The sequence below is a fragment of the Paramormyrops kingsleyae genome, chromosome 2 (genome assembly GCF_048594095.1).
Source record: "Paramormyrops kingsleyae isolate MSU_618 chromosome 2, PKINGS_0.4, whole genome shotgun sequence".
NCBI lineage: Eukaryota > Metazoa > Chordata > Actinopteri > Osteoglossiformes > Mormyridae > Paramormyrops > Paramormyrops kingsleyae.
Window position 1 is genome coordinate 14073870 of NC_132798.1, and position 60948 is coordinate 14134817.

Below are 60948 nucleotides of genomic sequence, written 5' to 3' on the forward strand. Positions count from 1 at the left end.
TCCTTTCTACACCTCCGTAGCAATCAAATAGCTTGCAAAACATCTTCGGGGCCACCCAATACTTTTTGTCCATCTCCCTTTCAAACTCCTCCCATGTGCTACTGTTCACCTCAGAAACTGCCTTGGTAACAGCACTTCTAAGCTTGTCCGTACCTGTCGAGTCTCTCAGGACGCCCCCTTGTAAGCTTTGCCCAGAAGGCCTCCTTTTCCAGCTTAACAGCTTCTCTTACTGCTGGTATCCGCCACTGGTTCACAGAATTACGGTATTGCTCCAACTGCCTTCTAGCCACAACACAGCACAAGATTTGAATTCATCTCAGTTTCAGCCGGATGTACCCAGCAAAATTAGCCTGCTCGTCTCGTCCTGGTTCACCTGGCCTGCTTCCTCTGCTCCGAATCCAACTCATTACCTAATGCCGAACCGTTGATAGCCCTTTCTTCACCTGAGGCCGTTCTTCCCAATCACGCCTCTTGTGGGATCTTCATCAATGCCGTTGTATTACAGAGTCTGTAGGATTCACCCTTTCAAGCTCTTCAGACACTTTCTCGCTCGTTTCTCTTAACTGCTGTTCTACGCAAACACACAGAACAACATTGAAAGTTCTCTGTGCAACTCACAGTCAAACCTGATCCAAAGTGGGGAAAAGACTCCTCATAAACTTATTCACATTTATGTATTTGGCAGATGTGTTACGGGCAGTAACGTCTAACTTAGGGACAACTCGTACTTACATACGGACTACCGTGAAGTCTGTAACAGGGACAGGCAACCCTGATTCTGGAGTGCAAGTGTCCTGCAGGTTTTCTATCCTACCTGGTCACTGATGAACCACACCTGATCTCACGCAGATAGTAACCCATCAGGTAGGATAGAAAACCTGCTGGATGCTGACACTCCAGGATCATGGCTGCCTACCCCAGGTCATTATATAAAAAATTTGGGTTAAAAACAATGGTTTGTGATAATGAATGCACACACTACTTTGTGATGCTCATGAAAATATTGCGCGGCTGTTAGTCAATTCAAGGTACTTTTATTATTACTGTATAATTATTATTTCTGTATAATATTATTTTTCAGAATTAGCTACAAATCTGAGTTACAGACGGACTTAGAGAATTGATCTTGTTCGTAAGATGGGGGAGAAAGGAAGGTCAGCTGGTCTCTGGAGCAGTTGAGGCTAGATCTCGCTGATCTTGCTGATGGGCCCAGTTGTGAAATCGCCCTATTGACCCAGGCTCCATGAAATGGCCACCAGCACCTTAACTGACTGAGTCCCCACCCCCAAAATGTTTAGTTTTCTTATATGTCATCTTATGCCTCCATGAGACAAACCTGCACACAGGTGGGGACAGAACACAGGGTCAGCCATCGATATGGCAGCCTGGCAGCGTTTTTAATGGGTGAAGGATGTTGCTCAAGGGTCCAACCATTAACTGATCAACCATCCACAGGATTCAAACTTGTGACCTTCCAAGCACAGGCACAGAGTCAAAACCAGCAGAGTCACGCCACTCGGTCACGCACAGTGTTATGGTAACACCCACTTTTAGCATAACAACAACACTCTAATAACATCTGCCTGCTATGACACTTATCACCAGTAAATTTAAGACAATAATTTATTTAGAACTTGTAAGCATTGAACCCTGTGGTACTTGTTTGGAGATGATGTCACTTTAATTTAGTCAATCCTGTTTTGATAGCCGGTTTTGTAACCTTTGTTGCCACATTCCTTTGTTGCCACATTCCTTTGTTTTAAGAGCAGCCTTTTAATTAGAAGTTTATTAATCATGTCGAATCACTGCTTCCACATAACCAATCTATTGTTTTAATTCACGGAAGAGAGAATTTCTGGCCACAACAGGTCATTGCATAGCATTCATATACTCTTCAGAGAAAATTTCACTGTGAAAATCTTGCAGTGAAAGGACTGTTTTACGCTGCTGCTCAGCTGTCAGGGCGGTGTTTTCTTTGGTAAGTCCTCTGTGAGATTCCAGTGGGATGGTTTCTGTCTGATGGGAAAGCCATTTACCACAAACTTAGCAAGTAAGCTGGTGTCTGTGTCCATCTTTCAACATCCTTCTCTTTAGTCCTCTCAAATGATGATCCATGAAATAGGGGCATTTTGCAAAGGTACCTTTTTCCAGAAGAAGGAGAAAGCATAACCACTTTCTCCCATTGTCCCCAGCAGCCTGGTGAAAGACACACACTGCAGCAAAGCAGTTATTATAAATGAAGCGTCACAAAGCTCGTCACACTGACCATTTCAAAGAGCCCCGCTGGTCCTTTTCAAGTCACCCGGAAATTTTGCCAACATCCTGGGAACCATCAAGTGCAAAAAAAGTTTTCTCAGGTCTATCTCATCCAGCAAAAACTAGCTGAAGTGGCATGAAAGAGATGATTTTACCAGACATCTTAACGACGTTGATATTAGGTTAAAAATTGAAAGGTGAAAAGCCGTCTTTTTCAGGTTGTTGAAAATCCATCAGGTCGCTTGGGGAGCATGCGCTGATGTAGCATGTCGCCACACCCACCAAAGAGCAAAACTCCTCAGGATCCCGGCCAGCAATCCCTCAAGCAGATACACGGTCCAGTCCCACCCTTCGGAAGTGGCCATCCATCTGCCGCAGCCAGGTGTTACGTGGGCGTCCCCTTGGCCTGGTCCAGCCGCTCGGGTCCTAAGCAATGAGGATCCTGTGAGCCGGATCACACTCAGGGAAACGCGCCACATGGCCGTAGTGTTGTAAGTGATGCTCCCTCACAATGAAGGTTATGTGCCTCATTTGGGACTCCTCAGGCAACCGTTCATTCGACACAAAGTCAAACCAGTGGAACCCAAGGATTCTCTGAGAAGACACAGTACCGAAGGAGCCCAGTCTTCATCTCAGCTCACTGGATAGCGTCCAAGTCTCACAGCCATACAGCAAGACAGGGAGCACCAGGACCCTGGATCTTCGGGAACATCACACACCCCTTTACAGCGACCTCATGACCCCCTATGCTCTTCCAATCCATCTGCTGACTTCATAGGAAGAGTCACCAGAGACATGAATGTCACTTCCGAGGTAGGTAAATCTCTCAAAAAGGTTGACATTCTCCCCAAGTCATGTGCTACTACTCCTCTCTATAATATCCTGGGTGCCCTGCAAGATGAAACACCTCCTTCTGGGAACACCGGCAACACCAACACAACCCTCTGCAACCTTCAGGGTTTTGTCACGGAAGGTCTCCCACATCATATTAGAGTCAGCAGTCGCACCCAAGTCTGCAAGTTCTTCACACAAATTGCATAAAAATTCAGCCAGACCCTATTAGCTCTCCAACGGTTTCGACTTGTCCGGGAATGGGGCTCCCGAAAGCTTTCCCCCTTCCCCTTCATGGTGCATGCAGCCTTCCTGCAGGCAGCTGCAGCAGAAATACTCCTGCGGAGAGCAGAAGGGTATCATGCTTGTTTGTATTGAGTTGTGAGTTGTTTTACGGTGGCTGGAGTGCCCATCTCGCCACAAAACCCCTGAAAATTTGTTTCCCTGCAAGTTGGAGGATCACTTGCAGGGCCGGATGCAGTTTAACGTCATACCCAGGACATTAACATTATAAACATTGTTATCATTATTATAGTATTGCTATCATTGCTTTATAGGCATTGGTTGTTTTTGCGTGTGACATGTCTAAAGAGGACAGAAGCGCAAAAAGGACGTGCAAAAGGGGCTGGAAAACTGGACTGTCCGCCCAAAACCGGATATATGATCACTCTAACACAAATTCTTTTGGTTTCATCATGCTTAAAAAATAAACAATCAATTGATTCTATATGCAATAGTTTAGTCTCTATGAAACTGATTTCAACATCAGCACAATAATGTAGCTCCAGGCAATTTTATCCATTTCATAATGGAAGACGGAATGGATTCAGTGATTGTGAAAATGTGGTGCATTGTGCAAACAAATCTTTGTTTGGCTAGAAGTATGCCCAATTTACCTTGGCAAAAGATTACTGATGCATTCAGCATAATACCGTTTGATGTGAAAATTACCCAAATTGCATTCTTAGGAGTGTATCTAAATGTACAGTTTATGTAATGGCGAGTTCTTACTATACTTCACGTTATTATAAATGTAACTTTGCCATCGCAATCAGAAATGGCCATATGGATGTGTTTCATTTGACTGATGCAGGACACTCACATCAGGCTACTTAAATATGACACTTGCCCAAAGCTTTTCTCCCTCTCACCATTCTGCCAAGTCCTCATTGCTCCAAGCACTTAGACTAGATGGTATCACTATGCACTATATCGGCAGGAACACTCATAGTCCAGGCATCACTGTTGACAACAAGCTCCTCTCTATGGTTAGCAAGACAGCAATGTTCAGTACATTTTAGATTGTCAGCGTTAAGGAGGCATTAAGAGGAAACACCTTAATGGAAGTGCTTCTCCCCTAACATTATTTGTTTAGCACAACAGAAAACAGAAGAGAGAGAAAAGAAGAGAAAGCTAACATGTTCCAGCTTCTATCCTAAATTACAGGGAATGACCACACAGATGTTCCAGTTTCAATTGCAAATTACACGGAACAGCCACATGTTCCAGATTATATTCTAAATTACAGGAATTGGCCATGCAGATGTTCCAGTTTCTACTGTAAATTATAGAGAATGACGACTCAGGTGTTCCAGCTTCCAGTGAAAATTACAGGGAGCGACCAAACAGATGGGCTAACTTCTATTAAAATAACAGGGAATCACATGCAGATGTTCTAGATTCTTTTGTAAATTACAGGGAACTCTCATGCAGATGTTCCAGTTTCAAATATAAATTACAGGGTATGTGACACAGATATTCCAGCTTCCAGTGTAAATTGCAGGTAATGACTATACAGATGTTCCAGATTCTATTGTAAATTACAGGTAATGACCATGCAGATGTTGCAATTTCTACTGTGCAGGGAATTACAGGGAATAACCACACAGTTGTTCCACCTTACAGTGTAAATTACTGGGAATGACCATACAGATGTTCCAGATTCAACTGTAAATTCCAGGGAACACCACACAGGTGTTCCAGATTCAATTACAGGGAACTGCCATGCAGATGTTCCAGGTTCTACTATAAATGACAGGGAACAATGACTGATGTCCCAGTGAAAATGACAGGAGAGAATGCCATTATCTCTTGAAGGATTTGCAGTTTATTGCAGTTATGTCACAACAGCAGTGTGTACTTACATGGCTGCAAAACATAAAAGTTTTATAAGTGAAATTTGAATCCCCCTTTTCATTGATTTTTTTTTTCTTTAACCCCCATGTTTCAGAGTCAGCTTGCATAAAAAAAAAATGCATGCATTAAAAAAATATCCATTTAATGTCAGATCTTTGAGGAATGCAGTTGCTAATGAGCTGTTTGTGAAGCGAACCGTCTGGGTCTTTCTGTGAGCTTAATGGCAACAACACAGATAATTTCACAGCCGCAGTACAGGCCTACAGCATGCGATGCCTTGTGCTGTTGCCTGCCTCACAGTACATGGGCAAACGAAGTGCTCATTTGAAGACTTTTCCAGCAGCCAGAAGGAATGGCTGGCACACGACTCTACACGCCAGATCAAATATCATCCTCAGATCTGTTGAAGGGCTTTGGAATAATGTCAAAATGGGAAGCAAACGGCGTGTGGGAGTTCCAGGCAAATTCCATCTTTCCAGTTTCATTTACAGGATACGGTTGTTTATGGGGACCGCACTTCACACCTTTTCCACTGTCATATACTATTCCAAAATGAACAGAAAGTACTCATTAAACGGGAGTGGGTATACTCGTCTGTTCTTGAATATCACAGAAATGACAAAGGTTTGCAGCTACAGGATCAGGGAGAGGTGGGAACCTTTCCAGTTGTATATCATCTTAATTACTGCGCGGCGAACTGAATGCTGCCCTTTGAAAACAAAGTAATGTATGGACTCATGTCTTACTAGCAGCCACAGGTATATGCTCAGATTGTGGAGTCAGCAAACCAAACGGCAGTTCATTGACTCTGCAGGCTGCAACCTGCATCAGGTAGCCTTAAAATAATCCTATTTTGCTTAAAGACACAGGAGAGCGAACCAAACATAACAAAGCATGTGCTGCAGTACACTTAGGGAGCTAGAACAAGTAAATCTACTTTTAGGGATCATGCTGAACCATTCTTACGCCTGTCAGCAACAGGGCACTAAATACGGAGTGCTTTTCCCTTTTTTTCTCAAAACGAGCCGAACGTCTTTGACTTTTTCATAAAGTAAAGAAGCTTAAAACACAATCTGGTTAAGATTTATTTTAATCTTAGAATACATGTGCATAAGTTAATTAAATAACTATAAATAAATCAGCTAATCGCACGCAATGAGACAGAGCAGCATGCTAGACATTAGAAGATTCAAAATTCAATGAATAGCTTAATGTAATCATATGTTCCAAAGGATTTCAAACTAAGTGTGACATAGAAGAGAAACACGGACAAAACAGCTTGTGCCAGGTGGTAGGAGATGTCATTAACATTACATTACATTACATTACCACTTATTCATGTACCAGATGCTCATCTTCTCATTGGTTGTTTGGAGTGCGAGACACCAGGATGACACATTGTATCTGCAGCACCTTCCACATTTGAGCCGAAACAAGCCACGACAGATTGCTCCAGTATCTTCATCCACCCACACTGGGAGCTACAGGTGGACATACCACCTACATACATAGTTCAAGGAGTAATTAATCAGGTCATTACTGGTGCTGAAAATAATAACATGTTTGCATAACATGTTCAGTTATGGCCATAGTTAGTGTAAGCTGTGCCATTCATATATGGGGAAAACAGGCATGCCATAAATGTACTGTGACAGACACATGTAACAGACACAGTGTTTCAGAAATGGTCAGAATAAGCAAAATATCCTTTTTTAAACACTAAATCCTGCCACCGCCCCCCTCTAAGGAGGACAACTTTATTTATAATTTCCATTGCAAGTTCAGTACATTAGGTGAAGTCTCTTAGCAGAACTTCTCCTAATAACCTAATACCCGGAAGGAGTATGTATTATTAAAATGATTACAGTGATTAACCTTAGAACAAACATTTCGTTTGTTTAAAAACATTTCGTTTTTAGACAAAAAGTTCAGAAATATTGATTAAAAACAAGAACAGAACTCAGCATACATAGTCAACAATATTTGTTTGTCAGGTTTGGCCTTATGAAGACTTTGATGTTGAAAATACCTCAGACTCACATTAACACCTTCGCACACGGAAAAAAATGTGATTGGGAATAGTCTGGGAAAAATTCCCATGGCTGTTGTCCTTTTGTGAGGACTGGCATCCTGTCCAGGGTATACCCCAGCTTTGTGCCCACCCTGTGGTAGGGTCCATCAGCCCCCCCCCCCCCCAATGACCATAAACTGTATAAGCACTTAGAGGGAAGATGAATAATACCTCAGTATCTTCAAAATTAAGACTGTGTGAGTTAATGCTGAATGTGATCAGTATAGTCTTGCGTGCGGTTTGGATGTTGATCATCATCTGGTGGTTTCAAGGCTTCTTCTCATTACTTTCTATTCCTTTAAACAAAGAAGAGGAAACATCTAAGACTGCAGCCCAAGGCACTGAATGTGTGTAGATTCAATTATTGAAATTTTGTTCTAACTTTATCTAATCTGACGTGGGGTTGTCTTACAGTACTTTAGCTATGATCTCTAGTTAATTTAGTTTTTTCTGATTATGTCTAAGCTTCTCTTACTTTCGACTAAACTTGTTCATTCAAAACTGTCATCACAAAGGATTCAATTTCTGCTAATTCAGCAATATGCACGGACACAATATGAAACCAGTTTGATCTCAGTTCAGGGCATGCACAAACTAGCAGAATATCAGCATGTTTGGTCAATTCAGTGCTGTAAGCCTGTTTGTCTCAAGTCAGCTGAGGGACTGACACTGTTCTGGTTTTTCTGATTGATTCCGCTCAGCGGCTCAACTTTTCCCCTCTTTATAGTGGCCCTGGTCCAAAACAGAAGAGACACACAGTAGATGTGGCAGAGATCTGGCTACTGATGCTAATCACGCAGTAGCATGTGGGGGCTCTGGCCGCTTCCTGTGGGCCATTCCTTAAATACCAAAGCAAGGGATTTTCTTTGAATGTGGCAATAAACTGATCAATGACCAGATGTTGCTACCGTTGTTTTCCCAAGGATGTTTTAACCATTATCTTTTGGAAAATATGGCAAGGGTCATTGGACAGCCAGATCTCCAGACTAACAGTTGGAGTTTTATGCTAGAATTATGAGGTACACCCGGAACAAGGCAAGATTTCCCTAACTTTCCACTTTTTCATGAAGATATGACAGACTGAGACCATTCGATTGCAACGAAACATTAATTTGTGCATAAATGCATTCATACTGAATAATGTTTATGACATCTACACATTCGGTATGGACTTTGTGCAACCTGGAACAGGGGCCAGACAGGCAGATAGAGAGGGGGAACAGACGGGTTGGGTTTATCAGGAGAAGGTATGTGATGGCCTGACCATGAGCCACTTCTCACGCGGGGGGTGGGGGGGAGGGGGTTGAGCTGAGTCAACCAGATGGGGCAGAGTGGGTGTGTGAAGCCAGTCTAGTTGGAGCCGACTTGACAGTTTAACCTTGGGGTTATGCCTCTATGCCTGAAGGTTGCTGCTGGGCCCTTGATCAAGGTCCTTAACCTCTAAAAATGCCCCCAGGGTGCCAGATAAACGACTATCCCTTCACTCTAACAGTAAACTATGTTGTCACCTACATTATATATGTTTATGTCTCCAAGGCGAGCAGGTTGGGATATGTAAAAAGTAAAGAATGTATATGTACACATACTTGTATCTATAGCAAATAAAATTTAATCTCTGTTTATTTATGGCTGAGCTAGCAGAGACTCAACTTTGGATAACTCCAGACTGCACAAATCCCCCAACATTAGACAAACTTGCCTTGAACAGTCGAGTGGCCAAACAGTAGCCTGTCACCCATGTCTGTCATCTTTTCTGACAATGTATCTCACAAACAGGTAGCTATCTCTGCAGGCACAGAGCCCAGCTGACAGCCATTAAAGCATTCTCAACATGCCTCAACACACCACTGTGACACTTTAACGTGCAGGCGGATGGTTTGAGGGAGAAACCCATGGTTAAGAATTTCAAGTTTTATTGTCACATTTGTTCCAAGGAAAACAGTGAAATTCTCATGCCACAGTTGCATACATGGGGTCAATAGGAACAAACACTGACTGTCAACTTTCTGCCAGACTGATTGAAACTGGTCAGCTGGAGTGAGATTTTCAATTTGACACAAGTCTGCACACACATGCACACGCATCTTCATGTAACAGTTTTATTACCTTCTAAATGGTCTGCAGGGTTTGCAAACTACCCCTATGCTTTTGATCTAGCTAATTTTAGGTATATAATGCAATAATATAGACTTGCCGATTTCTGGCGTGAATGTGAGAGTCTGAAAGTGACACAGGGCAGACAGTAGTGCAACAGAAAAAGAAAAGACAGTGCAAGATTAGAATTAGTGAACACAAATTAAGTAATAACTAGGATGCAATAAGGTTTAGGACGTGCAATTAGATCACAGTGTAGCAAATAATACTGATATAGTGCAGAAGTAGAATAAACAGCAACAATACAAGCAACAGTGTACAATACAAGGCAGTGGGGACAGATGCAAAGTACCAAGGGATGTGATGGAATTTTAGAACCATAAAAAAATTAAGCAATTGAAGCACAAGCAGCTGTAGCTGCTGCAGGAAAGCGTCCCATGGTGAATGCGGCTATATCAAGTACAGAGAATATTTTACCGCAATGCAAACACTGGCGCCCTGCGGTGTGTTGGCGCCTGCCTAGGGTTGGTTCTTGCCTGTGGCCATTGTTCCTGGGATAAGCCTCGGTCCCCCCCGCAAAGTGGTTACGGTGATGGATGGATGGATGGATGGATGGAAGGATGGATGGCAAACACTCGCTGTCAGATATGACAGGCCAAAAAAAGCTAAGATAGATGCAAAACACTCCTTAAGCAAACTTTATGAAATAAGACCATTGTCAGCTCAATTCAAACTGAATTTGTGACACAATGAGTCACATCTCCATTTCTTGGTTACTTTTTCTCGCTAACTGAATGAATCAGGGTCATGGGATAATTGTTAAGGTATCCAAACTGATTCATAGATAAAATTCATTGTGGCAACTATTTGCTAGTTTAGTTGAATCTACTACAACGCACACTTGTGCTGTTGTAGAACTGTGAAAAAGTGAAAAATGATAAACTAGCATTCCATGCATCACACTACCGGTGTCAGGGAGCCCACAGGAAAAAAAAGAATCCCAAACTGTTCCATGTCACTCTAAGCTGAAGCAGACCCAGTTGTGAGTGAAGTATTATGTGATTTGCTTTTCCAGTTTATATGTATTATGAAGGATTACCGCATTTACTGCTTGAAAGCAAACATGCTAGTTGTTAAATCCTGCTTGGTTTGTTATGGCAGAAATCCTTAACCAGGGCTGAAACGCAAGGAATAACTCTGAGAGTCACTAACCATGTAACACTAGGGGTGACTATCTAGAGCAGGGTTCTTCAACTCTGGACCTCGATTCCAAATCCAGGCCTTGTTTTCAGTTCTCCCAGGTAGTTGTTTAATAATTACTGATTCTGATTGGTCAGAGGCTTCACACCTGACTGACAGGTAAAGGAAGGCTGGAAAACCAGCAGTGCTCAGAACTCGAGGACCGTGAGTTGAATAACCCTGATCTAGAGCACTGCAATTCCAGCGCCAGAAGACAGGTAACCCTTAATTGTGTGGTCTGGGTATCTTCAGGCTTTGACTCAAGAGAATCACAAGGACCACTAAGTCATGACAAAAAATGAGCAAGGAACATAAGATATAACAGAAATGAACTGGGGTGAAACGCAGGTGCAATTCACAAGAAATCAGAAAAAGGATTGGCAATAAAATAAAACCCAAACCACAGAGTCAAGGTCGCCCCCTGGAGATCATCCAAGGAAACAATAACTGAATAACTCATATGGCTATAAAGTCTGCACTCAATTAATGAGAATTCAACTCTGAGAATCTGCCCCTTTTACCCGAATTCAATTCAATTCAATTCAATTCAATTCAATTCAATATACATAGCTCATTGCACAAAATTACTTTTTCTCAAAGTGCTTTGCATTATTCTTGGCCAAAGGCCCGTCCATCCATCCATCCATCCATTCTCTACCACTTATCCAAAGTCGCGGGGGCAGCAGTCTAATCAGGGAAACCCAGACTTCCCTCTCCCCGGCCACTTCATCCAGCTCCTCCAGGGGAATCCCGAGGCGTTCCCAGGCCAGCCGAGAGACATAGTCCCTCCAGCGTGTCCTGGGTCTTCCCTGGAGCCTCCTCCCAGTGGGACATGCCCAGAACACCTCACCAGGGAGGCGTCCAGGAGGCATCCTAAGCAGATGCCCGAGCCACCTCATCTGGCTCCTCTCAATGCGGAGGAGCAGCGGTTCTACTCTGAGTCCCTCCCGAATGACAGAGCACCTAACCCTCCCACACCAGCGGAGCCAACCCACCACCAGGTAGTAATCAGTTGACAGCTCTGCCCCTCTCTTCACCTGAGTGTCCAATACATGCGGCCGCAAGTCCAATGACACGACCACAAAGTCAATCATCGAACTGCGGCCTAGGGTGTCCTGGTGCAAAGTGCACATATGGACACACTTATGCCTGAACATGGTGTTCATTATGGACAATCCGTGACGAGCAAAGAAGTCCAATAACAAAACACAGCATGGGTTCAGATCGGGGGGGCCGTTCCTCCCAATCACGCAACTCCAGGTCTCACTGTCATTGTCCACGTGAGCATTGAAGCAGAACAAGAGAGTCCCCGGGAGGAGTGCTCTCCAACACCCCTTCCAAGGACTACAAAAAGAGTGGGTATTCTGAACTGCCGCTTGGTACATAAGCGCAACAACAATCAGGACCCGTCCCCCCACCCAAAGGCGAAGGGAGGCTACCCTCTCGTCTACTGCGGTAAACCCCAATGCACAGGCGCCCAGCCAGGCGGCAATAAATATGCCCACCCCAGCTCGGCGCCTCTCCCCGTGAGCAACTCCAGAGTGGAAGAGGGTCCAACCCTCGTCAAGGAAACAGGTTCCAAAGCCCAAGCCGTGCGTCAAGGCGAGCCCGACTATATCTAGTCGGAACCTCACAGCCTCGTGCACCAGCTCAGGCTCCTTCCCCACCAGAGAGGTGACATTCTATGTCCCTAGAGCTAGCTTCTGCAGCCGAGGATCGGACCGCCAAGGTCCCCGCCTTTGGCCACTGCCCAACTCACACTGCACCCGACCCCTATGGCCCCTCCTACAGGTGGTGAGCCCATTGGAGGGGGGACCCACGTGCTTTCTTCGGGCTGTGCCCAACCAGGCCCCATGTGTGCAGGGCTGGCCACCAGGCGCTCACCATCGAGCCACATCCCCAGGCTTGGCTGAGGAAAAGTGTCTCTTGACTCCTGAGTGCTCCTTTTCCGATCATATAAATTTCGGCTATAGAGGCGTTTATTGCAACAGATATGCAACCATATTCAGTAGTAGAGAACATGGGATTTAGTTACTTAAATTGCACTAACCAGCTATGAATTCTCCCAGAATTCATGTGCGGTTAACCTGGCTTTTGAGATACTTTACCTACACAAAGGCGAAGTCCTTTCAACTAATTATACGGCATGCAAAGGCTGCGGGTTATACCAAGTCCTGAGTAGGTGGGGTCAAGCCCAGGGAATGGATTCTATTATTTAGACATGAGTAATTTGTGCAAGGCAAGGCAAGTTTATTTATATAGCACATTTTCAAATACAGAGGTAATTCCAAATGCTTTAAATAATATAAGATCAAGTAGTAGTAATATTAAATGGAAGATATAATGAAAATAATAATTAAAATTTAAAACTTCAAGTAAAAGACAATTAAAATAAGATTAATTAAATGTAGGAGTAATACACAATAAAAATAAGTGTAAAAGAAAAAGCATCAACATTGATTAGCAGTGTGAATCAAAGGCACTGAGGAATAAAAATGTTTAAGCCTGGTGTCACGGTTCAGGAAGGATGGAGGCGAAGGCAGGCATCGGAGAAAACGAAAGGGGTTTTATTCCAACCAAAAGACAATAAAAAAAGGCCAAAGAAAACAGATTGCAAGGGGTCAAAGCAAGGTAGGGAGAACAGGGGAGAAACACGAGGTGCAGGGTAACCAGAGGGCAAGCACAGACAGGCAGCAGGATCACAGACAGGCAGCAGGATCACAGACAGGCAGCAGGGTCACAGACAGGCAGCAGGGTCACAGACAGGCAGCAGGGTCACACACGCAACAATACAGTGAACGGACTGGGGAGCTCAGGACGAGGAGGCACCATATACACCACAGATGAGGGAGCAGTTGAGAGGCACCTGGGATCATCCACACGAGGGCTGAAACGAGAGGCACCTGGGATCATCCACACGAGGGCTGAAACGAGAGGCGGGGTTAAACGAGGAACAGGTGTGGCTCGTTAGCGCCAAACCAAGGAGAACACAGGGGGAAAAGGCATGCAGGGGGTGGTTTTAAAGGTGGCAGCATTTGGTGTGTTTCTAACAGCCCCAGGGCGTCCGTTCCAGTTCTGAGTGGCACAGTGGCTGAATGCCCTTTGGTCTTGGGTACCATCATCATCACTGGCACTGGCATTGTCAGCCGACCAGCTCCCAGTGATCTTAGCAGCCTGTAAGGCTCACATTCAATCAGAAGGTCTGTGATGTAAACTGGGCAGAGACCACTGTTAAGTGACAAGGTCCTTAGTCTGTATGGCCTTACATTCAGGGTAGGCACTAACCTTTAGTTGCTCATCAGTTTTCTCTTTGCTGAGCTGGAGGAAAACATGCTGCGTTCAGCAATTACCTTTCTCACGGGAGATCCACGGGACCAAAATCACTGGGTGATGGCGCTAGGTAGATCTGTGTGTTGAGACCTGCAGATTTTTTTCATTTAGCTTTGTCTTTGTAGATTTTTTCCCCCAAATGCAGCATGTAACTGAGAAATACTTTACTGTCTCCCCTGAATAAGTTCTTATATGAAAAAATACTAATTTCTTACAGCAGAATATGCATTTCTGTCTGAAGTAAGATCAGAGATTGTCATAATTGATAGGTTTGCATTAACAACACTGAGACAATAGCAAATATAACTGTAAAAGCAACATCAATGACATTCTTCCCAGTGAATACATTTTGGAACCTTCCTATTGTTATGTATTGTGAAACCCTAAAATTGACTATATGTTTAATGCTTATAATAAAGTTGTGACCTGTTTGAAAGCCATATTCATATATTCTGCACTTTCCTACTGTAAAACTGTGAACACTGAGCTCACCTCAAGCGTACCACGAAGCAGAAACAGCTCAGCTCTAAGTGAAAGAGAAAACACAGCTGGCATTCTGAAAGCCATCATAGAACCATAGAGAAGCCCCTTTGGAGAAGGAGTGTGGTTCATTTTGCTAAATGTACTGTATGGACATGAATATGGAATTAGCTAATGATGTAAGTGTTCGTGCACTTGGGGTGAGCCAGAAATAGAACTGCATTTGAATAATAACCGAAACGATGTTGGGTAGCTCTCTGGACAGCTGTGCATGGAGCGTCTGTTTTGCCATGATTTTTAAACTTCCATAAGGTGGTTTTACGTTACATTTTAATAAAATTCTGTCCCATGATATGTCACAGCTACTGTAGCTAAATTATTCTTTTGAGCATTTTAATTGAGTAGTTTTCAGAAATGACATTGTCCCTGTGCTACATAAAGACATGCTCCACCTATCACCTATCAGCATGCAATAAGGCTAACAGCTGGACTGAGGAGGAAGGACACAAGTTATATGTCTGTGACCTACTGTTCAGGCTGAACCTTTGGGCATGCTTGAGTGAGAAGCCCCCCTCAGCCTTCGGTGCCGCCCTTAGCAGATCCGGGGCTGTCCATAAATTAGAGGCTCCCTTTTGAAGAAAAACCATTTACCATTTACCTTTTTTATATAATTATTGCCAGGCAACAAATACATTGTGAGTTCTTACTTCCAAGATGTAAACACACAAGACAGGTAACCTCAAGAATGAGCAAAAAGTGATAACCAATTTAAGGCTTAAACTGGGAATCTTACACACAGGTGCAGACACTAATAATCACGTAACCAACTAATAAGCAAGTGAGCTGAAATGTGTAAGACTGGTGTTGTTCCTCAACTCCCTCTGGTGAGCATAATACCACATGACAATAGAATATGTATGTCACATATGGTCCTCAGACACCCCCTAGTGGCCATGTAGAGATGTGATAATCCATTGCGGAGTTCTAGGGAACCTGCAACCTATCCCAGGTAATGGAGGACACAAGACAGGCGAACACCTTGGATGGGATGACAGTCCATTTCAGGGCACATGAATACATACATGCACAATCACACTGTTGGCAGTTTAGAGATGCCAAGTTGTCTAACTACAAAAGTCAGTCCTTGATTTACTAAATGTGTGAATATATATATAAGTGCTTAGGAACAACATAAACTCAGCCATGAAGTGATAGACCACGTAACGCAGCAGACCTGGGTTGTTAAGTGTTGAGGCATATACAGACACTCCTCTACTTACGAACGAGTTACGTTCCGAACAGCCGTTCGTAACTTTAAATATTCGTGAGTCATTATATAACATCATTTTAATGGTATACGCAAGTACAAAGAATTAGGATGCTGGGAGTACGCAAACTACGCTGCTGCGTGGCGGGAGTAGCCATGGGAGTAGTGGTCAGAAGTTGTACTAGGCGGAATTGGCGCGCAGAAAAAAAAAATTATGTTGCGGACAGGAAACGGGAGCCCAAGGAACACAATTTGGACTTGCAGTCCTCTTTGTTCGTATGTCTGAAACTGCGTAAGTTGAAAGTTCATAAGTAGAGGACCGTCTGTAGTGCATAAAAGTCACCAATGCGATGTTGACTCAATAACTGCAGAGTTCCAAAACTGCTCTGGCATTAACCCCAGCATAAAAACTGTGCACTGGGAGCTTCATGGAATGGGCTTCCATGGCTGCATGCAAGACTCACATCGCCAAGCGCGACGCCAAATGTCGGATGGAGTGGCGTAAAACATGCCAGCACTGGAATCTGGAGGAGTGGAAATGTGTTCTGTGGAGTGACAAATGACACTTCTCTGTCTGGCAGTCTGATGGATGAGTCTGGGTTTGGTGGATGGCAGGAGAACGTTACCTGCCTGCCTGCATTGTGCCAACTGTAAAGTTTGATGGAGGAGGGATAATGGTATGGGGTTGTTTATCAGGAGCTGGGTTAGGTCCAGGGAAGGGAACTCTTAATGCTTCCGCATACTGAGACATTTTGCACAATTCTATGCTTCCAACTTTGTAGGAACAGTTTGGGGAGGGCCCTTTTCTGTTCCAGCATGACTGTGCCCCAGTGCACAAAGCAAGGTCCATAAAGATATGGTTGGGTGAGTGTGGAGTGGAAGAACTTGACTGGCCTGCACAGAACCCTGACCTCAACCCGAACACCTGTGGGATGAACTAGAACAGAGATTCTACTACCTGACCAGTATAAGGTACCTGATCTTATCATCAGTACCTGACCTTACAAGTGCTCTTCTGGATGAATAGGCAAAAATTCCCACAGACACACTCCAAAATCTTGTGAGAAACCTTCCCAGAACAGTGGCAGCTCCAAAGGGGGGACCAACTCCATACTGATGCCTATGGATTTAGAACGGGGTGTCATAAAAGTTCCTGTAGGTGTAATGGTCAGGTGTCCCAATACTTTTGTCCATATAACGTGTGTGTTTGTTTGTATGTATATATACATATATATCACCATGTCTGTGATAGGAAGGTCGCCAATCAGCTGAGTGATATCACTGTTGGGCCCTTGAGCAAAGCCCTTAACCCCCAATTACATGGTACAAATTCACTATTAAGCCATAGATTGTTTGGGCAGCTATTTAAGTAATTAGGCAATTAAGTATTTAAGTAAGGCGGTTCAAGCCTCATCAAGAATATCAAATCACTGTCACTACCGACATGCACTAACGCTGTGCAAACAGCGAAAAAGTGTCAATTGTGCTTGAAGGAAATGAATTTGTAATGCTGAATTCTTCCAACAAAAAGAGTTTTAATAGTATGAACTTATTTATATAAAACTCAAATTACTCTGTCTTTTTTAAAAGGGATGTATTTCCATGTGTTTTTGATTATGGTATATAATCCAAGTGTATACTAACTAAGTGTATACACATATAAGGAGAAGTGTCCATTTTAAAGGATCTGCTGTCACTGATAAAGAACCTGGAAACATTTCAGTCTGACAGAATGAAACAGCAAGCAAGCAGAAGAAAAGTGCCGAGTCTCTGCTCAGTGAATGAGAAAAGGACCTCTGAATTTCCTGAATGAGGGAGTGCTCATTGAATGAGACATTTTCCTGCATCTTCTAGAATGAGCGAGAGAGGAAAGAACGTCATTGAATCAGAGAGGGAGCCCATAACTTTTATGAATGAGAGGGTGCTCAGAATGTCATTGAATGAGACAGTTCCTGGAATCTTCTACGATGAGAGAGAAAGGTCAAACCTCCATTGAATGAGAGAGGGAGCCCAGAATTTTCTGAATGAGGGAGTGCTCAGAATGTCATTGAATGAGAGAGGTCCCGGCATCTGCTAGAATGAGAGAGGGAGCTTCATCGAATTAGGGAATTTCATTGAATTAGAGTGGGAGTTTGGAACTTTTCTGAATGATTCTCTGAGAGCATGCACAGAATCTCACTGAATGGGGTGGGACCTTCCAGAAGGACAGATAGGTTCAAAAACTTGTTCAATGAACAAGTTAGTACAGGGGACACACAAACAGCAAACATTTAGCAGCAAGTATGCTAAACAAGCTTCTACACCAGTTTTAACTGGTGTATTTGAGCATATATAACACAATATGAACCTGACGGTACGTTACAGACCCCCAGACAGGCCACATATTTTCTCCCTCCCAACTCCTAACACACCTATACTGGGTATTTGGAGTCCCTGATTTCTTCAATGTCTGGAGGTCCCAGAAGACTGGGTTGAGCAGCACTGATTTAGAAGATGGATGAAGTTATCGTAAGAAAAGGATATGATGTCATAAAAAACTTTATATATTTCTGGGTTTTGTTTGAGCCATTTTAACATTCCCATATGATGGCATTCCCAACGTTCCACTCTATCAATAATTTAATTATCTGCAAAACTCACTGGTAATAGAGTGGAAAAGTATAGGATCCTGTCTTTTAGTCATACAAAAAAAAAAACCAAGAATGTGGGAAAGTAAAACATGACGATGCAGAAAATGTAATTAGTAAAGTACGGACCTCCTCTCACGCTGGTCCACAGTGACTGTAATGGTGAATACAACCCAAGCATTAAACATGTCAAGACCAACAGGAATTTAACCCAACACACTTTTTTTGCAATTATTTTAGACAATTTATTTGGAAAAAACACATAGAAAAAGGATCATGTATAAGCCTTGAAATTAAAAAAGAACAGTTTGGATTTAGCAACGCAATTTTTGAAATTGTTAGTAATAGAAGTACTAAATACAGTACAAAATTCTAAGATTTTACACATGACTTGTCTAGCTGTTCTTTGTAGTCGTCATCAGCATCATCCTCTGCGAGCTTTAGCCTTTACATTAATGATACATGTTTCTACATTGTTCTATAAAACGTTCTATATAATAAAACATTAAGCAGTCACAGCCAACAGCAGAGTCGTGTACAAAGGAAGGACGAGGAGACAGCTTCCCTTTCACTGGTACATCAATGGACGTCGTCAATTTCAGTTTCAGCAGCAAATAATCAGCTATATTTTTTTTTAACATATCTATATATTATATACACACATTTTATTTTCACGCACATATTAGAACCTGAGAGAGACATGCATTTAAGTAGCTTGTGCTTTAAGATAACGCTGTTTGTTTGGAACCTTCCGAAAAAGGATAATACTACAGCGAAGCGACAGACGCAGTTATGGATCGATGGACGGAGTCCAATCAGGGAAAATGAAAGATTTACAGGCTAACACTGAAGCACAGTGGTTATCAATGTGTCACGTTAACAAACTTCATTTCACATCATTATTCGATATCAGGAACTTGCCGGTGACATTTTGCTAATAGTGTAAGGTAGTTTCCTGTACTAAAGTTCTGCTTCCTGTCTGACTGACTGATGCTAGTTCCTTGACCTAGAGAGTCCCCTCACTCACCCATGTATCTGAAGATGAGCTGAACTTCTACTAGCTGACTTCTCCAAAGGCCAGCATTGCTTCATTAATACACATGCATGACAGTCACTAGCTTCAGTGACAACATGTCATTGAGCTCAATAAAAGTTCCCTCCTTAAGTCATTAAAGATTAGTTTTTTTTTTCCGTTTTTTTTTAAATGTTTATCTGGACCAACTGAACTCCGTCACTTGCTGGATTATGTTGTTCCATCAGCCTGAGAGGAGTGAGAGGCAGTTTAAAGATTAAAATATGTTGTTTCACATAATTTGTAAACATCCAAGCAAGACATACAGCCCGAAATACTGATCCATTTAAAAATTAGCTGACAAATGCTGAAGGAGATTCGATCGCCCAGTGATAAAGAGACTGAACTCAGTGAGCCGACAGTGTCAGGATTTTCTTTTGACAATAAAACATCATATCTAAAATACTAAAAGTACTATTGCACGAATATTGAATTAATGACCTCTATTAAGACCATTTCAGATTATGCAAGCTGTTAGAGGGAAGCCTGTCTAGATTAGTTAAAACAGACTGGAGATTCACGTCGTTTTTCTGTTTTGCGATGAGGCACTTACAGCCAGCCCAGTTCGGCAGTGAAGACCCTGTAGGCCGTGGGGTTAGTTATCTGCTGTTTTTACTAGGTGTGTAGTGTTTCAGTTTTGTAGCAGAATGTCTCAATGACTCCAAATCTACACCGAAAGCTAAAGAGAACTAGGTAGTGAGAGTCTAAAATCCCTTAGCGGTGGAAAATCTGCTCTTAAAACGTGAGAAGTGCATGATAAACCGCAGACTAACACGATACTGAAATAACATTGTGAATATGCCAGCATGCTTTGCTAAGAGTGCAAAACAGGAAGTAATGCAGTGCAGCTAAACCCATCTCACCCTATTGCAGTTTGCCCACTAGGTTACAGCATAAAGGATTGAAAAAATTGCGTTTAACGGAATGTAAGATTAACAGCACCACGATACCATGTTGAACACACCCTGATCAGGTAAATTAAAACATTTTCAGACATTTTTGTTTTTTTTTTTCTCAGAAAAACTATAAATGCATGCAAAGCATTCCCATTAAGCATTGCAAAAATAAGGTGATTTTCATTTACTTGTCTTGTTTATATATAAAGAATTTCATTGAAACTGCCAGTAGTGTTGAATGCGTACCTACAATATCTACAGTTAGGAATAAATTATGATTGTTAAACACTTAAGGCAAGTTAACTCACAACAGCCTATGTAAACTATCAAATACTCCAACAGAGAACAAAAAAATGGACCGAGTACCTTTCATTAGAACCCTCATTCCAGAATGGGACAGGACTCTGGTGTCGTGGATTAATAACGGTCTTAAAAACCAGTATGCTGGAGATTTCAGTCTGGCATTAGCATCCGAATACTGGGCACTCAAAAGTGAGTCACGGAGAGCGTGCAGTTTCCCTTCACGGAGGCATCCACTCAGCACATGCAAAGTAATTTAAGGAAAAGCTGTTTCGGAATATTGCACTTCTGCTAAAGCCGGGACAGTGACGTCACTGAAATGTCACTGGCCGTTTAGCCTCAGGCTGATAATGAAATGTGAAGCAGAGAACTAGGCCTGTTCTGTGAGACGAAAAGGTCCTGGTCACATGGCGCTACCCTAGAATGGCTCACCAGTGGTTGTCTTTGGATTCTTTTTTGGTTCATTTCACAATTATGAAACCTGTTCACCACTCCAGAGCTCAGCACATACGGCAGCGGATGGAAGAAAGCTCCATGTTAGATACGGCACGGCGCCCCATGGAGATAGCACAGGGAAACTTAAAAACCAAACACTAATGAAACAAAATAAAACCAGTACTGTATATAAAACCAGTATATGCCAGTACTGCCTTGTGCCACATGCCCATGCAGTTCTCCCGAGGCCGTTCTCTGCTTCTGGCTCATTATGTTGTCACCATACGGATTGCAGGTGTGTCGTTAGGCCGCTCGGTCTACAAGCAAGCTGGGAGCTGGAACGCTGTAAGGGTGGCAGCCATCTTCCCTCTGGGTCCCTGTTTTTCCAAATTGTCTTAGGCTTTTAAAATAAAAGTTACCATTTTTTTTTCTCTTTTGCCAATAGGAGCCCCAAAATATCTGGTGTAGAGAATCTATTTTTAATGTGTCTTATTGTTTTTCTGTGGATTGAAATATGAAGAGACATTATCTAGCCAGAGAGTGCTGATTGTGTACTTTCCCCGTCTACGGTTCGGTCACTGTTACAGCGACAGGCCTGCAGGTAGCCGTCTCACAAGCAGGCTTAAGGAAATCACCTTTGGCTCACTACTAATTGAGGCAATTAAGTTATATGCGCATAGTGCATTTACTAATAACTTACATGAAGAATAATAACAAATAAAATAGCAGCTTAGCGGCTGTTACAGATATCGGTTAAAAGAGGGACACGGTGCTGCATCACTGGTTCCATGTCCGATTCTCCTGACAGCAAAATAAGCGAGATACACACATATGCACACACACTTGTCCAGTGCAGTGATGGGTGTCCGCCAGAAATGTAAATATGACCTGCATGCTTACTGATGGTGTAACGTTAGATTTGTCTTATGGTGAAATTTTTGTTAGTTCATCGAAACAAACAGCTACCTTTTGTGAGAGTTGGCCCACTGCTGGTCATATTTACGTTCATGGTTCGCTTGACACATCAGATGGACGGGAAAGAAAAGGCAGAAAGAGAGCAAAAATAGACCGAAACCTCAGACATACTAACACGAGACACTGGCTTGTCAATGCACCAAAAAAAATCACTGATGGCTTTTTCTCCTCACTTCAAGTGCACTCATACTGTTCGTGCACTAATCTAAGAAGATGTTGTTTTCATCACCGAGTCACATGGCTCTTTACCAAGACTGCAGGCCAGCATTAGGGGCAACTGGGCACCCCACACTACACCCAACACTAGGCTTTCTAAAGTAGCTGTTTTCATTTTGAAACAGATAGAACGAGGCAAACAATGGGAGCTCTTCACGAATGTACCACATGCATTTAAAAATAAGGAGTTCAACTTTACAACACGGCTCTGCTTATGGACTCTGCGGCGATGGGATGGAGACGGGCCACTGATCACCATGGATGACGGAAGCAATACTCTTCTCATCTTAGCGGCTCACAGAAAAAAACCACGCTGAGTGTCCCAGCTCACAGAACAACCCAGGGTAATCTGCATCCCTGCATTCCTGCACGAGATAGGTGCCATTAACCCGAGTCATGGCTAGCCCTTCTGTTGCCACCAGTCTTTCTGCAGGTACCCCATCAACCAAATAAAAGCAGAAAGCTCCCCTCGTCAATCTGAGGATGAAGAGCTCATCTCTGCTTTTAGCTGCACACTACAGGTCTCTCACCCACACTATTCTCCCCCTCATCATGCTTCGAGTTCCAGTACAAACCCCCTACCGTGTCCTCACTGTCATACCCCTGTCCTGTTGTTATCACTCAACCATAAATACATATATTTTTGTCCAAGACGGTTCACAACACACAAAGGCATAAGCTGTCGCGATTCCACTAGAAGAAGCGATCATGAAATCCAGAGGCATCATATATTCACCCGAAGCAACAAAACAACGATGTCAAAACCACTAAGACTAGTCAATCAATGCAGGCAACCAGCTTTTTCTTTTATCTTCTTGAGGAAAAGCTCAGGAAATCTGTGAGGTGCATGATTGCGTCCTACACAGACTTGGGACTGCATGCCTTGGATTTTATGTATAGTACCTTTATCATGAAATAGCTGTGTGAAGCATATCAACCTACTTCTGCTTGAACTGTCTGGGCCCCACCCCTCAACCATCTCACCAACACCCTTGGTACCTGACAACCATCCACCTTTCCAAGTGTTTCTTTGCGTTTGCTATGACGTGTGCTTTTTTTTTTTTTTTTAAATTTCAGCTTCTATTATTTGATTGGCTCAGAAGGCAGGGTCAGAAGTGGTGAGGACTGGAGGCGTTTGGCAAAGCGTCCGAGGGACGGGGAGGGTCCGGTGGGCCCACATCCAGGCTGACACGGGCCTCAGCTATCAGGCATCAGCTGGGTCTCGATGTCTACCCGGCAGATGGGGCACTTCCTGCTTGTGGCCAGCCATTGGTCCACACAGGCTTGGTGGAAGAGGTGCATGCAGGGTAACCTCCTGACAAAATGAAAAAGAACCGTGAGAAGGATCCTTAGCGCAAACTGCTGTGTGTCATATCTCCATACTACTAGGACACCCATGACAAACCACAGCACTTAAAGATAAACCTTGGCCCTTTTTTCCATAATTATGATACGTACCTGACATCTTCTCCATCCTCTAGCATTGATAGACAGATGGTGCATTTTTCATCAATGTCCAGATCTTCCTCTTCCATGTCTATTTTCAGTTCTTGGAGTCTTCTCTGTAAAGACATCATCAGCACAGTCAGTCTTAAAGTCACGTTACACAGGCGCAGGGAAATTTTATTCCAAACTAGTAAAAAATCACATTTCAAATAACCATGAGTCAGTAGTGGCAAAGCAGGACGTGTATAAAGCAAATTAGGTCCAGTCGCGGCACAATAAACACTCACACATTCTCGATATTGTTTACAGCTTGATGAATAATAGAATAGCCCAATAAAGGCACCTGCAGAACATACATAATTTCAACACACTCTGAGTAAACCGAAGATTTTAACTTCCTCACTTTTATATAAGTTTGATTCTGCAGCCTTTGAATAAACATGCTGCCTGAGGAAGGTCCCAATCTCCTGGCATGCAAAGACCTGAAATCTACTAAATTCCATCATAACTTAAACCTATCATAGGTTTATGCAAAAGATTCATTAGCAAGTTTTGCTATTTGAACAACTTCCTTTGATACAGCAAAATCTGTACTTTCTCTTGCCTTTCACATTAAGGAATGTATTTAAAAACCCAAATTTCATCTAATGATGATTACTGGGTGTGTATCTATACATCCATGTCCAAAGCACACATATTGACCCTTAAAAAGTCAAATTCCTCTTTGGACTTTGCTACCAGGAGCATGCAAAACGTCAACTTGCCCCCCGACCCAATTTTAAATGTAATTTTACGTATCCTGGGGCCCCTGTCAAAGTGCTCGGGCCCCTGAATCTGCCAGGGTATCTATGCCCCGCCGACAGCCCTGTTGCAACTGTTATCACGTCAAGCTTGATTTCTCTCCACGTTGTGGATCACTGGATGGCCACTTATAAAATATGTGATATTCCTTCAGGAGCTGCTGACTTATTGATGCCAGGTTTCACTGATTTAAATGTCAAAGCTGTCATGGCGGAAGCTGGCCAGCTGGTTAGCTAAATCAGAATAGCACAACACAGATAAAGTGATCAAGGGATTTTTGCAGACATTTGTTTCAGCAAAAAGCCTGTTGCCCAAGAGGCCGATGTGTATATATTTTATGTGTTACATTTCAATTACTGTAGAAAATCAAAAATCTTTTTATGATCTTCTATAGTAGAAAGCATTATGCTGGGGTTTTGTCTCTGAATGAATGTTTAGATTCACTGTCTTGTCCTTGTAAAATATAATATGCTATATTGCTGACATAAAAAAGCACAGAAATATATCAAGGTCCACATGGAGTAACTGAATGCTGATTTTGGCACTATTGAGACGACTCGGCCACTTAAGCTTGTTCAATGGGCTTCAATTACACTGCGCTTCATCAATCTGCAGCTTAAAATGTCCTATTTCATTTACACTAATGGGCTGAAGATACTGGTAATGACTCGAAAACAATACCCACCATCTCTCTATTTTGTGATGATCGTTCAGTGAACTTGACAGCATTATCTTGACAGGTCTTCCTGAAATCCTTCACTAAAACATTGGTGGTAACCAAGGGGGTACAGTCTTTCATCCATCCCATAATTTCCTATTTAGTACAGGGTCTCAGCAAGCCTGGCACATACCCCAGTGTTACAGGGTACGAGGCAGGGGACACTCTGGATGAGATGCCAGATCATCACTGGGTATACACACACACACACTCACAAACACACACACACAATCACACACTAAGAACAATTCAAAGACACCGTTTGACCTAAATGGCATACCTACAATCCAACACACCCTTGGAGGTGTGAAGCTTAAGTGCTACCCACAGAGCAACCAAGGCCACCCAAGAACCTTTCAGCTTAGATGAAAAAATGGATTCATTTTCTTATGTTCTTGGTGCTAGTTGTGGGACCATTTGCTTTAGTGCACCTCCTCAGCTGAGAATGGATTCTTTAGAATTTCTTTTTAAATTTGATCATACAAAAGTGCAGCATCTCAACTAATCATGAAAGACATGCCTATGAAACATTCTTCTATGAATACTAACTGACATACTGTCTACATTTAAAAGACGATGCTTTGTTTTTTGTCTTTTTTTCCCAGCTAGGCCCAAAACTAGGTGATTATAAAATATCATAGGTAACTTCATTTGGTTTCAGAAACTGTGTACGGCCGCTGTGAAATGGACAGATAAAGTCCCGTCGCACACGTGCCGATGTTCTGCTCACGGCTGACTGAACGAGCGCACATACCTTCTTGTACTTGTGAGGGATGGTGAATCTCTCTATGGTGCTCTGTGCTGCTCCGCGGTTCATACTCCCAAGCCTGTCTTCCAGCTGCAGGAGCTCCTGAAGAGATAAAGCAGCTTATAAAACACGCCATCATGTCTATTGTGGCACTGAATTGAAATTACAGAATTCAGATGCATTATTTTTAGTTATAGCTCTGCCAGGTACGGGGGGGGGGGGGTCATCACGCAGGGGCTTAATCTTAACTGAACCTTCCCTTCACCGACAAGTTTTAGAGCCCCCCCCAGAAAATGGGTGGGTAGTTGCGGGGGGCACTGACAGCACAAATATCCCAGGGGACTCTGACCATGTTAAATTTAAGTTATACACATCAATGACTTTGCAGCAGAGGAATAAATCCCCCCCAAGGGCATTTTGAATTGTGGCATGACTTTAACATTTACTATCTGAACATCCACTATTGCATTTAGCATCGACTGGTTCTCCCAATTTCAGTCACATGACCTTGGGAATAAGGGCTGGCGTTAAGTGTGCCAGTACCTCATAGCTCTCCCGGACAGCGGGGCCATGCCGTGAGGAGTTCAGGCCCTGCAGAGCCAGGAGGTGCAGCTGGGGGTACGGGTAATGTCTGATCTCATGGACCACCTGCAGAGGATACACACACTGTTGTTCATGTTACCGTTTTGTGTTGCAGCTGATCAATAGATCAATGCAAGGTTTCATATACTGTTCTTAACAACTGATGACTGTTTAGGTTCCAAAGTTTTATTTTTGTAGTCACATTGATGCATGTTCTTTTTTCTGTTCTATACATTCGGCATTAATTTCCGCTATCTGTGAAATGTCCTGTATCCTAAAAACATTTTATCTAAATGTATTGACATGTATGGATTTATCAGATGCCAATCAAAGCAACATACATTTCAGAGTGCAGGGGCAGCCAGTCCCTGGATCAACAGGGGGTTAAGAACCTGGCTCAAAGGCCCGAAGATGAAATCACTGTGGCAACTGCAGGATTCGACCCAGCAACCTTCTGATTATAGGAACAGTGGTCTGACCCACTGAACCACACTCACCCACTTCAATTGCACCTTAGGGTTTAATAAGGCTGAAATACGATTGACATGATAAGATAAAGAAAGGAAATGAAAACCGAAATGATGAACTCACCACTTGTGCTGATGAGGGGTTTCTGGGGAAGTGGTGCATTCTGGGAGATGCCAAGTAATGCTGATAGTGCTGAGGAAGCTGCCGCAGGTGATACTGTGGATGCGAAAGGCCTGTGTCCACACTCAGGTCCCTGAGGGGAGAATGCAGCCATCTCTCAAAACCAACCACTGCCTTCCGTTTGTCTGTTTGTTTGTTACTGAGATCTGCTTTGGGGGGGTGGCCTTCTGACCACCACACTGGCCCCAGAAGACTTCTTGGAGTAGGCAGTAGGGGCAGCGATGAACTGTACGCCAATCAGGGACGTGTTTACGGATACCTAAACATCCCCTTGACACTATTTGCACACTGGCGCCCACCCAATATACCCAAATACCCACCACAATGTAAAATTAGTTTTTACCTATATCCCTGCTGAAAAAAACCAACATAGACCAGTATAGCTGGGTAGCAGCATGACCAGCATCATACATGCTGGTTATACCAGCATATGTCGTGTTTTGAGGCTGATGGACCAGCATCATTAATGAAGCATTACTGGTGGACCAACTTCATGTGCAGGAAGACCAGCACAGCTGTGCTGGCCTACCAGCTACACCAGCACCTAACCAGCATAGACCAGAATGGAAATCATGCTGGTCTATACTGGTTTTTTTCAGCAGGGACATGCATATGGTGATATTCAGATACACCTTGTATTTCAGTTTCAGCATTTAGACACTGAGCACAGAGAGGCGATGAACTCCATGCTGATGGACGGTGCAGTGAGCATCTCAGCGCCCTACTTACCAGTCTGTGCCTTCGGCCAGATAGCGGGGCTGCTGCAGCACTGGCTGGGGTATGTGTAGGGAGGTGCTGTAGTCGTACCCGGATCTCAGCCAGTGGGGCTGAAGGGGGACTCGCTCCTGCGTGCGTCTGTGCAAAACAGGGTGTAAATAACACAGGCCAACGCCAATTAGCTGGGAACATTTCAACAAGATAATTTTCATCTTAACATTATACTTTCAAGTCATTATGCAAGATTCTGTGTGAATTTTATCTTGTCATGTTGGCAGCAATACACTGCTGCACCTTCACCAGCATGAAAGGCAATTAAAAAGTAGGTGATTAAAATATCAGACTGCAGGATAAGCTTGCTTTTGTACGTTTGAGTTTGAAGCGTCCGACCTTAAGGTCCAGCTGTACGTTAAGTAAACAATGGCTGGGTGTCATCTTGGGCGGCTTCTGCTCTTTAATTATTTTTTAAAAATTAACGATCCACCAGAAGCATGGCACAGATTTCTTTCTATAATAGTGCCTGGATAGGCTGACTCCCACTGACAGAAGGAGGGGAAATCATGTTAAAATTGGCGGGGGTGCGGATGTGGCTTACCTGGGGTGTGGAAGGATCCGCCGGTGCTGAGCTTCCAGGAGCTGCTGCTGAATGAGGTACTGCTGGTGCAAGGCCTGAGGTAGGAAGTGAGGCCCGGAGAGGTCCTGGAACTGGGGGGCGGCCAGGGCGACGGGCGGCTGGAGCTGTGCGGGGGGCTGGTGTGTGGGCGTCAGGCCCGGCTGAGGCTGGCCTGTATGGGCCAGGGGGAAATCTGTGGACATCTGGGCTGGGGCGTTAAGGTGGAAGTGCCGGCAGGAGGTAGCATGACCATGTTGATGTTGCCTGTTGAAATGAGCCCCTAGAAGACCAGTGAAATCCAGTCAAACAGAGCAGTGAGCCTGCCCTCACTAACACTGCCGTTTGCCTGGCTCTTGTTCCTGGTTCCTTGTGTATTTGTGCTCTCGCCAAGCAGTCGACCCTGCCTTACCATCATTCAGTCATAACTTATGGATCATCGGCTGTGAGACATGTACACTCGTGAAAACACAGGGACACACGTGTCAGGAACATCAGTGCTAGAGCATATTGTGTGCAGGGCTTCCTGGTAGATGGGGGTCAGTATTCAGCTGATAAGAGACACATCTGCCTAACCGCTCTCCCCCACCCGCCCAAGGCAGGGATTGGCCACTGATGATGTTGCTCATGCCAGTCAAACCTTCTCTGCAGCGACAGAAATGGTGGAGAGTGACACACAACTGGCAGTTTGCATGAAACGTTCAATGAAAGGATTCATGTGCAAATGTTTAAGGACATTGTAGGTGGATAATTTTATATGCATGAATGTGTGCTCTGAGTCTTTAAAAGAAAAATAAATTCACTGACAATCCACAGGCGGGTTTCACAGAGCCATCCCTGTGAATTATCACTCTAAATCTCTGTGGTTATCCCTAGTCAGGTTTTCCAGAGCCATCCCTGTGAATTATCACTCTAAATCGCTGTGGTTATCCCTAGTCAGGTTTTCCAGAGCCATCCCTGTGAATTATCACTCTAAATCTCTGTGGTTATCCCTAGTCAGGTTTTCCAGAGCCATCCCTGTGAATTATCACTCTAAATCTCTGTGGTTATCCCTAGTCAGGTTTTCCAGAGCCATCCCTGTGAATTATCATTCTAAATCTCTGTGGTTATCCCTAGTCAGGTTTTCTAGAGCCATCCCTGTGAATTATCACTCTAAATCTCTGTGGTTATCCCTAGTCAGGTTTTCCAGAGCTGTCCCTGTGAATTATCACTACGAATCTCTGTGGTTATCCTTAGTCAGGTTTTATAGAGCTGTCCCTGTGAATTATCACTTTGGATCTCTGTGGTTATCCCTAGTTAGGTTTTACAGAACTATCTCTGTGAATTATCACTCTGAATCTCTGTGGTTATCCCTAGTCAGGTTTTCCAGAGCTGTCCCTGTGAATTATCACTACGAATCTCTGTGGTTATCCTTAGTCAGGTTTTATAGAGCTATCCCTGTGAATTATCACTTTGAATCTCTGTGGTTATCCCTAGTTAGGTTTTACAGAACTATCTCTGTGAATTATCACTCTGAATCTCTGTGGTTATCACAAGTCAGGTTTTACAGAACTATCCCTATGAATTATCACTATGAATCTCTGTGGTTATCCCATACTGTCAGGTTTTACAGAGCTATCCCTGTGAGTTATCTCTCTGGATCTCGAGCTCAAAATCTATGTAGTTTTTCCCATCAAAAGTCCTGTTTTACTCAGCTGTCTCTGTGAATTACCTCAGAATGTCTGCGGTTACTCCATTGTCAATCCCATTTTATAGAGCTGTCTGAGGTATGTACTTTGTAATTCTCTTGGTACTGTTTCAGGTATTGTCAGGTTTTGAGTGTAGTATAAATACTGATGCCTATTCAGTGTTTCATTTAAATCTAGGTTATCATGTCAATTAATGCAAGTATATTGCCTTCCAAGTATATTAACCCTGCTGTGTCTAATGGTAATACAATGGCTTTATTAAAGTCAACGCACAATACTTTGATGAATGCTATACCAAAATGTCTACTGTGTGGGTTTTCATTTGGAAAGCATGGCTTCCAGAGGGAACCTATTATTTTGTCGTAATATCGGAGTGAAACATAAAGCTGTCAGGTCGTAACTGTTTTTCAGAACATCTATCAGCATTAAATTTGAATTTTTTCTCATAGAAACACCCATTACCTCATAACAAGTACACCATGTATGTCAACAAGATCAATCATACCTTAAAATGTGCTAATTTACCTGGGATGCAGAATTTTCATAACTCATTTCTTAAGAAGGTTTTCCGCCAGAAAGCAAATGTTACATGTTTTTTTTTCATTTAAAAAAAGAAAAGATGGCGACGGAAAACAAAATGCTGGTTTATGTGTCACAGGACCAACAGCAAACCAGATTTTAAAAAAATGACTGAATGTCACCGTAACAACCATGTGACAGAGGCTAGGGTGTCAATAGTCAATGAAGAGCCCAGGAAATGAGTGTATTTCTATAGACACATTGTTATTGTTCATGGGCATAACTAATATCTAACACCAGAGTTCATCATGTTATGTTTGTATCACATTGTGTTTCTAGCAATGGAACACAGAATGAAACCATAGCACTACAGTGTTCATCAAAGATTTCTGAAATGAACCACACAAGGAAACTGACCCCTAATTAAATAAATACCCTCAATAATTTAATAATTTAACTAAGGTTCAGCACTGGGATGCAGCTGTAGACTGAATGTCCGTCTCTGATCTCCACACTGACCACAGCTTATGAACCCCCCCCGCTGAAATAATGATCTAAAATAAACCTGGGAGAGGGTGCCACAGCCCAGAGTTCGCCCCCATGAATTGTACACTGTTCCTATTCACAGAGAATCCCCTTCACCCTTGGTGTCAAGCACTGGGTTAGTTATGCAAGGAGACACGACCTCAGTGCAGTTTGTCGATTATACGGCTTGTTTGCAGATTAGTTAGATTTCCCAGTTTCATTTCTTTTTGTAAAACTCTAAATCCTTAATATTTTTTTTGCCAGAAAAATGGGAAGAAATTTTGGCAGAACTGAAAAAAGTGTGGAGAGAAGTGCAAAAAACTGTCAAAAATGCTAACTACAAAATCATAAATTGTATGGTTATTAATAGTGCATTAAGTTATATTATAAAATAATCCCAAATGCTGTTTATGGAAATAAAAATTCCCTGTTCATTCAAGGCTTAAATTAGACTGGGAACAAAAGTGAGCTGTATCATTTATAATCTAGAATTCTGACTCTTTCTGTCCTGGATTTCTACAATTAAAACCTGTGTGAGGCTGATCACCATGTATGACTGAGACTATCTGAGGTATTAGTGTGTGAGACTGATCACTGTATGTGATATCACTGAGACTACCTGAGGTATTAGTATGTGAGGCTGATCACTGTGTGTGATATCACAGAGACTATCTGAGTAATTAGTGCATGAAGCTGATCACTGTGTGTGATATCACAGAGACTATCTGAGTAATTAGTGCATGAAGCTGATCACTGTGTGTGATATCACAGAGACTATCTGAGTAATTAGTGCATGAAGCTGATCACTGTCTGTGATATCACAGAGATTATCTGAATAATTAGTGCGTGAAGCTGATCACTGTGTGTGATATCACAAAGATTATCTGAATAATTAGTGTGTCAAACTGATCACTGTGTGTGATATCACTGAGACTATCGGAGTAATTAGTGTGTGAAGCTGATCACTGTGTGTGATATCACCGAGACTATCTGAGTAATTAGTGCATGAAGCTGATCACTGTGTGTGATATCACAGAGACTATCTGAGTAATTAGTGCGTGAAGCTGATCACTGTGTGTGATATCACAAAGATTATCTGAATAATTAGTGTGTCAAACTGATCACTGTGTGTGATATCACTGAGACTGTCTGAGTAATTAATGTGTGAGGCTGATCACTGTGTGTGATATCACCGAGACTGTCTGAGTAATTAGTGCATGAAGCTGATCACTGTGTGTGATATCACAGAGATTATCTGAATAATTAGTGTGTCAAACTGATCACTGTGTGTGATATCACTGAGACTGTCTGAGTAATTAATGTGTGAGGCTGATCACTGTGTGTGATATCACCGAGACTGTCTGAGTAATTAGTGCATGAAGCTGATCACTGTGTGTGATATCACAGAGACTATCTGAGTAATTAGTGCATGAAGCTGATCACTGTCTGTGATATCACAGAGATTATCTGAATAATTAGTGCGTGAAGCTGATCACTGTGTGTGATATCACAAAGATTATCTGAATAATTAGTGTGTCAAACTGATCACTGTGTGTGATATCACTGAGACTATCGGAGTAATTAGTGTGTGAAGCTGATCACTGTGTGTGATATCACCGAGACTATCTGAGTAATTAGTGCATGAAGCTGATCACTGTGTGTGATATCACAGAGACTATCTGAGTAATTAGTGCGTGAAGCTGATCACTGTGTGTGATATCACAAAGATTATCTGAATAATTAGTGTGTCAAACTGATCACTGTGTGTGATATCACTGAGACTGTCTGAGTAATTAATGTGTGAGGCTGATCACTGTGTGTGATATCACCGAGACTGTCTGAGTAATTAGTGCATGAAGCTGATCACTGTGTGTGATATCACAGAGATTATCTGAATAATTAGTGTGTCAAACTGATCACTGTGTGTGATATCACTGAGACTGAGTAATTAATGTGTGAGGCTGATCACTGTGTGTGATATCACAGAGACTATCTGAGTAATTAGTGCATGAAGCTGATCACTGTGTGTGATATCACAGAGATTATCTGAATAATTAGTGTGTCAAACTGATCACTGTGTGTGATATCACAGAGACTATCTGAGTAATTAGTGCATGAAGCTGATCACTGTGTGTGATATCACAGAGACTATCTGAGTAATTAGTGCGTGAAGCTGATCACTGTGTGTGATATCACAAAGATTATCTGAATAATTAGTGTGTCAAACTGATCACTGTGTGTGATATCACTGAGACCATCAGAGTAATTAGTGTGTGAAGCTTATCACTGTGTGTAATATCACCGAGACTGTCTGAGTAATTAATGTGTGAGGCTCATCATTGTGTGTGATATCATTGAGATTATCATGGTTCATGGTATCAAATTTGTGAATCAAACAAGGAAACTGTGGATCATGGAAATTATATTTTCAATAAAATAATAAAAGGTTGTGTTTGCGGTATGATACATTTTAAAGCCCAAGTTAGGTTTAATCTCATATATGTGTTTGCATTGTCCTGATTCACTTTTAAAGGACAGTTTGTGTTTCCCTTTTTAATTCAGACAGATGGTCTTTCTGTCTTCTAATGGGTCAGAGCTCCTGACACAGGTCACTGTCCAAACACAAGCCAAGTGCCATTGGCAAACACTGATACTGATTTCTAGTTTCATGCTTAATAAGGGTAACATTAAATCCCAAGGAATTACAAATTCAATATAAATGGTGCAGGTTTACTAAAACCCCATTACTGCAGCGATGGTAAAGTACCAAAGCAAGGTGACGAAACCACCAATATCCAACTTCTGTTTGTAATTGCAGATAACAGTATCTGGTAAACAAATAACTATTATTTTCTGTTTAGGACTTTCAATCATGTACTGTGGTAATATAGGTGTTGAGAGGGATTCCCTCAGGGATCTCGTTTCCTCCCACAGAGCAGAGACTTGCATGTATCCTGCGACTAAGTATGTGAGTTTATGCTCTGTAACAGACTGGCATTTTGCTCCAGGGAATCCTCTGCCTTGTGCTCTGTCCTTCCTGGAATGGGCTCTAAGCCCCATGCAACCATGTACTGAATAAGCAATTGGAAAATGGGTGGACATTTTCGACTGTTTTGAGGTCTTATTTGCAAACGAAAAAAACTCAATTGTGTCACTATGACATGGTCGTTTTCAACCAACCACAAGAGCAGAATGGCTTGGTGGCTCAGTGGGTGGCGTCGTTACCTCACACTTCCAGCATTGGAGGCCTGAATCGTGCCTTTACTCCTTCTGGAAGGTGAACGGTCTATCAGGTTCCTCCCTCAGTTTGAAAACATGTAGGTAAAGGAATGGGTGTCTTTAAACCCATAGTGTATCTGTTCCATAATGGACTGGCATTCTGTTCAGGATACACTTAGACTGCCTGGAACTGGCTCCTGGCATATGCCCAGAGGTGTAGGAACTGGAGGGGAGACGTGTAAAAGGGGTTCTATGATCTAACACTATTTGGCTAATAAGTGCTGGTGAGATTCACCAGCAATATCAGACAAAAGCATATCAGCTACAGAATGAATTTTCTGATGCAGAAATTAAATATGGAGACGTAATAGAATAATAATGCAATAAATGCAATCGAGGTACAAAAATAATTATTCCATCTGTTCAGTTTTTACTGCACTACCTATCTTTCAGTTAGTGCTGGTGCTTGTGGTCAACCAATCAGCAAATTTATCACTATAAGTAGGGACTGAAACAAGGTTCTGGAACTAAATCCAAGGAGCTACCGTTCCTCGCCCAGGCTCGCCCGCCGTCACATGATGGTATTCCCTGAGGCGACCATGTTGTTTTATAATCACATGATCAGCGGCTAGTCAACGCCAAGCTTGAAGTTGATTAGTCTGTGCGACCCCAAATGTATACCTCCCCATTATTCAATTTGGCTTCATTCACCCCCCTCCCGTAAACAGACCTTTGCCTTTACATGATTGTTGTGGCCCCCAATATCAAACTTTCTCCTACACCATTGCCTACACATGATCCTAACCAGGACAAGCAGCTTGAACATGGATCGATGGGTGGATATTTAGGACAGTCTCCCAGTATGAAATCTTAAATGCTTTTCCAGGAGTATTACAATGTGTTTTTTTTTTTTTTGCATGCTCTGTTGTATTTAAAAAAACATCAATAACAGCAATCCTGGCTTTAGATGTATACATATTGAAATAATTATGTTAAAGTTAAACTGAGTAAGAGGAGTCAGGAGGCAGATGAGAAATCGGTTTGACTGCCAAGTCCCATGAAAAAAATGCTTAACTTACATTCAGGGACAAGCAGGCAATTTCTCTGGCTATTAATGTGACCCATTATTAGAGCAGGTTGAATTGGCCAATGGTGCGTGTTTGTTCAATGTCGATTTGCATATCAGCTCTTGACTGAATACTGCAATTGCAAATGCCGAGCCCTGAGAGGACATTACTTCTGTTGCTGATAAGCTAAGCAGCTCAGCTCCTGGGCAGGAACGCCTCACCCCCCCAGATGGCTGCGACTCTCCAAAATGCAGCTTTTTAATCTGCTTAAATACCCTCCTGCCTCATTCCTTCTTGTGCCCCTTTTCTGGTTACTGATTGGAAGCCACTGTCCAGTCTGCAATGCCATATCTTCGTCTTGAAAAATAGCACAAAATTTAATACTAAATCATTATGCATTTCAGTTTAAATTGTGATTCTTCAAAAAACCTTTTTTCAGATAATTACAATGTCTAATGATCGTGCATGTAAAAAAATATCAGGCTAGCAGTTGTAACGACTATTAAAATGGAAACTCACAGGTAATATTGAAATAGTGAGTAACTTAACCATAGCTCATAAATGATTCAGCAGACGTGCAAGGCAGCTACAGAGCAGGTCCCGGTGCTGCTGTGCACACACCGCTGCTGCAGCGACGCTTATTCCGAGTATGAGGTCATGCTGTGGTGGCCATGTCAGTAGCCAGCACACCATGGGCTTTCTTCATTGCGCCAAACTTGGGCAGCTTCCTGTCACGTCCATTTCAGTTCTTAAAGGGACAGGACCATACATTTGCCCACCCAGATACTGATAGGTCTATTTGGACAGTAAGACAAATGCAAACAAGCGTAAAAAACAGCATTTCTAAAATGAAGGCAGCAGTATTTATTCATAGATAATTTGCTAGATTCATCTTTTTGCTATTCTAAAATGTAACCTATGTAACCAGATGTGTTTAAACTTCCCAAAACTGTAGCGTACAGATGCACATGGTTTAATCCACTTGACTTTTAAAAATATCTACAACTAATATTGTACACTTTGAAAATGAAATAAAATGTTCTGATGAAAAGCAACATGGAATACAAGTGCACTTATGAAGTAAAATGTGAAAGTCTTCTATGGAAAGTCTGGTCAACGCTGCCGCAAACTAGCTGAAGTGACAGTATAACGATCCAATATAAAACCATACAGAGAAAATGTACAAGTGGAAACCTGGTACAATAGTTATATAAAGCATACAAATATGCCTTTTCATTTCCATAAATTAAGAATATGCAACTTGAATGACTGTCCTGATGAAGTAGCGCAACAACACATTCCATTGCTCGTTAACTACTTTTCAAAGCAGAAACTTGAACTCCACCAAAATCATGAGCTTAGGAAACAATTTTGAAACACTTTTTTTCTAATCATTGGTCTACCTAAATAGCCCTAAACCACAAGACCTATCTAAGCAATTATTGAATATGAAAATTAATTGCTTTCTTAAATAAAGAAGCATATCCTGAGAGAAGCTCTCCCATATCCCTCCCATTCCAGCACAACCTGCAACAAGCTTTGGAACATCATGCTCCTTTCCCAAAACGTTCCCCCCACAGGACAATACATCTCCATCGCATTCCATTACTATCACCATTGACAGGCAAATCAAAGCTTCCATTAAATAAGAATAAAACATTTTAAATAACAAGCGTCAAGAACCATCAAGCATGCTAATCTAACTCATTACAAAGAAAGCGCTCGGCTCACCAGTACAGACACACAATCCAACATACATTTCTACATAACGGCAACCTGCATACGCTATTAATCATACGCTCTTTCTAAAGTGCTTATTTACTCCACGGCTGCCAGTGTTGCTGAAGTAAAAATCATTTTAAAAAGCCCTCAAAACAGCAGACATCTCTAATTACACACTTACATATTAAGGTAACACCAAAAAAGGCTCAATTTTGTATGTTCTAAGACTTTAACATCAGGTTGAATTTTCAAGTGCCTCTGTAGGAATTCCATTGAAATAGCCACTGGTAAACTCAGAGAAGCCCGATATGATGGTGAAGGCAGGGAAGTCGACTATCTTTGTCCACAGCAGGGAGAGGGAAGGGGGGTGGGGTAAGACAATAAATGGAAATCAGCAAGAAGCACACTGAAGGTTAAGAAAAATACTATATTCTTTATTGAAAATATTAGTATTGTGGAACTGTGTCATGATAATTCCATGCAAACAAAAAATAATAAAACACAGGACCAAAGCCAGGCTTATCATGCTTTTATAGGGTTAACAGAACAGAAGCAACATCGAATGAGCTCATGTGTCTCGCTACAGCCCATTACAGTACAGCTGGGTACATGTTCTCTACAGAAAGATTACATTGGAATTTTATATTCAATGTAAAACATAAAAATAATCCATGATCATGCATTAAACCCTAACAAGAACAAAAAGAGAACCACAACCAAGGCATAAACTTTAAATATAAATATATGTATTCTAAAAGGATTTCTACTGCAATGCAGAAACTATAAAGATCCCTGTGAAATGGATAGCATTTCGTACTTTGGGGGAAAAAGCACAGATTTCGGACTGGATAGAACCACTAGGGAAATATGGTGAAAATCATGATTTGAGGTCTGCCAATTTTTTTTCTCTTTTTCATGTGGATGAATTGGGGTAAACAAGAACAGGTTTATGTCAGACTGTTTAATCATTGACACAGGTGCAGTGTACCATCCTATTTGCAAGGTCATTTGAGACACCAAACGAAATATTTTTTTGGCAAAGATTATTTGCTATGCATGTTAAATTAAGTGAGGAAAAAGAAGAAAAAATAAAGTTTGAAATTTGCGGTCGAAATTGAAGTCGGATCGGTACAATGCATCTTCAGCACGGTTATGGAAACAAAATGTGAAAGAAAAGTCTGGGTGTTCAATCAAGGGGTGCCATGAACGTACGCAAAATGTATCCACTTTACAGGAATTTACAGCAAAATGTAGCCTATTGCGACCGGATGGGAAGTACACAGTGACATTTGTATTTATAGGGATAAAATGCGTTGTTATTATTATTAATTATTATTATTATACAGCAATTTGACAGAAAGACAAAAGACGTCCTAAAGGTGGTGTTTAGAGTCATCCATACGGGAATACGGGCTACTCATTTTCAATACCAATGTCGTCTTCTGATGGAAAGAGGAAATGGAGGGGATTCACAATACAGCTAAATGCAGAGAGTAACAGGCAGAGGCCACACCACACAGCCAGCAGATGGTCATAGCTACACAATGGAGGGGCGACACAGATCTGATAAATGCAGAATGTAGAGCCAGCCTGGATACTATGAAACAAGGGGAAAAAGAACAGAAACAAGGCACTGTGAAATCACCAGTCTGATGCACGGGGTGCTTTGCGGTGTTTCGGGGCTGCGGGGAAGCGCCTCGCCGTCGCTCCCTGCCCGCTCCGACCACACTGCACCGGTCCCAACTGCATCCTTAGCCTGGACTAAGACCCGAGGCTGCTTTAAACCTTTTTTAATCCCTAGATCGCATGCACTTACCTGCGCTTTTAAACGCTAGTCAACGACACGGCTCTCCTGCGCTGCTACAATAATTCCACTGAGCCAGAAGCTTAGCCCTTCAGGAGCGACGCCGTCCAGCTATTAAACCTCCAGGGTACACCCAGCTGGACGGCTCACCGTGCTGTGCTAAGCGCGTAGCCGGCCCGTGCTATTCGCAGCAACCCAAACGCGTTTTAGCCTCCTCTCCCTTTTTAATGTAAGCCAAAGGTAACATAAGTAAACAAGGGAAATAAACGTAGAAACAATACCTCTATTTCTCACCGAGCCAAACACGGGAAGAACCAGATATCCGACATGCACTAGAACCATCCTGGGAACCTCTGTAGGTGCTGTGCTCTGTGAAACAGACGGGCCATGAAAATGGTCCCTTCCAAACCCCCTCCGCGTTCAAATGTGAACCAGATTCTGCAGCTGCTCCGCACACAAAGGAAGACCGAACCAAGTGCTGGACGCCAGGGCTCCGGTGCAGCGAGCCGCGCCTGGCAGACTGCGCCCGCAAAGCCCGCCCCCCATCACTGCCAATCAGCGTTACGGACAGGCTGTCCCAACCGCGCTGACGAATCAGAAAGCGGACTTAAAAAACACCGCCCAATAGTATCGGTCTTATGCACAGGGGGCTCGCCTTGGCCGTACAAGTCTATGGCAAAAAGGCATTTAGAAACCCCATCTGCCCTATTTATGATTTATAACCGATTCATAAACTGTTTATAATCTGTATAACAGCATTAGAGGCCGGGCCTTCTCCTATCCGCATTTCTACTATATGCATATTTACAGACAGCCTGTGCCAACCATACAAGCGTAGGATCAACATCATTTGGAAAACCCTCCCATTTTAGCGCCAGTCAATTTAACGGACAACCGGCCTGACCATACATGTTTATGGCAAAACGTCATTTATAAATCCCACCCGTTTAGTGCCAGTCAATTTAACGGACAACCGGCCTGACCATACAGGTTTATGGCAAAACGTCATTTATAAATCCCGCCCATTTTAGTGCCAGTCAATTTAACGGACAATCGGCCTGACCATACATGTTTATGGAAAAACGTCATTTATAAATCCTGCCCATCTTAATGCCAGTCAGTTTAACAGACATCATGCCTAGCCATATATGTTTAAAGTAAAACGGCTTAGAGATCTCCTTACCATCACTGTAGTGCCAGTCAACTCAACAGACAACCTCCTTGACCATACACGTTTACAGAAAACTGCACCTCCTACAAGTTATTCCAGGAGGTTGAACTGAGAGCCAGTTCGGCCCATTTTAAAAACAACTTCTTTTTTTACCCCAATTTACATAAAACATCTCTTCTTGTTCTCGTTTTTTAAAAGCATACACACATATAGAAGTGAGAGAGAAGCTTTGGGTCTGAACACACAGGGTTAGTCATTCATCCCGCATCCCTGAAACATTCTTTTGGGGTTAAGGGCCTCGCTCTGATATGAAATTAAATGAAATTAACTGCTTCAGTTTAATATCTAAGTCAAGCATGGTTACACTACAATGATTGCATTAGTTAAATATGGCTAATATTACTCAATTAGCTACATCAGATATAGAATTTTCTATATGAAGTTAAGGAAAATAAGGAGCATAAATTTAGCTGTGCTGTTGTAGTCGCTTTCACCCCGGAGAAGCCACCAGCTGTTCCCAGCCATCATGCAGGCATTGCTCTTATCCCTGCCTTCGGGATCTTTTAAATTCCTCCGTCCGCACGTCCCCTTATATTTGCCTTCAGAATTTTAAAATGTCTCTGTCCTCATGTTCATTACCTGTCTCCCCAGCTTGACCCAGTACATCCCGCTAGATGCTTGTAGCTGAACTGACAGCGTTATTAGTGATCTATAACTAGATATTGATATTGCACAGCAAATCATAAACGTCTGTTTCGATTTGTGTGTGGCGGCGGTGGCTTAGGCAGTAGTGCTGTTGTCTCGCATCCCCTCTCCATTGCAGAGTTAGCATGTTCTCCACATGTTGCACCTCTGTTTCCTCAGGCAGACCAAATACATGCAGTTAAGGTGAGTGACACCTCAAAAATGGCTGTAGCATTTAATGTTTATGTATATGTGCTTTGGAATGACCCAGCATCCTGTACTCCAGCCTCGTGCTGCCTGTGATAGCACCCCACCCCCCCCAGGCAAAATTCATCAGTAGCAAATTTTATCATATTTTACTGAAACGTTAGTGAAATTCATTGTATTGAAAAGGTTATTGTTAGATTTGACCAGTGTCCTTTGAGGTATCTCTAAATTGGACATTTGCAATCCACTGCTGTAGAATATTACTTGGTGATCTTTCCTTGAATTGGAGGTCAAGGCCGGAAGGCAGGTCCACTTGACAGCAATTTTCTTACCCTTAGAATGGATTTTGATATTTCAAAGAGCTGCTCAGGACATGTAGGTTAACTTGCTTGTTAGACTGATTTGTAGCAATGGAATGTGCAAGATACACTGTATATTGGTCATATCAGGCTGTTCTTATTCAAACTTTTGTCAAAAAGGCGTCTTAAAAACCATCGGCTCAGTTTCAGCTACGTAAAACATTTTACTTCTCTTGTTGACCTGCAGGTTTACTGCTTCTTTTTCAAGAAAATATGTATTTTAATCTTAGTACATGACAAGACTTATATGGCTAATGGAAAATCTTGATGGTGGGTCTTCATTCTAGGATTAAACATCCATTTAAATGTTGTACTGAAGACCCCAGCACAGCCTGGCTCCCCCTGGTGGCCAGTCAACTGCATCCCTTCTTTTGGATTAAAAAAATCAGTTTATGATGTTGGACATTGTTTCATTCATGCTCATTTCTAGGGGGAACGGCTGTGTTTCCGGTGTAATTTTAGGCATATAATAGCCACTAAATGTTTTTGAACTTACCTTGTTATAAAAAAATGGACAATTCAGGGAAATGTTACAAAAATACATCTGAAGTAATGATGTGAATCCATTTTGTAACTGTTAGTTTCATGATTCCTCTTCTCTGTCTTATTGTACATTTAATAAACCAAAGGCATATATTTTACATAAGCTAAAATATCTATTTGTCTATGAATGTTTGACAAACTTTTCATGTCTTAAACTGTTTTGGCTCTGTGTTCCCTGTCTCCCCTGTATTTTAGAGGCAGTGTGAAGCTCTGTGGGTTTGGCTAATGTACCTGTGTTCGTAATGGTGTCAATTCAAATCCCAGCATCAGGAGAGTGGTTTTAATGTTGGCCCCCTGGAAATGGCCCCTAACCTCCAAATGCTCCAGGGACTGACTGACCCTGCTTTCTCTATGTCCGTGCTTTGAATAAAAGCGTCGGCTAAATAAATGCATTTCTCTGTCCTGCATATCACTCTCACATGCCTGCTTCCTGGTAATTAGTGCTGTGAAACCGGAGCTGAGTCAGTGCCACACGGTGGCAGCCTTGCCCCGGACAGAGTTGCCAGAGAAAGGCTGGGAGTGTGGCGGTCCGTGTGTGTGAGCCGTAGAGTGTGTACGGCAGCCCCTGGATTTGATGGGATGACCGTGTAGATAGCAGTTTCCACACAGAGCTGTGTCTTAAAGCACACTAGCTGCTTATTCTGTCATTCCACACGTCGCCTTAGAATACTGCCACTAGTTGTTAAATATAAAGTGTACATAAATAATCTATACAAATTTGAAATGAGGTGGCACAGTAGGGACACACCTCCAGGGCTGTGGATGTGGGCAGCACCTGTTCTTATCAATGTGGAATCCTAGGTGACTATTGCCGCCACCCCCTGGCAAAGAGAAATTGGCAGGCAAGTCCGTGCCCCCTGAGAAGTTGGCACCCTAGCAGTTTACATATTCTCCCCATGGTCACGCTGCTTTACCTTCCCATAAACCAAAACTGAACCGATACAGAGAAGATTAGCATGGCTCTGCACATCAATAACCCACCGCTTTGATCTGAAATGTCCACTTCCTGTTCAGAGCTACACTATGAAAACAAAGCCTTCTAAGTAAGTTTTAATTCATGGAGAGGATGAATATGTCCTGGGGTGAGGCGGGTCCGAGGATAAACCTGTTACTTGTTAACAGTTGCTTGCATAATTACCATTGGCCCGTGATCACTGAGGATGTGTGAATGATCATAAACAAGATCTTATTGTTTGTTAGGGAAGGATAACTATGGCAGTGTGGTTACTCCTTTTCCCTACTTCCCAAATAAATCCTTCTTACCCTCTAATTCTACAGCTCTGTTTACTGTCCTAACAGAAGCTACCCTTTTTTACCTAGCCCTGCATCGGAAACGATGGCCGTAATTACTGTGGTTTGAGTTTTCAGTCTGAGTGGCTGTGCCGCCCTCCTCTTTGGTTTTGTCTCACGAAATGAATCATCATTCCGGTTTTTGTTTATGCAAATTGATGCATCAGTCTGGCCAAATTCAGTTCCAAATGGTGAAGGAAACAACTGATTTTCAAATGCAAAAAGTATTTTGCTCTGTAGACAAGGATTTTATCCTTTAAGTCCCCATTAGCTGGGAATTTCTTTGGAGGTGATTTTCTTCTGGGTTTCTCATTTCTCCACATGAACCACTAAACATCATTGCAGATTCAAGAGCCTGATATCCTGAGCAGGTGTCAAGTTTTGAAATTGCTGGAAGGAAATAAAAAAAAAAAGAAAAAAAAAAAAAAAAGAAATCAGTCGTGCTTTTAGTATGTAGATGCTTATCGTAGTTCAGTCCAAAACAAAAGGCATAAGTTTGGGCTGAGCATTAAGGTTGATGTCTCCACCCATCAATTTAGGGGGGTCCAAGTTGTTGTATTGGTTTTGATTATTGGGGGGAGGGCGCTTACAACCCCCCCAGTCCTCCTTATAATTTATTCCCATGCTCCAGAACAGTGGACATGACGCTTGTTGCAGAACCTAATGTTTCCATGGTGTTGCACGATATAAAAAGCAGCTTAGAGGAAGGTACAAGACAACAGATGGTCAATATCACACCCACATGGAAATCAAAACACATATTATCCTGTTATTTATGACATGCTTGACTGCAATTCAAACTCCACCAGGCCGGCAATTACAATGGAGGACAAGGAGCAAACAATGTGCATAAGTACAGGGTTCTGGGTGGGAGGAAAACACAAAACATTTCTAGGAAATGAAATGCTACTTTGAGTTGTTCTTAGCCTTGTCAAACACAAATGACATGAAATATGACACAGAGGAATGTAGTGGACTGGCATCCTGTTTGTGGAGTCGTCTGCCTTGTATTTCCCAGGAGGGCCTGTAGACCCTGTACTGGAAAAGCAGTTGCAGAGCACTGGTGGATGTATGGATACGTGGAAGACACATAGGATGCTACTTTACAACATTCGGTAATGCTTTACATTACGTGCACCTTCATAATGCATTAATTATGCATTCATAGAATGAACTGACATTCGTGCACATTCATAGACCATTCATAAGCAGCATGCAAGTACAACTTAACATCCTCCATCCATCCATTGTCCAACCTGCTTATCCTACTGGGTCATGGGGGGTCCGGAGCCTATCCCGGAAGCAATGGGCACGAGGCAGGGAACAACCCTAGACGGGGGGCCAACCCATCGCAGGGCACACTCACACACCATTCACTCACACATGCACACCTAAGGGCAATTTAGCAACTCCAATTAGCCTCAGCATGTCTTTGGACTGTGGGGGGAAACCGGAGTACTGGGAGGAAACCCCACGATGACATGGGGAGAACATGCAAACTCCACACACGTGACCCAAGCGGAGACTGGAACCCAGGCCCCAGAGGTGTGAGGCAACAGTGCTAATCACTGCACCACCATGCCACCCCTCAATGTAACATCCTAACATTCCTTAACAGCTTTAATATACATTAATAACAAACATTACATGATTATACAATTACAAGCATTATGTAAAAGGATTATGAAGGTGCAGCTAATGTAAAGCATTACCAAACATTCAATCTGCTCTTCCTGTTTTTTTATATGTATGTTCCTTGGGCTGCTCACTGTGGGTTCATGCAAGATAGACCAAACTGGCATCAAGACTAGCATCCCATCCAGGATGCATGCCTGCCTTTTAAGTGCTGCCTAGGATAGGCTCCGCCCTCCACCCATCCTGGATAAGCTGTGAGATGTATGGACATCAACCAGCCATTTCTGGCTTCACTAATGTCTCTTGAAGCAATGTAAGTGAGGTATAATTTCATGCTTTATGCATTTATTGAGATGGATTAGTGTGAATTTAGGATTCAGCAAGATGACAAAGCCCCTTTCAGACATGGGCTACCAACCTGAACTTTTTTAGGCATTACCTGGAGGGGCTGGATGTGTTACCGCATATGTCCGAATCAGCTCCCTAGTATATAGTCTGGTTAATTTGTGAATGACCCCCATGTGCGAATGACACGGACACAGCTGATAAAACACGCACAATTTTTTTTTAGGTTATGCGTTCTTTTGATTATGAATTCAGACTACCTGGATTCCTTCACAGCTTGCTGTTCTGGAGACCATTAGACTATCATAGGACAACCGTTTGGATCTTGTAGGCACAGATCATGCACTCATGTTAGTTCTGGTACTCGGAACATCAGCAACACAGTATAATGGTAGGTTTCAGATATATATATATATATTTATTTATAATAATCAAACACACAAATCAGCAATTACATTTTACATAAAACATACATAAAATTTTAAACCAAAACTTCGGCACAATGATGTTCCCCTCCATAAAACATGATGTATTGTTAAGACCTTCCTTTACATTGTTCATTCATAACACGATTCATAAAAAGGCCTTCCTAGACCCGCAATTTTACTTCCTTATCAAAAGCAACAGTTGTAGGTAAAAATTTACCTATTACATCATCTCTAAAAATGAATGATTTATTTGACCGCAACAGAATTTTGTGAAGGAAGTGGAATTGTATGGGCATTACTTTTGCTTTTCTTTACAAATATTCCATACGGAATGTCTGTCCCTGTGAATTCTTCTGGAACGGAGACCTTTAGCACTGAACATAGCACTCATACAGAGAAGCAGGCCAGGAAAATTTAATAATAGCATTTTTTTTTAAGTGTTAGCCATTGCTAGCATGGGTGTTGTATATCACTTAACCAGCACTGCCTTCGAAATTTTTAAATGGTTGTTTAAGCAGTAATAGACCGGGAAGGTTTTACATGAATGGTGGTGTTGTTCCCTTCAACACGGGTCAGGCTAGTTCCTCTCAAAACATCATGACTAAGCATCTTTAAGGCCTCACGTTACAATACGTAAGTGGGCATTTGTTTCAAAATAAGTCAGGGTCTTGCCTTATTTCTGTTGCTAAAGTCCTCCACCCCAAAAACCTAGTAAAACGATGCATATGCCAATGCTAACTTTCCCCCCCTTTTTAAATTCTTTGATATGAGTATAAAAGCTTTAACGGTGATTAATTTCCTTCATGCCTAGAACATGCTCTTACTGTATTTGTATATTAGCGCTGACATCAGCACTGACATCATGAGGTCTGCTGACATCAGCACTGACATCATGAGGACTGCTGACATCAGCACTGACATCATGAGGACTGCTGACATCAGCACTGACATCATGAGGACTGCTGACATCAGCACTGACATCATGAGGACTGCTGACATCAGCACTGACATCATGAGGACTGCTGACATCAGCACTGACATCATGAGGACTGCTGACATCAGCACTGACATCATGAGGACTGCTGACATCAGCACTGACATCATGAGGACTGCTGACATCAGCACTGACATCATGAGGACTGCTGACATCAGCACTGACATCATGAGGACTGCTGACATCAGCACTGACATCATGAGGACTGCTGACATCAGCAGCAGCAGCCACAGGCCAGCCAAGGCAACGTTGAGTAATGTAACCCTGCTGTCAGTCACCCCCAGAACGGCACACCCCCCACCCCCATACTTCCTGCTTCCAATCCGCCTTGCTCTTTAAGTTCACCTCATCTTAGTGGGTGCTATGGTAATGGTTTCCATTGACAGGCGTTTCCTGTAAACTAGACTGCGAGAGCTCCGGCTCTTTCTGAAACGCCGCTGGCTTCTTGAAGAAGTCCGACACGAAAAACACCTGAAAAACACAGAAGCAGGGTTTGAGAGTTGTGCCATGCCAAAAATGCACATTGGCTCAGATTTCCTACTTTTAAACATCTTTTAAACATTGGCAGGAAAAGCTTATTGTCTGCCATTTATCGCAGGTGTGCTAACAGCCGTACAGATAAGTTTACAGGTTGCACATGCCACTCGATACCACGCCACAGCCTGTCTGACTTGTCCGTAGTGTTGGCGGTTGCCCCCAGCGACACTCACTATGAGCACTGCAACTAGCGCCCCCTGCAGGAGCCCTGTGAGGACGTCGCTCCAGTGGTGCATGTAGTCAGACACGCGCGTCAGGCCCACATAGACTGAGGCAGAGATCAGGAAGAACTGCAGCATAGGCCGAAGGAGCCTCGCCCACTTCTTCTGGAGTCTAGCTTGCAGATACAGCTGAAAACCAAACAAACCATCACCAGGAGCCTTCAGGGTTATGTTTGGACAGCCAGAAGACAGATCCACAGAATATGTACACAATGTCCACAGGAATTAATGCCCAAGTAAATACTGTTGACGTAGAACAACATTTGAAGGGACAGAATCAGGGACAGATTCTGTGCCTGATGTTCATGCAGGTTCCCAGATGTTCTATCCCACACTGGAGATCAAGCTCCTTATGCTGGCTGGACTTCAGCAAGCCTGTCATTAGCACATCTGAAGAACACACAGTGTAGCTATGAACCTTATAACGTCAGTAGGAAGCCGCAGGCGATCTGGACAGGTGTCTGTGCTGACTGACCGTGCCGTTTATCTGATCTGGCATGTTCCCTAACATCTTTCCAAACCTGAGCTTCGGCTCTGAGTGACAGACCGACTATGGCAGGGAGGCTGGGGTGAGCCTGTATGCAGAGGACTTTGTTGCCAGAACTTTCTGAGTAAAGCTACATGAAAGCAGATTGTGCTGCTTAAGAATATTTCATTCTGTTGATCAGATTTTCAGCATCCTGGATGGTACAGTTTAAAATGGCAGACTGCGCATTTTTTACAGATACAGGGACAAGCTTTTGACATTGAAGGGGGAAACCTTAAACTGAAAATTCCAGTGATTTTCAAGGTTGAATTACTAATTTCATCTGTATATATTCATAAACCATGAACTATGGCAAGAGATTTGGCTAGTGAAGATAGAAAACACGTTTTTGATATGTCCATTTTTTTTCTAAAATTTTCTTTATGGAATTGATACATTAATCACAATGGGAACTATTATATTTATTTAGCTTAGACTGAGAAAGCAGGCCCTAGAGCAACTGGTGATAAGGTCCAACATTGAAACCAATCTTTCAACAACAGGAGCGAAATTGCTGGCCTTACAATCACAGGAGCACAGTACTAATCTGCTGAGCCACACACGATAGAATGACTTACGGCATGGCAGTCTACCACAAAAACATCATTCATATCAAAGTTAAAACACGCATACACGCACAAAATAAATAGACATGAAAACTTCTAACAGTTTCACTTCTTGTCTTTCCATCTTATTTCCATAATTACCCACAAATCCACCGACTTTTGAAAAGGTGCCGGAATCACAAGTCACCTCTTTGTGTGTGACATTAGAACATGGACCCATTGTGGTGCTCGACAGCTAAAGGGAAGAGATACTCACAGCGAGAAACACCATGCAGTACATGGAGAAGGACGAGTGGCCCGAGTAGAAGGACACCCTGTAAGAGAAAATGAACAGGACGTCATCTCCAAACACTCTAAAAATCACAACAAGGCGGTCGTTACGTTTGTGGGGCTGATCCCGAAGAAATCAGCAGCCCACTGTGTTTACAGGCTGCGAGAATATTCCGTGGGGGTCAGCAAATGACATATGATCCCAAAACATGGCACAAGCACTACGAGACTATGCTTACATGCGTGTGAGAACTATAGAGGTGAAAGAACAAGACTACTGTGCTTCATCTGGTATGTCTGATGGGAAAACAGATTAAATTAGCTGAGGTAGAAGGGGAAAATGCTCACTAATTCCTACTTTAAAAATGGGCTCAGTATAATCCCTTTTGTCATCCAACTAAACAAAGATTAATAAATTAGGGTCACATGAGTGTCATGTGACCATAGCACGTCAGATCCCCATAATGCAGTGCAATGAAAGTTACTGTAGGGTGTATCGCTGCAGTAATAGCAGACATGCATTTCAAATCATATATTCTTAGAAATATGCTGTTGCACTTTTTTATATGTTTCATACGTTGCCTTTCTCCCTTGTATTTGGTGTTCAAAATTGCGTGACCTTCTACAGGAACCGAGTGGCATTTTATCAGGTTTGTCAGGCCTAAGAAAAGAGAGTCTTCCGGAAAAACACTGTGATGTGTCCTTGGCTGTAGAAGCTAAGAACAACTTATCTTTTTGGAGGGACCCAGACGGGTTGAAACACTGAAACAAACATGTACACTTCTCAGATATCGAAGCGTGCATATCTCCTCATTGTCTTCAGTTTCATAATTCTACTGCTATATGTATCATATTTAATCCAAACCATAGCTAACAGGTCATCTTATGACACTTTTACAGCAATTCTATCATTCAATACTATAAATTAGACATACTTTTTCTGTTGAACAGTGGTCTCCATTTCCTTATTGTATATTTAGCAGTCATTTTATCTTGCTTGTTTCTATTAATTTGTTTTACATTTTATACTATTTTGTTTTCCTTTGTGTTGAATATTTCCTTCAAGCACAATTCAGGCAGCAGGTGGAAAAGTACTTCACTGCACAGTGAAATGTTTTTTAAATCCAAAAATAGTCACTACGAAACTCAACAGTCTCCATAGTAGGTCTTTTTCTGGCAAAATCCAACAGAAGCCCCAGAGAGATCGCGGCAGCGTTTCCTGTGAACATGCCGTCGGAGGCCTCGCCGTGGGTCTTTCCCCTGCCACTCACCTGGCCTCGTTAACCAAGCTCTCGTCCCCCATGCACGTGGCATTTTCAATGTATCGACCCGAAATGCAGTCATCGGGGCCCAGGGCAGGTTGGCACACCGCCAGGAAGTGTGGCCTCAGTCGGCCAATGGAATACTTGGCGATGTCGGTGAGGGACTGGCTCATGGCCAAACCGAACACGAAGCTGCCCAGGGCTTTATAGATGGCTCTCAGGTAACAGCAAAGGAGCGAGGACTGGGAATTCACTTGTTGATTTGGGTGACTCTGAGTGACAAGGAGACACTCCCCACACACGAGCTGCAGGAACATGAGGAACAGATGAACATGAACCCTTGGGACTATCGGATGTCCCATATGCTAACGACAGATATCATTAATAGACATGGCATTTTCAACAAAATATGCATTTAACAAATACATACCAAATATGGGACTAAGTGCTATCTCTACATAATTATGAGTGTCACAGCCTTATTAATAAACTAGCTTTGGAGGTACATATGTCAGCAATGTGTACAAATATGTAAGCGAAGGTACAGAAAACAGCTGTATTGCATGGGGGAACAAAAAAAGAACAGAAGAGACCATTAAGGTCCAGGAGGTCCATAATACTTACAACAATTAATGTGAATGGAATCATCACTCCCCCCAACAACTGGTAGGAGATGGTGTCTTCCTTAAAGGGGTACCTGATTGAGTCATCGCTACAGAAAAATCCTCTTTTGAATGTATTGTGTTGGGACGTGAGTATTGCAAATGGGAGTCCAGCTAGGAAGAGCAATGAGAAAACACACACACACACACACACAAAACAAATCAAACATTTCATACCAAAATCTACTTCAAAAGCAAGTGCATTTAACAAAGAAAACAGGGGTTCAAACATTAAAACATCTATTTTAAACACTTATCTGCAAAGCAGCTGCATGAAATCACCACAGTGCAAGCAAAGTAGCGTTCAACTGTCATCGAACCCTTAATACCATTTTTGTTTAAAAAAACAATATGGAAGGTACTTTTCACATTGGGCTACATTAGATCTACAAAGATTAAATAATAAAGAGTCCTTACCCTAAAATAGACTAAACATTCATTACAAGACACTGGTATTATGATGGGTGCAGTAATTGTTTTAACATTTAAGCAGGCAAATCGTAAAGAACAATTTCTTATTTACAATGGCAGCCTAGCAGCAAACTAATGAGATACTGGCAAAAGTATAAGGAAAAACTCTGGTCTGCTATACTGCAGTAATTTTAACTCCTCATTGATATGACAGTATAGTGTAACACAATCTTTGCGAGTATAATAAACAATCAGCTATGATCAAAGGTCATATTCTTCACAAACAGCATTAAATGCCATCTTTGATCAATACTGAGATTTTCTACGATATCATGTAATTACATTTTTCGATTACAAAAGCCACAGGCTACGCAACATGCAGCGCAAGAGTTGGAGATGTGAACCTAAAGATTAAAAAGATTCTAAAAGTTGTTTGTTGTACCTTTCTTGAGAAAGCATTGCGGAAAGACTGGCTACTGTCAGCAACACACTTCAACCTGTCTCAGTAAAAGACAGGAATTTGAATCATTATTACAATATTATCATTTTGAGTAATTGGAACACTTTCCCAAAGTCAATCACAATTATAACGGGCTACTACAGGTCAAACAACTTTTTGTGTCAATCCCCAATATTACAAATTATCTTTGAAAACACATTTACTTTTTGATAATCCCTTAGGTCAGAACCTTGTACAGTTTGGGTTTGCAATTCTTTAGAATTATGTTAGGAATTTGCTGTATCTACAATGACCTCAGTGGCATATTCTTGTCCTCAGAAGGTTTCTGTACAGCCACTGGAAACAGATCCGCACTGTTACACAGACAGTACACGTAGAACATAAGAATTAGTAAGTTCCAAATCCTACCCCTCACACGGTCTATTACAGGAGGTGGAGCTGCCCTTTGCAATTTGCAAACTTCATCGCTGAAAAATTTGTGTAGCTTTTCAATAATTATGTATTTCAATATAAAAATATTATGTATTATATGTATGTGGACAGCATGGCCAATCAGTATTAAAGAACCACTGGTTCGCACTTTATACTGACACATGCCCAGGCTTATGGAAGCTTGTGCATCGTCATTACAAATGGTAGCGTGACATACACAACCACAGGCAATAAGGCACACAGCAGTGTGAACATAAAGAGCTGCAAGTCTCATTATCTAGGATAGGTTTTCTTGTAAGGCATTTTTGTCTTCCATCTGAAATCTGAGTGTCAAGAGACTGAACCTCTTGACACTCATGTTCATTAGCCTAATTATTCAGTGTAACACGACCAGTATGACTTAAGTCTGCAACCCTTGAAGGAGAAGCGAGAGCTCCTTCCAAGGAGTACTGAATGAGCATGATACCATCCCCTGTGAGAACGGAGAAGTTATATGAGACCGTAAAACCAGGAGATCCGAAGCTGATCTACCCAGAATGCACATCATGTGCATCCAAAAACTGTACTGTTAGCAGAATCACAGCCAGTGTTACTGATTCAGCCAAATAGCTGACACTCACAAGCCTCCACTTGTGCTGCCTAAACAGAGAGGCCCACATTCCTCAACAGATTGCTTTATCAAATCACCCTGCAAATGAATCATAAGAGAAGCACAGCAAACATCAGCCTGTTTAAACAGAACTTTACAGCCTTCCACACTACTTTAGCCTCAGGTCCCAGTTCTTTTCACAATGCTGTAATATCTTACAACATGGCAGTGGCTTGGCTTTTCATCTCATGTCGTTAAAGAGGATGTCGCCATACTAACAGTTGATTAACAGTGGCAAGTTTTGAATGAGGGTGGAAGTGGTGAGTGGGCCAGCAGTCAGCAGCAGACATGAAGACCCCACCCCACCCCACCCCAAGGTTACCATGCTGCTCGTTCTATCATCAGAAACATCTTGAGTACATCTCAAATGACAACAGAGAAACAAAGACCTTTATCTGTCACGAGCACAGGACAGAGATGCTGACTGGGCCTATTCTGATACATCGTCCTCTGTATGCAAAACAAATGCTAGGAATCAGGTACTGAGACGAAGCAGAGACTAAAGTGCTTCTTTGCAAAGAACTAAACTAACTACAGAGAAGTTTCAGCTGAAAACTTCTGTCTAAATCAGGCATGTGTCTCCCACAGCTCTCTGCTTCTCCCATAAGCATAAACGAATCGCACTCACAATTCTGCTTCACGACTTGCTGTAATCAATCTGCCACAACCACCAGGAAATCAGTGCTTCTCTCCAGTACCTAAGACCCATCAAGACGAATTCAGCTTTGCACTATTATGATCTGCAGAATATATGTCCCCATAACATAATGCATATATGCTGTCACACAGTCACATAGTCTACATGTTCATATACTGTATTTTAGTATTCTTTTGATTGCATTCACTGGTTGTTTTTTTAAATTGAGGTTATCCTTGTGGAGACTGGAAAAATGTCCCCACAAGGTAAAAAGTTTCAGGTTTTTAAATCACATTGTGGGGAAATCTGGGGGGTATTCCATGAAAGTAGCTAAAGAAAGGCAGACTTTCCCGAAAAAGTCAGACTCAACCTAGCTCCATCTCTAAACTTAGCCTCATGTCGTTCCTCAAACGCAGTTCAATCAAGGCTCATTCAAGACAGACTTGTATAGTCTCACTTAAATATCGCGGGTGTGCGCACTAAGAAGCCCAAATGAATGGATGAACGATAGATCGACCAAATGGGTCGGAAAGCCTGTAAAACGAGAGCGGTGTTTCTTTCTGCCGCAGAACGCTGCTGATGGAGCTGTATGAAAAATACAGAGATGTAATCGTTTAAAAAAAGCAATACTGTGGCCATGAACACAACCAGGGAGTTGGCTTTGCAATGAATTGCAGACAGACTAAATGCACAAGTTACTAAAATGTTACAAGTACTTAGTACGGTGGTACAGTGGTTTATACTATCGCCTTATAACGCGAAAGTTGCTGGTTCGCTCCTCATAGCCAACGGGGAACCTTCTGGGTTGAGTTCACGTGTCATTATTACTGTATAATATTATTTAATCTCCGTAAAATACTTTAAATGACATCCGTGTGAAATATTCTGCGTAACTTGTCTTTGTTATTTTAGTAATAAACTTTCAAAGTAAACAGTGACTAAACAAAATATAAAAATATCTTCCTGTTCATATTATTTTAATGGATTTATTTCAATTTCAATCATTGCATTTCATGTTTCACCTTTGTAATATGCGTACGCTTTTATTTTACAGTAAAATGCCGTTATAATGGACTTAAAGGGACCTGGCAAAACAGTTCGTTATATCCAGAGTTGCTGTATGCCCAGGACACAACTACAGCTAGGACACCATTTACTCAAGCCACACCCCAGCAGACATACTTGTGGTATAGATTATTATATTGTACATGTAGGTTATCAAACTTTACTTGACCAGATGGGCTGCTATTAATAATCCCGACCACGTATCTGCGCTGGATATCACCAGCCCGCCAGGCGCCTTGTAGGCGGAGCTGCATGTCCGTTATATCCGAACAAAACTACAGCTAAAAGCGGCCCTGGGGACCAAATTGTCTGTCCTTTATAAGCGAAATTCCGTTATATGTGAGTCCGCTATAACAGGATTTTACTGTAATTATTTTGGAATTAATTGGAATGCTAAGACGTGATTTTATAGGCTTTATTATATTGATTATGTAGCAATCAATCAGCTCTGTTCTCCATATTATGGAAGTATCACGCAAAGCTTTACTTCAGAAAAGATGGTTTTTATTCTCTGCTTTCTCGTCTTGCTGACTACAGGGTTCAATTTTTTTATATAGGCCTACGTATATACAACACTCATTCTCTATGGAATTAAATCTGTGTCATCACAATTTGAATTTCATGTGCCACTGAAATTCTAACATTGAATATTTATGCATTGGAAATTCGATGGTCCGAATTCACATGCAAAAATACGAAGTTAAAAATACAAAGACAACATTTCAAAGTTGCGCCAATTTGATGGTCCGAATTCACATGCAAAAATACGAAGTTAAAAATACAAAGACAACATTTCAAAGTTACCCCAATTCGATGGTCCGAATTCACATGCAAAAATATGAGGTTAAAAATACAAAGACAACATTTCAAAGTTGCGCCAATTCAATGGTCCGAATTCACATGCAAAAATACGAAGTTAAAAATACAAAGACAACATTTCAAAGTTGCGCCAATTTGATGGTCCGAATTCACATGCAAAAATACGAAGTTAAAAATACAAAGACAACATTTCAAAGTTACCCCAATTCGATGGTCCGAATTCACATGCAAAAATATGAGGTTAAAAATACAAAGACAACATTTCAAAGTTGCGCCAATTTGATGGTCCGAATTCACATGCAAAAATACGAAGTTAAAAATACAAAGACAACATTTCAAAGTTACCCCAATTCGATGGTCCGAATTCACATGCAAAAATATGAGGTTAAAAATACAAAGACAACATTTCAAAGTTGCGCCAATTCAATGGTCCGAATTCACATGCAAAAATACGAAGTTAAAAATACAAAGACAACATTTCAAAGTTGCGCCAATTTGATGGTCCGAATTCACATGCAAAAATACGAAGTTAAAAATACAAAGACAACATTTCAAAGTTACCCCAATTCGATGGTCCGAATTCACATGCAAAAATATGAGGTTAAAAATACAAAGACAACATTTCAAAGTTGCTCCAATTCGACGGTCCGAATTCACATGCAAAAACACAAGGTTAAGAATAAGAGTTAAACATCCGGGATACCAAGGCTAAGCAATCGAATCTGTGGCTGCGTTTGACACACACACATATATCTATGTGGGGAACGTCCAGTTATTTCTATGGAAAAAACCCTAATCCCTACAATGAAAACCATAACCTCTACCCAACCCTAACCTTAACCATAAGTAACCAAACAAAATACAAGACTTTTGGCATTTTTTGTGATTCCAATAAAATAAAAATAACTTCAAAATAACAGGTTTTTTAAATCATACTGTGGGGACATTTGGTACCAAAAATGTAATACATACATAGCGTGCACACACACACACACACACACACACACACACACACACACACACACACACACACACAAAGGCAGCCTTTGCAGTGCCCATGTTTTATTCCTCAGTATTTCAAATGTAACACTTAGAGTTGGGTGATATAAACAATGTTATCTACTTATTGTCATTTAAAATTTTAAGAAGAAAATAAGAGGCTTTGACAAACTATTGATAATGAACCTTGCATGATAGCACACATCAGCCCATGACATCATAGAAATGTAATAAATTCTAGACAAACATATGATAATCTTTTAAAATGCATGAATTATGCTCAACAAATGCACAGTAAAGTTGTTGAGTCAGCAGAGCAAGCCACATGCTACCGTAACTCCAAATGTCCGCTCAGCAGCCAAAACACATTTTAAATAAGGTGTTAGTGAAAAAACACGGTAAAAAACATAGATGATGTGATGGTACTTTTTGCAGTTTAGAGTGCAACAGGCAATAGATTGGTGCCGTGTAAAGTAAACTCTGTTGAAATCAATAACTTCTTTATTTTGTATGGGGAATTTTTTTATTCACAAACAAAAGTTTTTAAATTCTGTTCCTTCTTTCCCACAATTCTTCAAAGAAATTGACTCATGTATGTTTATGGGTGCAATATGTAATTGTTCTTCCTTTATCTGATTATGCATTTATCCTGTAAGTGGTTTATATTCAAAAAAAAAAAAACTAGAAGTGGAACTACTGTGTAGTTGGACCTGTGGAACTTGTTTTACCATCTGAACCACTGCCAACCAGCAGAACAGACAGGCTTATAGTCACTGATTAGGAATTCCACATTCAATCTGAAAAAATACAGCACAAACTGCACCATACTGGATACAATAATAATAATAATAAAAACAGGTCACAGCATTTCATTTTCATATGGATCAGATTTCTATTTATTATTAAAACCACAAACACAATTTGGACCAGTTATGAACCAAAGACATCTGTCTGTTAACTTATTTGAATTACAATGAGTTGCTTATTTACACATCTAAACACTGTCTAAATCCAGTGTTCTCTACTACTGAGTACGGTTGCATATCTTTCTTAGCTCAGTCTGAATTTCCTGACAAAAGCACCTTAAATGCCATAGGGTAACTTGCAGAGGCTGTTTCTGCCTCGCTCCAGTCACACACAGATTCAGGTGATGTCATCTCAAACGGTTAGCATGTTGGATGCCTTTCCATCAATATCTGTCCCCAAATGTTCCCAAACTGCAGATTATGACTGACTAACCAGCATTAGAAGCAAATCTACTCACAGCCACAGTTAGCATAATGTCGTTCATGTTGAACATCTACATGTGAATTTAAATTGGTTTCACTGCATGCATTGAACTGAAATGATGTGGTACATGATGAATATGTGGACACATAGCCCTAGTATCAACAGTATATGGAAAAAAAAAGTACATCTCCCAGATGTACTAGTACCAATGACTTTTCCTGGTTATAAAGAGCTTTGGGTTTATATACCTGGATGTGAAATAAACTAATGAAATTTTGGCTGAATATTCAATCTCCACATCACTCATGTGATGCGCACCACAATCATTGAATCCGTCCTCTGCACTTCTATAACTGTCTGGTTCGGCTCAACTACCAAATCTGACCTTAGAAGACTGCAGAGGGTAGTCAGGACTGCTGCGAGAATCATTGGAACATCCCTTCCCACTCTCCAAGATCTGTACTTATCCAGAGTGAGCAAAAGGGCTAAGAAAATCACCCTGGACCCCTCACACCCAGCACACTCCCTCTTTAATCTGCTGCCATCTGGTCGACGCTACAGAGCACTTAGCACCAAAATGACCAGACACAGGAACAGTTTCTTCCCCCAGGCAGTCCATGTCATGAACACTTAACAATGTCGTGTACACTTAACAATACACATGGTACACACAACACTAAAACAAATTATTTATTTAACACACTGGCTTATTTATTTTTCATATTTGCACATATCAACATACCTATACAAACACATCATACTGGAATGTTTTCTTGCTATTTTGCACGCTACTTTGTATATCTGTATATAACTCTTTATTACCTGTGTCTTGTCTTGTCACTGTCTTTCTGTTGCACTGTAGAGTTCTGTCACTACAACAAATTCCTCGTATGTGTCAACATACCTGGCAATAAAGCTTATTCTGATTACTTTCTCTGCGATTTGGACCTGTTATATTACATAGTAGACTTTACATTGTACGGTGGTACAGTGGTTTATACTATCGCCTTATAACGCGAAAGTTGCTGTGAAAACACCAGTCAGAATGGTCTGATAGTGTTTTTTTTTTCCTCATTACACATTTTTCTTCTCTACTGAATTCCTCCCTAGGCTGTGCTTCATTTCAGACTTAGTGTTCAAATTCACCATTCTACGAAGAGTATGGAGTATCTCTTGCCCCTAAGCTACACATAATTAAATATTAGCTTAGCACACAGCTAAGGAACACTCAATTCAAATGCATACAACCATACAGGTAAGAATTACATTTTCTGAGGTGCCAAGCTATTGAAAGCAAAGGTACAGCTTTTAAAATCATACAGTAGCATGCCAGCAATAGTAAGTCTTCAGCACTCTGCTGTACGGATATTTACAGCTCATTCAGTTCCTGAGTAGTGGGTAATACTAGACTGTGCCACGACATCTGAATAAGTCATCTTTATAGAGAATATCAAGTGTACACTTGTGTATTATGCTACTAGTTGACCATAACAAAAAGTTTTCCTGCATTTCTGCATAAAATACAGGGACTATCACTGGTACTCGACTACTTACACTTACATCTCCTAACAATACACAAAGCAAACATGTGATTTAAATCTATAAAGACTTGAAACATTTTGAACATTCAGAAGACAAGAGGCAACGGGAGCACAGAACTAGCCCAGCATATAGCTTGTATCAGTTATCCAGTAATATTTTGATAAACGGTGAAAATATAAAGATATGTTTATCTTTGCGCAATACACTTCAAATATAGTTTGATAAAGCAACAAATTCAATACAAATGATCCCTGGGTATTTAAAATTGGATTAACACAAGGAATAAAATGGAAAAAAAATCATTTTAAAAATATCCTCCAGACGCCTTGCATAAAAGTTGGCCTTTCATAAACGAACACATCACTTTGTGTCGTGGTTAGGCACAGCGTGCGGCACCTTCCACGTTTAGCCCCGTAAATCATTCCTTACTTTACAGTGAAACAAATTATCTTTGTTTTTACAGTCGCGGCAATTTCACAACGCCTCAATATCTTACAACACGGCTCCCAATGCTGTGACTTGGCTTTTTTTCCTCTCATGTCGTTAAAATGTTAATTATTAACGTCAATACTTTTTAATTAATTATCAGATCTCAGTTATTCATGTGATCCTATCAAATCGGTCTTCATGGGCCTCCGGGACTACAGCGACCACCCCAGCCACTTGGAATTAGTTTTATTCACTGAGGTCCCATTTAAAAGCGTTTATCTGTACCTGGACAGACATATCATCATCGCCTCCTTTTAAAAGAGAACCTACCAAGTCCAACAAGACACTCATTTATCTAGAGCGAGTGAAGCAGTGTGAATTATTCTAAGACATCTACGGGACGGCTTTGAATACAATTGATACAAACTATAAGCAAAGGTTACAGTGGCCGAGTCCCGAAACCCGGCGGAGGATGACCCATGATAGACACGGTACGTAGTCTACGTACCCAATCCAAGGCAGAGTATATCCAGCAGAACCAGCAGGATTTGTTCCGTTTCAAACATCTTTTATTCGTCGTTTCTCTAGGGTCCCCTTTGAAAAATGTCAGGTCACCGCCGAATTGTCTCTTAGTTTTAAAAACGGAGAACAAAAGAAGGAGTGAGACAACGAGAGCAGGGAGATGACTATGACGTGCGCCCGACCAGTCGTTCTCCCACCGCAGCCGGCCCAGATCTTAAAGAGCACGGCGCTCCTCCTTCGGCACGTCTGCGCGGATCTGCGTCGCGTGATGTTCGCCGCCACCCGGCACAACAACCTCGCCCTGCTGGCTCCACCTCCCGACGCCACGCCCCTGACGCGTGCCCCGCCTCATCATGCCCTCGTGTCGCCCGTCCGTCATTACGCCGCGGCAATAAAACCAGCCCCAGAAGGTGGAGAGACTGAGCTTCACTCTGCTTATCGGGTGTGAGTTTCGTTATACCAGTATTAACTCGCAAAATGTAATTACGATTATAGATTGTCATTCAAAGTAATTAATCGCAGTTTAAAGTTTTGTAGTTCCGTTATTCATTTTTAGCATGAGATATTTAGTACTATTATAATTAAAATTAATAAAATTGCCTTAAATATGTAATCCCGGTATTTATGTAGGCCTATGTAATATACTATATGATCTTTATTGCTTTAAGGTAGCCTGTTTTCATGTTACAGTTTATTTTTACTGAGTTTAATATTGCTGCCGGATTTTACAACCCGGTATGGGTTAGTTGATAACAAATTATGCATATTCTCCAAGTTAAAATTACGTGGTATGATCTTGTTATACCGGGTCTGTTACTCTGTTGTACTCTTTAGATCAGAGTGAGTTAAGTAGGCCAACCTGTACAAAAACAGGCTGTCGTTTGCTGTACGGAATCATGGTACTCTTATATATATATATATATATATATATATATATATATACACACCTAATCGTAATATGTCTAAACGTATTCTCTCTCCCTTTAGCGATGAAAACATATCATAATAAAACGT

At 41.9% G+C, this 60948-nt stretch overlaps 2 protein-coding genes across 3 annotated transcripts; both read right to left on the minus strand.

The window, feature by feature from the left end:
* Nucleotides 1–23215: 23215 nt before the first annotated feature.
* On the minus strand, nucleotides 23216–39649 carry ark2cb (arkadia (RNF111) C-terminal like ring finger ubiquitin ligase 2Cb). 2 transcript variants are annotated; one of them, XM_023836646.2, is made up of 8 exons: nucleotides 39321–39649; nucleotides 28481–28778; nucleotides 27898–28023; nucleotides 27112–27241; nucleotides 26482–26586; nucleotides 25945–26040; nucleotides 23684–23787; nucleotides 23216–23540 (listed from the first exon to the last, which is right to left on the minus strand). In XM_023836646.2, the coding sequence occupies exons 1-8, from the start codon at nucleotides 39379–39381 to the stop codon at nucleotides 23423–23425; spliced, it is 1038 nt and encodes a 345-aa protein (XP_023692414.1). In that variant the 5' UTR covers nucleotides 39382–39649; the 3' UTR covers nucleotides 23216–23422. The 2 variants fall into 2 exon arrangements, with proteins under 2 accessions (XP_023692414.1, XP_072562210.1); XM_072706109.1 differs by having other exon boundaries at nucleotides 39334–39413.
* Nucleotides 39650–45665: 6016 nt separating this feature from the next.
* Nucleotides 45666–60237, minus strand: plpp1b (phospholipid phosphatase 1b). Its single transcript, XM_023836690.2, has 6 exons — nucleotides 59921–60237; nucleotides 50702–50853; nucleotides 50087–50382; nucleotides 48802–48859; nucleotides 47406–47582; nucleotides 45666–47166 (listed from the first exon to the last, which is right to left on the minus strand). The coding sequence occupies exons 1-6, from the start codon at nucleotides 59976–59978 to the stop codon at nucleotides 47047–47049; spliced, it is 861 nt and encodes a 286-aa protein (XP_023692458.1). The 5' UTR covers nucleotides 59979–60237; the 3' UTR covers nucleotides 45666–47046.
* Nucleotides 60238–60948: the final 711 nt, after the last annotated feature.

What these genes read in the sequence shown, in the direction of transcription:
- ark2cb (XM_023836646.2), bottom strand. Translation starts at nt 39,381, where the DNA reads ATGGTTCTAGTGCATGTCGGATATCTGGTTCTTCCCGTGTTTGGCTCG. An exon ending in TGGCTCGGTGAGAAATAGAG is followed by an intron (nt 28,779 to 39,320) that starts GTATTGTTTCTA and finishes CTGGTCTTCTAG; the next exon opens with GGGCTCATTTCAACAGGCAA. An exon ending in ACCCCTCATCAGCACAAGTG is followed by an intron (nt 26,587 to 27,111) that starts GTGAGTTCATCA and finishes TATCCTCTGCAG; the next exon opens with GTGGTCCATGAGATCAGACA.
- plpp1b (XM_023836690.2), bottom strand. Translation starts at nt 59,978, where the DNA reads ATGTTTGAAACGGAACAAATCCTGCTGGTTCTGCTGGATATACTCTGC. An exon ending in TATACTCTGCCTTGGATTGG is followed by an intron (nt 50,854 to 59,920) that starts GTACGTAGACTA and finishes TGCTCTTCCTAG; the next exon opens with CTGGACTCCCATTTGCAATA. An exon ending in TTCCATTCACATTAATTGTT is followed by an intron (nt 50,383 to 50,701) that starts GTAAGTATTATG and finishes ATGTTCCTGCAG; the next exon opens with CTCGTGTGTGGGGAGTGTCT.